Genomic DNA, 53,262 nt, shown 5'->3' with positions numbered 1-53,262 from the left:
TTCCCGACCACCACACACACAAACCCACATCCCCATTTCCTAAAATCTACTGCCTACCTCTTAATTCCTATTCCAAAAAATGTAGAATTCTTTTCCCCCTCCCTTCCCATCTATAATCCCCCACCCTAAAAACACATGATCCAACACATGGGCACAATAAATAATGAATAAATAAATTTAGAAGGGGAAAAGGATTCGGTGTGGAATTTTTCCAGGAGGGAAAAGGAAAATGCATTAAAGTGGAAATTTTGTCGGTGTTGCCCCAATTCCTCCAAACCTACCCACATCCCCCCCCCACACCCCCCCCCCCCCCGCCCCCCACCACTTCCCATGGAAAATTCAAGTAGGAAAGAGCATGCGTAAGTGACCACAGCCCAGTGTACGAAAAAATCAAGGTGCGTTGAATTAAAAATAATAGGGGAAAAGAAAGGTTTGGCAAACGCAACTTAACATTCCATGACATCAATCCAACCCCATCAGTTGATGGCCCACCCACCCACCACCCCACCCCCCCCCCCCCCACACCAGCACCCAGCAAGCCCTCCCGTTACTTCCCCCCGAGTGGCCAACAGCCGTTCCCCACCCAAAACAAACCAACCAAATTTCAAAAACAACCCCCTATTTCCCTCAACAAATCTTTTCCCCCCTCTATTTTCCCTATTCCTAAAAAATTTTATTTGTGTCTTGTGTGCTTAATTAAAATCGTTGTCTATTTCCACCCCCTCTCTAATCATCTTGCCCCCCCCCAGCCCCATAACCCCTACCCCCCCCCCCCACTCCCCAACCCACCATTGTGTCCCCATCCACACACCCCCATCACCCGATCCCCTCCCCCCCTCCCCACCCCCCCCCCCAACCAATTCCCAAGAAAATTTCTTTTCCTCCTCCTAAGCCCCACCCCCATGGCCCAAAAAATCAAAAAAAAAAATAAAAATGTGAATAAGTCTTTTCCCTACAGCTCCCCTCTTAATTTCCCCTCAAAATTCTTTCCCTTCCCCCATCAATTACATCCCTATTCCCAAAAAAATAACATAATCTTTGCCCCATACCCAACCCCCATTTCCCCATGCCCCAAAAACACCAAAAACCTACCAAAACTCTTTTCCCCCCCCTTGAATTCCCAAATTTTCCTAAAATCCCTACTTAAATCTATATCTTGTTCCCCCTCTTCTTACTTCCAAATAAACCCACAAACTAACATGTCTTTCCCCCCCCCCCCCCCCCCCCCCCATCTATCCCCCTCCTATTCCAACAAAAAAAAATTTTTGTTTCTCATCAAAAAAGCATCAAAAAAAAAAAAAGAAACTCAACAACAAATACCAATCCCCATTTCCTCAAATAATGCTTTGCCCCCCCCCCCCCTCTAATCCCCTATTCCAAAATAATCTGTTTCCCACCCTAAAATCTCCTTTCCAAAATTCCTCCTATACTTTTTTCCCCTCTTAATCCCCAAACCCCCACCCCATTGATCCCCATACCCCAACCATACACCCACCATCCAAACCATCAGCACCATCCCCAATAAACATTCCCCCCACCTCCCCACCATCCATTACCCACACAAATCAACCAATCCCAATGCCCACATAAAAAAATAATATAATCTTTTCCCCTCTTATTCCCGAAAAATAATTTTTTCCCCCCCAACCTAACCCCTATTTTCCCCCAAAAAATCCCATTACCCCACCCACCCACCCCCCCCCACCAACCCCCAACCAACCCCCCCCCCACCCCCCGCACCATCCCCCTCACCCCCCGCACACCGCCCCCCCCACCCCAACCCCACCCCCCAACCCCACTATAAACCCCCACCCACCCACTTTCCTCTAGCCTGCCCCAAAAACCCCCCACCCCTCTCATCCACCCCCTATTCCAAAAATAAAAAATTTGCTTACCCCCATCGATGGCCCCACCACCCCCAAAAAACCCAAAAAATAAAAAAAAAAAAAAAAAATAAAAAAAAAAATGAATCTTTTTCCCCTCTCTTATTCCAAAAAAAAAAAAAAAAAAGTCTTTCCCCCATCAATTCCCCCCCCCTCCCTCGTCCCCCCACCCCCAAAAATCTGTGCCTCCAATTAACCCTCCCTTCCTCTTCCAGCCAAATCCTTACCCCCCTTCTTCTCCCCTCCCCCAATCCTTTCCCCCAGTCAACCCTTCTAGTTCCCATACCCCCCTTTCCCCCCCCCCCTCCCCACCAATCCCCCATAATCCCCAAAAATCTTTCCCCCTTTCTAAATTCCTGATTTCCCCAAACTTTTCTCACTCCTCCCCCCCCCCTCCCAAATGCTCTCCCGCCCCCATGCTGCTGTACATCGTTGTGACTCTTTCCATGTGCCTTCACCCCATCATTGCCCATTATGCACTCACCCCCTCCCGCCCAAATCCTCGTGTTGATCCCATTCGTTGCACTCAAACGCCACCCCAACCCTCAATCAATCACCCGCCCTCCCCCCCCCCCGCCCCCCCGCCCCCAGATGAAAGGCAAAAAAATTTTTACCCCCCGAGGAGCACTAAAAAGGGGTGTGCCGCTCATCGCCCCCCCCAAAACCCCCCCCCACCCCCCCACCCGCAAAGTCTTAGCCCTTCCCCCCATGAGTCCCAGCCCCCAACCCTAACCAACCTCCAGGGCAAGCATATGAGCACCGGGGCCAGGGTCCAGGGGGAGAATCACTACGCTGTGTGTGCTTTGGGTTTGGGGAGACCAGATTGAAGGCAAGCCACCACTTTCTTCACCCCACACCTCATAGAACCTACATCTAGCCACCAGGACCCAACCCACCAACCACCATCACAAGAGGGACGCCAGCAAAACCACAAAGACCGAGGTTGGCCCACTCAAACGCCATCAAACCCCAAACGGCTACACCTGAACCCTAAATGAGTCCACATATGTGGATGTTGAAGGAACCCCAGCTTCTTACCCACCAAGATGCCAACCCCAGACTCAGGGGGGAGGTCTTGGGGGTGGTGTCTGCTGGGGCTGGGGGTGCCCGCTCAGGAGCTTCCTCCCTTCCCTCCTCCTCTACACTTCCTCCTCTTCCTCCCCTTCTCTCTCTCTCTCCCCTCTCCTCTACCTACTCCCTTCCCCTCCTCAAGCAACGACCACACTCCTCACTATCACTCATTCCTTCCTCTCTCCCACCCTCCACAATACCTCATCCACATCCACCCCCCACAACCACCCCACCAACTCCAACACACAAACCTCCAATAACCCCTTTCCTTCACTACCTTCAGCACCCACAACACCCATCCAAACAACCCCCACCCCCTCGCCTCTCCTCTTAATCCATCCCTCACCACCACTCAACACTCCCCCCACTCACTTACCTCTCACTCCCTCGCGTCCTCACGCTCCCCCCTCTCGCTCTCCTCGATCCTCTACTTTTTCCCCACTACCACCCACCACATCCCCCCTAACTTAAACACCACGGGGGGGGGGGGGGGAGGGGGGTGGGGTGGGGGGGGGGTGGGGTACTCCAACAACTCGACACTCATAACCACACCCAACCAATTGTTTCGGCCCCCCGCCCCAGTGTGATTGTCACCCAGATCGGCATGTCTATTGTACCCGTACCCAGGCCCCTTTCCGGCTCCGCACAGGTGCCAGGGGAGCTTGCCTGTGGAGGACAACTGGAAGATCTTGGGTGGTGGACCATATGAGGCATGAGTCAGCCAATGAGGAACCCCCCCAGGTGGTGGGGGCTCGGCAGGGGTGGCAAAGCCGTGTCCTCTTAGAGTAATTGGCCTCCTTCCTTGGGTCCCCTTCTTTCTTCTGTCACCAGGCCCACATGTCACCCAGTCAGTCCCTCCGCCTCCATGTTCAGTATTAGTTTCCACTCACCCCCCGGAAATTACCTATCCCTTTCTCAGACATGCTCTCATTTCCTTCCTCTCAATCTTCTGCATTCACCTTGCGGCCCCACACATGGGAGCGTGCAGATGCATCAATACCTGCATGAGATGCATTCCCCCAGAGGTCAAACTTCATCCAAGCACTGTGTGATTGGGGGAAAGGGGGCGTTGCTTAGAGAGGGCCTGAGTGGGGCTGGGCACCGACCCACCATCGATGATCCCCTTCAAGTGGCCACGTGTGCCACCCCTTTGGCAAGGCCCATGCGTGTATCCTCTTCCTTCGCCCCCCCAACCCACCCACAATTGTCAAGTGTGTTCGGGGCAACCTACCCCACATACCAGGGTGGTATGGATAGTTCGTAAAATTAGTGATACGCACACAGGCGGCATGGTTCAAACCCCCCCCCCGCAGTTGCCCCGCATCCCCAAGTTTCACCCCATGCCACCCTTGGTGAACCCTTCGTAACCCTGTCTGGGTTTGGGGGGCTGAACCTCCTGATAGCGCTAGCACCTCCAAGAGTCTCCCAATCCGCCGCTCCCCCGCCACCCCACCAGGCTGGCAACTGTGGTGAGGGCTTGCTGCCGAGGTGTGCAGTGGGATGCACCAAAGGCCAAAAAGGCCACCAGAGGCACAAGGATGGGTGTTTGTGGTGTGGTGGGGGGGGGGGGGGGGGGGGGGGGGGGGGGGGGGGGGGGTGAACCCACCGCTGGACAAACAGCTCCCAAGACGATTTGGAGAAGAAAAGGGCCTTGCCAGAGGGTCCCCAATAGGTGACCCTCCTGGAAATCTCATCTATAGATGATGGGGATGAGCTTTCACCCAGAGGGTCCCCTGGTTTGGTGACCCCACCCTCGTAACCATTCAATCTCTTATACTTAATGAAGAATGAGTTTTCTCCAGAGGAACCTCTACTCCCGTGTACCCATCACCTACCGCCACCACCCCATGGCTGGGATTGACCACTGAATCAGTGGGGAATACACCAAACTCACCCTTCAACACCAATCTCACACGCAATCCCCTCAACCCGGAGCAGGGGGTGGTCGGGGAACAGGGAGCAGGTGTGGCCGTCCGGCCCGACCCCCAGCAGCAGCAGGTCGAAGACAGGAACCTCCTGACCGGGAAAAGCCTGCGGAGAGACGGTGGGGGTGGAACCGGGGCCGGATTCCCGCTGCTCGCCCCCCCCACCCCCCCTTCCCCAGACTCCCGCCACGGCCGGTACCTGCCGGAGCTGCGCTGCGTAGTCCTCGGCGGCGGCGGCGGGGGCCAGCCCGGGGGTGAGAGCCAGGACCCGCGGCCCGGGGCCCGGCAGCCGCGGCAGCAATTGGGCCTGCGGAGATCGGGGACGGTCAGGGCGGGCCCCGGACCTGCTCAAGGCTCCGTCATCCCGGCCCCGCTCACCTCGTAGGCCCCCACGGTGCTCTCCGGGTGCTGGGGCGGCACCAGGCGCTCGTCGCAGAAGGCAACGAGCCAGTGGGCCGGGGCGGCGGGGCCGGTGGGAGCGACGGCGGGAGGGAGATCGCGGGAGAGAAGCCCAACTAAGCTCCCTCCGGAGAGCCCCAGCGAGAAGCGGCCGCCGGCCGCCGCCGCCGCCTGCTCGGCCACCAGCTGCGCCAGGGCCGGGCCCAGCTCCTGCGGCGAAGGGAACACCGAGACGCGGGGGGCGGCGGCGGGAGCCATGGTGATGGCGGCGGCGGGGGGCGGGGCGGCGGGGCGCCGGAAGTGACGTCACAACGCACAGCGCCGCTGCCCAGCAACCCGCGGCCTGGGCCTGGGCATTGCCCCTACCTAGGCTGTGACCGAGGCCTCTCCTCTGCCCTCCTCGCCTGCCCGCCCGCGGCCTACGCCTTGTGCCTGCTCCCCAGACCTCGTCCTAGGCCTCAGCCGGCCTGGTCCTGGCCTAGGCCTCACTTGTACCTCGCTCTCCTGCCAGGCCACAGCCTAGGCCTCACCTCTGCCCAGCTCCCCTGCCCGGCTGTGGCCTCTGCCCCCCTCACCTTCCCTGCTAGGGGCTTAGGCTTTGCCCCTGTACCCCCACGGCCTAGGCTTAGGCCTCCACACCTGCCCAGCTGTGGCCTAGGCTCCTCCACTGCCCCACTGCCGCCTAAGCCTTGCCCCTGCTGAGGGCTAGGCCTCCCCCTGCCTCTGCAAGCCTGCTGGAGGTGCTGGGCACAGGAGGTTCAGCCCCAGCAGGGTGCCAGGAGCCCAAGGGGCAGCTGGGGTTGGAAGCTCTCCAGAGAGGACTCCACAAAACCTCTCAGAGGGCTCTGAAGCCTCCAAGCCAAGAGGTTGCTCCTGCTGGCACCTCCTGGGCTGCCCCTTGGTGCCCCTTGGCCCATCCCTGGGCACCACTCAGGAGGTGCCAGCCCCAGCCTCATGCCCTTCACCTCCACCCCACTCCCCTACCCCACCATGACCTAGGCCTAGGCCTCAGCCTGCCCTGCCACAGCCTAGGCCCCCTGAAAACCTCAGCCTTGCACAGCAGTGCAGGCAGCGAAGCAGAGGCAGGCTGAGCTCACCCAGCTCTACCCTTCTTGCTTCTCCACTGTCCACAGCCAAACCCCCAGCACCTTCCTTCAGCTGGACTCTGGGAGGCAGCAGCCAGCACCTGGTGGGCTGCAGGCTGCCACCACCACCAGGCGCTGATGAAGTCCCCACCGTGGTCACCACCACCACAGCTGCTCCCCTCCACCCCAGCAACCACCAGCCAAGCCTTGGGTCTCTTTTTAATGTCCTCACACTCCCAACTGTCAGTTAAGCCAACACCTAAAGGCAGATAGCATTAAAAATCATCTAAAATTGGTTAACTCCGCTGCAGACGGAGCCCAGAGAAGCCCCCCCCCCGGGGGGGGGAGGGTCCCTGTCAATAAATACGACCCTGGTGCCCCTCCCTAAGTGGGTAGTGGTTACAAAAATACTCTCTAGAGGCATCAAGGGGGCAGGTTAATGAGGTGGCAGCACCCAGGGGAGGCAGCAGGCGAGGGGTTAATGTGCCTTCAGGGGCAGGCAGGCTCAAAGCACCTGGCAGGAATCCAGGAGGCCCTCAATCAGTCCCTGAAGAGCTGGAAAAAAACAAACAAACAAAAAAAAAACAAAACCCAAAGCCCCAAAAGGGCTGAATGCTGGTGGATCATAAAGCAGCTTTGCCAGCACGGATCCTCTCGTAGAGGTGCTCCTCCAGAGGGATGTATCTGCCCAGCTTCAGGTCCAGGAAGTACAAACGGTCCGAGGTCTGCTGCGGGTCGAAGCCTTCCCGCTGCAAGCGAGTTTTCTGGATCTTGAAGGTGCCTGCAGGGAGAGGGGAAGCAGTCAAAAGCACTTGGGGGTCAAGAGTTGAGCCACTTTGGGGTGAAAAAAGAGAATTAAACCACTTTGGGGTCAAGAGTTGAGCCACTGCAGGGTGATTAAAGAGAATTAAACCACTTTGGGGTCAAGAGTTGAACCACTTTGGGGTGATTAAAGAGAATTAAACCACTTTGGGGTCAAGAGTTGAGCCACTTTGGGGTGATTAAAGAGAATTCAATCACTTTGGGGTGATTAAAGAGAATTAAACCACTTTGGGGTCAAGAGTTGAGCCACTTTGGGGTGATTAAAGAGAATTCAATCACTTTGGGGTGATAAAAGAATTAAACCACTTTGGGGTCAAGAGTTGAACCACTTTGGGGTGATTAAAGAGAATTAAACCACTTTGGGGTGATAAAAGAGAATTCAATCACTTTGGGGTGAAAAAAGAGAATTAAACCACTTTGGGATCAAGAGTTGAGCCACTTTGGGGTGATAAAAGAGAATTCAATCACTTTGGGTGATAAAAGAGAATTCAATCACTTTGGGCTCAAGAGTTGAACCACTTTGGGGTGATTAAAGAGAATTCAGTCACTTTGGGGTGAAAAAAAGAGAATTAAACCACTTTGGGGTCAAGAGTTGAGCCACTTTGGGTGATAAAGAGAATTCAATCACTTTGGGTGATAAAGAGAATTAAACCACTTTGGGGTCAAGAGTTGAGCCACTTTGGGGTGATTAAAGAGAATTCAATCACTTTGGGGTGATAAAAGAGAATTAAACCACTTTGGGGTCAAGAGTTGAGCCACTTTGGGGTGAAAAAAGAGAATTAAACCACTTTGGGGTCAAGAGTTGAGCCACTTTGGGGTGATTAAAGAGAATTCAATCACTTTGGGGTGATAAAAGAGAATTAAACCACTTTGGGGTCAAGAGTTGAGCCACTTTGGGGTGATTAAAGAGAATTCAATCACTTTGGGGTGATAAAAGAGAATTAAACCACTTTGGGGTCAAGAGTTGAGCCACTGCGGGTGATTAAAGAGAATTCAATCACTTTGGGGTGATAAAAGAGAATTAAACCACTTTGGGGTCAAGAGTTGAGCCACTTTGGGGTGATTAAAGAGAATTCAATCACTTTGGGGTGATAAAAGAGAATTAAACCACTGTGGGGTCAAGAGTTGAGCCACTTTGGGGTGATTAAAGAGAATTCAATCACTTTGGGGTGATAAAAGAGAATTAAACCACTGTGGGGTCAAGAGTTGAGCCACTGCAGGGTGATTAAAGAGAATTCAATCACTTTGGGGTGATAAAAGAGAATTAAACCACTTTGGGGTGATAAAAGAGAATTCAATCACTTTGGGGTGAAAAAAGAGAATTAAACCACTTTGGGGTCAAGAGTTGAACCACTTTGGGGTGATAAAAGAGAATTCAATCACTTTGGGGTGAAAAAAGAGAATTAAACCACTTTGGGGTCAAGAGTTGAACCACTTTGGAGTGATTAAAGAGAATTCAATCACTTTGGGGTGATAAAAGAGAATTAAACCACTTTGGGGTCAAGAGTTGAGCCACTTTGGGGTGATTAAAGAGAATTAAACCACTTTGGGGTGATAAAAGAGAATTAAACCACTTTGGGGTCAAGAGTTGAGCCACTTTGGGGTGATTAAAGAGAATTCAATCACTTTGGGGTGATAAAAGAGAATTAAACCACTTTGGGGTCAAGAGTTGAGCCACTTTGGGGTGATTAAAGAGAATTCAGTCACTTTGGGGTGATAAAAGAGAATTAAACTACTTTGGGGTCAAGAGTTGAGCCACTTTGGGGTGATTAAAGAGAATTCAATCACTTTGGGGTGATAAAAGAGAATTAAACCACTTTGGGGTGAAAAAAGAGAATTAAACCACTTTGGGGTCAAGAGTTGAGCCACTTTGGGGTGATAAAAGAGAATTAAACCACTTTGGGGTCAAGAGTTGAGCCACTTTGGGGTGATTAAAGAGAATTCAATCACTTTGGGGTGATAAAAGAGAATTAAACCACTTTGGGGTCAAGAGTTGAGCCACTTTGGGGTGATTAAAGAGAATTCAATCACTTTGGGGTGATAAAAGAGAATTAAACCACTTTGGGGTCAAGAGTTGAGCCACTTTGGGGTGATTAAAGAGAATTCAATCACTTTGGGGTGATAAAAGAGAATTAAACCACTTTGGGGTGAAAAAGAGAATTAAACCACTTTGGGGTCAAGAGTTGAGCCACTTTGGGGTGATAAAAGAGAATTAAACCACTTTGGGGTCAAGAGTTGAGCCACTTTGGGGTGATTAAAGAGAATTCAATCACTTTGGGGTGATAAAAGAGAATTAAACCACTTTGGGGTCAAGAGTTGAGCCACTGAGGGTGATTAAAGAGAATTCAATCACTTTGGGGTGATAAAAGAGAATTCAATCACTTTGGGGTGAAAAAAGAGAATTAAACCACTTTGGGGTCAAGAGTTGAGCCACTTTGGGGTGATAAAAGAGAATTCAATCACTTTGGGGTGATAAAAGAGAATTCAATCACTTTGGGCTCAAGAGTTGAACCACTTTGGGGTGATTAAAGAGAATTCAATCACTTTGGGGTGATTAAAGAGAATTCAATCACTTTGGGGTGATAAAAGAGAATTAAACCACTTTGGGGTCAAGAGTTGAACCACTTTGGGGTGATTAAAGAGAATTCAATCACTTTGGGGTGATTAAAGAGAATTAAACCACTTTGGGGTCAAGAGTTGAGCCACTTTGGGGTGATTAAAGAGAATTCAATCACTTTGGGGTGATTAAAAGAGAATTAAACCACTTTGGGGTCAAGAGTTGAGCCACTTTGGGGTGAAAAAAGAGAATTCAATCACTTTGGGGTGATAAAAGAGAATTCAATCACTTTGGGGTGAAAAAAGAGAATTAAACCACTTTGGGGTCAAGAGTTGAGCCACTGCAGGGTGATTAAAGAGAATTCAATCACTTTGGGGTGATAAAAGAGAATTAAACCACTTTGGGGTCAAGAGTTGAGCCACTTTGGGGTGATTAAAGAGAATTCAATCACTTTGGGGTGATAAAAGAGAATTAAACCACTTTGGGGTCAAGAGTTGAGCCACTGCAGGGTGATTAAAGAGAATTCAATCACTTTGGGGTGATAAAAGAGAATTCAATCACTTTGGGGTGAAAAAGAGAATTAAACCACTTTGGGGTCAAGAGTTGAGCCACTTTGGGGTGATAAAAGAGAATTCAATCACTTTGGGGTGATTAAAGAGAATTCAATCACTTTGGGGTGATTAAAGAGAATTCAATCACTTTGGGGTGATTAAAGAGAATTCAATCACTTTGGGCTCAAGAGTTGAACCACTTTGGGGTGATTAAAGAGAATTCAATCACTTTGGGGTGATTAAAGAGAATTCAATCACTTTGGGGTGATTAAAGAGAATTCAATCACTTTGGGGTGATTAAAGAGAATTAAACCACTTTGGGGTCAAGAGTTGAGCCACTTTGGGGTGATTAAAGAGAATTCAATCACTTTGGGGTGATTAAAGAGAATTAAACCACTTTGGGGTCAAGAGTTGAACCACTTTGGGGTGATTAAAGAGAATTCAATCACTTTGGGGTGATAAAAGAGAATTAAACCACTTTGGGGTCAAGAGTTGAGCCACTTTGGGGTGATTAAAGAGAATTCAATCACTTTGGGGTGATAAAAGAGAATTCAATCACTTTGGGGTCAAGAGTTGAACCACTTTGGGGTGATTAAAGAGAATTCAGTCACTCTGGGGTGATAAAAGAGAATTAAACCACTTTGGGGTCAAGAGTTGAACCACTTTGGGGTGATTAAAGAGAATTCAATCACTTTGGGGTGAAAAAAGAGAATTAAACCACTTTGGGGTCAAGAATTAAAGCACTTTTGGTGAACTAAAGCTTGAGGAGATGCTGAGGGCACCTCTCTGGGTGCTGCTGTGCAGCCTGCAGGAGAGCAGCCCCAGAGGGCATCTTCTGCATGCTGGGGGTTGGGGGCATGAGGCTGGGGCTGGCACCTCCTGAGTGGTGCCCAGGGCTGGGCCAAGGGGCACCAAGGGGCAGCCCAGGAGGTGCCAGCAGGAGCAACCTCTTGGCTTGGAGGCTTCAGAGCCCTCTGAGAGGTTTTGTGGAGTCCTCTCTGGAGAGCTTCCAACCCCAGCTGCCCCTTGGGCTCCTGGCACCCTGCTGGGGCTGTACCTCCTGTGCCCAGCACCTCCAGCTGCTGGAGCTCAGCTCCAGAGGTGAAGGGCATGAGACTCCTCCTGAGTGGTGCCCAGGATGGGCCAAGGGGCACCAACTGGTCCCACCAGGAGCAACCTCTTGGCTTGGAGGCTTCAGAGCCCTCCGAGGGGTTTTGTGGAGTCTCTCTTGGAGCAGCATCTCCAGGTGGTGGTGGTGGTGGTCTCCAGAGGTCCTTTTCCCACCCCCCCAGGCTGGGCTGTGGGGGCTGGGGGTGGTCACCAGTGGTGACCTCCAGTACCTGTGGTGTCCACCTGGGGCAGGAGGCGCAGGAAGACCGGGCGGGCGTAGGGGGGCAGAACCTTCTGCAGCTCCTGGTAGAGGACGTTGGGGTTGACCTTGGCCTTGGGATCTGCGATGGCAGCCATGCCAGCTTTGCCCTCCACCCCTGCAGGAGAAGAGCAGAAGGCTAGGCTGGTGACCACAAGAGCTTCAGAACATCCAGGAGGGACAAACAGGACTAGGTCCTGCTGGACGTCTTCAAGGGGAAGTCCAAACAGGCTGAGGAACATCCCCAGTGGAGCACCAGAGGACATCTCCTCAAGCCTCAGGTGATGTCACCACTGAAAGCTGGTTGGTGGCATGGAAGGGACAAAGAAAGTGCTTCAGGAGGTACTTTTTGGGTCAAGGAGCTCACAACACATCTTGAGGTCCATCCTAGTGGGCTCCTTAACCTCCACTCATGGATTAGTGGAAGATTTATGGGTTGGGTAACTATGGAGTGGTCTCTACAGGGTTGGGCAACCATGGAGGGGTCCCTTCAGGCTTGACCAACCATGGAGAGGTCCCTTCAGGGTTGGACAACCATGGAGAGGTCCCTTCAGGGTTGACCATCCATGGAGAGGTCTCTTATAGGGTGGTCCTTCAAGCTTGGCCAACCATGGAAGGGTCCTTCAGGCTTGGCCAACCATGGAAGGGTCCTTCAGGCTTGGCCAGCCATGGAAGGGTCCTTCAGGCTTGGCCAGCCATGGAAGGGTCCTTCAGGCTTGGCCAACCATGGAAGGGTCCTTCAGGCTTGGCCAACCATGGAAGGGTCCTTCAGGCTTGGCCAACCATGGAAGGGTCCTTCAGGCTTGGCCAACCATGGAAGGGTCCTTCAGGCTTGGCCAGCCATGGAGAGGTCCTTCAGGCTTGGCCAACCATGGAGAGGTCTCTTCTAGGGTGGTCCTTCAGGCTTGGCCAACCATGGAAGGGTCCTTCAGGCTTGGCCAACCATGGAAGGGTCCTTCAGGCTTGGCCAACCTGCCCAACTCCACCATTTTTTGGTGCCTTAGTGGCAAGAGTCGACCAATTTTGCCCCATTGTGGCCATCTCTTCTCCTCCTCCACCCCCAGGAGGCCCAAGGGCCACCTCTCACCGGGCACTTCCACGCCGTAGACGGCGACGTCGGTCTGGTTGAGGATGTGGCTCAGGGTCCCTTCCACCTCCGTGGTGGAGACGTTCTCCCCGCGCCAGCGGAAGGTGTCCCCACTCCGGTCCTTGAAGTACAGGTAGCCAAGGTCATCCATCACCAGAACATCTCCTGCAGGGGTGGAGACACCCAAGCAAAAGTCAACTCAAGGCTCCAGGTGGTCAGGGGAGAGCTTCTAAAACGGCCAAAGGAGGCCTCAAGGAAGTCGTTTGGGTTGGAGAAGACCTTCGAGGTCATTGAGACTACTCCAAAGGAGTAGATGGAGGTGGGTGGTGACCCAAAAGCACCACCACAGCTCCTCATGGAGGCATTTGGGTTGAGTCTACTCAAAGGTCGTAGGTTAGGGTAGGTGGTGACCCAAAAGCACCACTGAGAGGCTGGAGAAGACCTTCAAGGTCATCAGCCCCAGCTTTAGGTAGGTGGTGACCCAAAAGCACCACCACAGCTCCTCATGGAGCCATTGAGAGGTTGGAGAAGACCTTCAGGGTCATCAGCTCCAGATTTAGGTAGGTGGTGACCCAAAAGCACCACTGAAAGGGTTGGAGAAGACCTTCAAGGTCATCAGCTCCAGATTGAAGCAGGTGGGGAACCCAAAATCAGCACCACAGCTCCTCATGGAGTCATTGAGAGGTTGGAGAAGACCTTCAGGGTCATCAGCTCCAGCTTTAGGCATATGGTGACCCAAAAGCACCACTGAGAGGCTGGAGAAGACCTTCAAGGTCATCAGCTCCAGGTTGAGGCAGGTGGTGACCCAAAAGCACCACTGAGAGGCTGGAGAAGACCTTCAAGGTCATCAGCTCCAGGTTGAGGCAGGTGGTGACCCAAAAGCACCACTGAGAGGCTGGAGAAGACCTTCAAGGTCATCAGCTCCAGGTTGAGGCAGGTGGTGACCCAAAAGCACCACTGAGAGGCTGGAGAAGACCTTCAAGGTCATCAGCTCCAGGTTGAGGCAGGTGGTGATCCAAAAGCACCACTGAGAGGCTGGAGAAGACCTTCAAGGTCATCAGCCCCAGCTTTAGGTAGGTGGTGACCCAAAAGCACCACCACAGCTCCTCATGGAGTCATTGAGAGGCTGGAGAAGACCTTCAAGGTCATCAGCTCCAGGTTGAGGCAGGTGGTGACCCAAAAGCACCACTGAAAGGCTGGAGAAGACCTTCAAGGTCATCAGCTCCAGATTGAAGCAGGTGGGGAACCCAAAATCAGCACCAGCCTCATGGAGTCATTGAGAGGTTGGAGAAGACCTTCAGGGTCATCAGCTCCAGCTTTAGGCATATGGTGACCCAAAAGCACCACTGAGAGGCTGGAGAAGACCTTCAAGGTCATCAGCTCCAGGTTGAGGCAGGTGGTGACCCAAAAGCACCACTGAGAGGCTGGAGAAGACCTTCAAGGTCATCAGCTCCAGGTTGAGGCAGGTGGTGACCCAAAAGCACCACTGAGAGGCTGGAGAAGACCTTCAAGGTCATCAGCTCCAGGTTGAGGCAGGTGGTGACCCAAAAGCACCACTGAGAGGCTGGAGAAGACCTTCAAGGTCATCAGCTCCAGGTTGAGGCACGTGGTGACCCAAAAGCACCACTGAAGAGGGCTGGAGAAGACCTTCAAGGTCATCAGCTCCAGGTTGAGGCAGGTGGTGACCCAAAAGCACCACTGAGAGGCCGGAGAAGACCTTCAAGGTCATCAGCTCCAGGTTGAGGCAGGTGGTGACCCAAAAGCACCACTGAGAGGCTGGAGAAGACCTTCAAGGTCATCAGCTCCAGGTTGAGGCAGGTGGTGACCCAAAAGCACCACTGAGAGGCCGGAGAAGACCTTCAAGGTCATCAGCTCCAGGTTGAGGCAGGTGGTGACCCAAAAGCACCACCACAGCTCCTCATGGAGTCATTGAGAGGCTGGAGAAGACCTTCAAGGTCATCAGCTCCAGGTTTAGGTAGGTGGTGACCCAAAAACACCACTGAAAGGGTTGGAGAAGACCTTCAAGGTCATCAGCTCCAGATTGAAGCAGGTGGGGAACCCAAAATCAGCACCACAGCTCCTCATGGAGTCATTGAGAGGTTGGAGAAGACCTTCAGGGTCATCAGCTCCAGCTTTAGGCATAGGTGGTGACCCAAAAGCACCACTGAGAGGCTGGAGAAGACCTTCAAGGTCATCAGCTCCAGATTGAAGCAGGTGGGGAACCCAAAATCAGCACCACAGCTCCTCATGGAGTCATTGAGAGGTGGAGAAGACCTTCAAGGTCATCAGCTCCAGGTTGAGGCACGTGGTGACCCAAAAGCACCACTGAGAGGCTGGAGAAGACCTTCAAGGTCATCAGCTCCAGGTTGAGGCAGGTGGTGACCCAAAAGCACCACTGAGAGGCTGGAGAAGACCTTCAAGGTCATCAGCTCCAGGTTGAGGCAGGTGGTGACCCAAAAGCACCACTGAGAAGCTGGAGAAGACCGTCAAGGTCATCAGCTCCAGGTTGAGGCAGGTGGTGACCCAAAAGCACCACTGAGAGGCCGGAGAAGACCTTCAAGGTCATCAGCTTCAGGTTGAGGCAGGTGGTGACCCAAAAGCACCACCACAGCTCCTCATGGAGTCATTGAGAGGCTGGAGAAGACCTTCAAGGTCATCAGCTCCAGGTTGAGGCAGGTGGTGACCCAAAAGCACCACCACAGCTCCTCATGGAGTCATTGAGAGGTTGGAGAAGTCCTTCAGGACCATTGATTGGTGTCAAACCCTCCAAGACTGAGGTCTTCCCCATGAGGAAGCCATCTGGAGGTACCTGACAGGTAGGCCTGGTCCCCCTTGCGCAGGACGTCGGTGGCGATCTTCTTGCTGGTGGCCCCGGGGCTGACGTAGCCATCGAAGCGCCTCAGGGGGTCCTGCTGGTTGATCTGGCCCACCAGCAGCCCAGGTTCTCCTGGGGGACCAACAGGGAGCTGACACCAACATGGCCCAGAGCCACCCACCCCTGAATCCCAGCCTCTGGAGCTCATCTCCATCACCTGGAGATGGTGGTCCAGGAGGGTCACCAAGGGACCTCTGGAACTCATCTACATGGTCTGGAGGTGATGCTCCAGGAGGGTCACCAAGGGACCTCTGGAGCTCATCTCCATCACCTGGAGATGGTGGTCCAGGAGGGTCACCAAGGGACCTCTGGACTCTCACACTGGAGGGTGTCCAGAGGGTCACCAAGGGACCTCTGGAGCTCATCTCCATCACCTGGAGATGGTGGTCCAGGAGGGTCACCAAGGGACCTCTGGAGCTCATCTCCATCACCTGGAGATGGTGGTCCAGGAGGGTCACCAAGGGACCTCTGGAGCCCTTCTCCATCACTTGGAGCTGTTGCTCCAGGAGGGTCACCTTGAGCTCTGGTGGCTTTGGGCATCACTGCTCTGCAGCAGCCCTCAGTGCCAGCCTGGAGGGGTGGGAAGGGAGCTCTGGAGGTGCTGGGCACAGGAGGTTCAGCCCCAGCAGGGTGCCAGGAGCCCAAGGGGCAGCTGGGGTTGGAAGCTCTCCAGAGAGGACTCCACAAAACCTCTCAGAGGGCTCTGAAGCCTCCAAGCCAAGAGGTTGCTCCTGCTGGCACCTCCTGGGCTGCCACTTGGTGCCCCTTGGCCAACCATGGAGAGGTCTTTCAGGGTTGACCAATCATGGATTGGTCTCTACAGGGTTGGCCAACCATGGAGAGGTCCCTTCAGGCTTGGCCAACCATGGAAAGTTCCCTTCAGGGTTAACCAACCATGGAGAGGTCCCTTCCGGGTTAACCAACCATGGAGAGGTCCCTTCAGGCTTGGCCAACCATGGAAAGGTCTCTTACAGGGTGGTCCCTTCAGGCTTGACCAACCATGGAGAGGTCCCTTCAGGGTTGACCAACCATGGAGAGGTCCCTTCAGGCTTGGCCAACCATGGAGAGGTCCCTTCAGGCTTGGCCAACCATGGAGAGGTCCCTTCAGGCTTGACCAACCATGGAGAGGTCCCTTCAGGGTTGACCAACCATGGAGAGGTCCCTTCAGGCTTGACCAACCATGGAGAGGTCCCTTCAGGCTTGACCAACCATGGAGAGGTCCCTTCAGGCTTGGCCAACCATGGAAAGGTCTCTTACAGGGTGGTCCCTTCAGGCTTGACCAACCATGGAGAGGTCCCTTCAGGGTTGACCAACCATGGGGAGGTCTCCCTTCAGGCTTGGCCAACCATGGGGAGGTCCCTTCAGGCTTGGCCAGCCATGGAGAGGTCTCTTACAGGGTGGTCCTTCAGGCTTGGCCAACCATGGAGAGGTCCCTTCAGGCTTGGCCAACCATGGAGAGGTCCCTTCAGGGTTGACCAACCATGGAGAGGTCCCTTCAGGGTTGACCAACCTTGGAAAGGTCTCTTACAGGGTGGTCCTTCAGGCTTGGCCAACCATGGAGAGGTCCCTTCAGGGTTGACCAACCATGGAGAGGTCCCTTCAGGCTTGGCCAACCATGGAGAGGTCCCTTCCGGGTTGACCAACCATGGAGAGGTCCCTTCCGGGTTGACCAACCATGGAGAGGTCCCTTCCGGGTTGACCAACCATGGAGATGTCTCTTCAGGCTTGGCCAGCCATGGAGAGGTCTCTTACAGGGTGGTCCTTCAGGCTTGGCCAACCATGGAGAGGTCCCTTCCGGGTTGACCAACCATGGAGAGGTCCCTTCAGGGTTGACCAACCATGGAGTGGTCTCTAACAGGGTGGTCCTTCAGGCTTGGCCAGCCATGGGGAGGTCCCTTCAGGCTTGACCAACCATGGAGAGGTCCCTTCAGGCTTGGCCAGCCATGGGGAGGTCTCCCTTCAGGCTTGACCAACCATGGAGAGGTCCCTTCAGGGTTGACCAACCATGGAGAGGTCCCTTCAGGGTTGACCAACCATGGAGAGGTCCCTTCAGGCTTGGCCAACCATGGAAAGGTCTCTTACAGGGTGGTCCCTTCAGGGTTGACCTGCCATGGGGAGGTCCCTTCAGGCTTGGCCAACCATGGAGAGGTCCCTTCAGGGTTGACCAACCATGGAGTGGTCTCTAACAGGGTGGTCCTTCAGGCTTGGCCAGCCATGGGGAGGTCTCACCACGGAGTGGCCCTTCAGGCCCCCTCTGGGTCTGTCCCAGTTGGCTGCAGGCCGGGGGGGGCTGACCTGGCCGGCAGGGGACGCAGAGGCCTGCGGGGTCCCGGAGCAGCTCCATGGTGTCCTCGTTGACCTTCACCAGCCGGATGGGGTAGACGTTGGGCAGCAGGCGGCTGTTGAAGCCACAGGCACCGACCTGCAGCAGAGGAGAACCAGGGCTGGGGCTCGAGGCTCTCCTCCTGGCCTTCATCTTCTCCTCCCTCAGCTCTATCTGACACTCCCTGACCTTCATCTCCCCCTGGCTGGGCTTCATCTTCTCCTCCCTGAGCTCCATCTCCTCCCTGAGCTCCATCTCCTCCTCCCTGAGCTCCATCTCCTCCTCCCTGAGCTCCATCTCCTCCCTGAGCTCCATCTCCTCCTCCCTGAGCTCCATCTCCTCCTCCCTGAGCTCCATCTCCTCCCTCAGCTTCACCTTTTCCACCCTGACCTTCATCTCCTCCACCCAGAGCTTCACTTCACCCTCTCCATCCCAAGCTTCACCTTCTCCACCCTGAGCTCCATGCTCTCCTCCCTGACCTTCATCTCCTCCCTGACCTTCACCTTCTCCACCCTGAGCTCCATGCTCTCCTCCCTGACCTTCATCTCCTCCCTGACCTTCATCTTCTCCATCCTGAGCTCCATGCTCTCCTCCCTGACCTTCATCTCCTCCCTGAGCTTCACCTTCTCCACCCTGAGCTTCATCTTCTCCTCCCTGACCTTCACCTTCTCCTTCTATTGACCTCCACCAAGTGTCCCTTGACCACCACTAAGGGGTCCATTGACCACCACCGAAGGTCCACTGACCACCACCAAGGAGTCTAAGGGGGTCCACTGACCACCACCAATGGGGTCCATTGACCACCACCAAGGGGTCCACTGACCACCACCAAGGGGTCCACTGACCACCACCAATGGGGTCCATTGAACACCAAGAGGTTGCTTGACCACCACCAAGAGGTCCACTGACCACCACCAAGGGGTCCACTGACCACCACCAAGAGGTCAACTGACCCCCACCAAGGGGTCCACTGACCACCACCAAGAGGTCCACTGACCACCAAGGGGTCCACTGACCACCACCAAGGGGTCCACTGACCACCACCAAGACGTCCATTGACCACCACCAAGGGGTCCACTGACCACCACCAAGGGGTCCATTGACCACCACCAAGGGGTCCTCTGACCACCACCAAGGGGTCCACTGACAACCAAGGGGGTCCATTGACCACCACCAAGGGGTCCACTGACCACCACCAAGGGGTCCTCTGACCCCCACCAAGGGGTCCACTGACCACCACCAAGGGGGTCCACTGACCACCACCAAGGGGGTCCATTGACCACCACCAAGGGGTCCACTGACCACCACCAAGGGGTCCTCTGACCCCCACCAAGAGGTCCACTGACCCCCACCAATGAGGTCCATTGACCACCACCAAGAGGTCCACTGACCACCAAGGGGGTCCACTGACCACCACCAAGGGGTCCACTGACCACCACCAAGGGGTCCACTGACCACCACCAAGAGGTCCATTGACCACCACCAAGGGGTCCACTGACCACCACCAAGGGGTCCACTGACCACCAAGGGGGTCCATTGACCCCCACCAAGGGGTCCACTGACCACCACCAAGGGGTCCTCTGACCCCCACCAAGGGGTCCACTGACCACCACCAAGGGGGTCCACTGACCACCACCAAGGGGTCCACTGACCACCAAGGGGGTCCATTGACCACCACCAAGGGGTCCACTGACCACCAAGGGGTCCACTGACCACCACCAAGGGGTCCACTGACCACCACCAAGACGTCCATTGACCACCACCAAGGGGTCCACTGACCACCACCAAGGGGTCCATTGACCACCACCAAGGGGTCCACTGACCACCACCAAGGGGTCCACTGACCACCAAGGGGGTCCATTGACCACCACCAAGGGGTCCACTGACCACCACCAAGGGGTCCTCTGACCCCCACCAAGGGGTCCACTGACCACCACCAAGGGGGTCCACTGACCACCACCAAGGGGTCCACTGACCACCAAGGGGGTCCATTGACCACCACCAAGGGGTCCACTGACCACCACCAAGGGGTCCTCTGACCCCCACCAACAGTCCGCTGACCCCCACCGAGGTGCTGGACCTCCACCCAACCGCACTACCCCCAGCCCTCTGAGCTGCATCCTTCAACCCCCTGGAGGCCAAGCGGAAGAGGCTGAGTCCTCTCCGTCCTCCTTCCTCCCGGCCCTGCTGCCCCACCCTCCTCCTCCTCCTCCTGCTCACCTTGCCATCCAGGTTGGCCACGCTGCAGTTGCACTCCGTGGCTCCGTAGAACTCTCCGATCTGCTGGATCCGGAACCTCCTGGTGAAGTCCTCCCAGATGGTCGGCCTGAGGCCGTTGCCCACGGCCAGGCGGACGCAGTGCAGGCTCTCGGAGGCCTTCACAGGCTGGTTGAGGAGGTACCTGCAGATTTCCCCGATATACTGAACTATCTGGAGCAGCAAAGACAGAGAGCAGGCCTCAGCCTCCAGGGCCACCGCCGGACACCTCCCACCAGCCCCACCGGAAGCTCACCAGGCCTCAAGGAGACCTCACCGAAGGAGAGAGAGCTTGGGAGAGGTCCGGCAGCCAGGAAGCTTGGAAGGAGGAAGGATTTGGGGGTCATGAAGTGGTTCCTGAACTTTGGTACCCACCAGGGAGGTCAGGAGGAAGGTTTGGGGTCATGAAGTGGTTCCTGACGTTTGGAATCCACCAGAGAAGGTCAGGAGGAAGGTTTGGGGTCATGAAGTGGTTCCTGATCTTTGGAATCCACCAGAGAAGGTCAGGAGGAAGGTTTGGGGTCATGAAGTGGTTCCTGATCTTTGGAATCCACCAGAGAAGGTCAGGAGGAAGGTTTGGGGTCATGAAGTGGTTCCTGATCTTTGGTACCCACCAGAGAAGGTCAGGAGGAAGGTTTGGGGTCATGAAGTGGTTCCTGACGTTTGGAATCCACCAGAGAAGGTCAGGAGGAAGGTTTGGGGTCATGAAGTGGTTCCTGACGTTTGGTAACCACCAGAGGAGGTCAGGAGGAAGGTTTGGGGTCATGAAGTGGTTCCTGACGTTTGGTAACCACCAGAGAAGGTCAGGAGGAAGGTTTGGGGTCATGAAGTGGTTCCTGACGTTTGGTAACCACCAGAGGAGGTCAGGAGGAAGGTTTGGGGTCATGAAGTGGTTCCTGACGTTTGGAATCCACCAGGGAGGTCAGGAGGAAGGTTTGGGGTCATGAAGTGGTTCCTGAACTTTGGAATCCACCAGAGAAGGTCAGGAGGAAGGTTTGGGGTCATGAAGTGGTTCCTGATCTTTGGAATCCACCAGGGAAGGTCAGGAGGAAGGTTTGGGGTCATGAAGTGGTTCCTGAACTTTGGAATCCACCAGAGAAGGTCAGGAGGAAGGTTTGGGGTCATGAAGTGGTTCCTGACATTTGGTAACCACCAGAGAAGGTCAGGAGGAAGGTTTGGGGTCATGAAGTGGTTCCTGACGTTTGGAATCCACCAGAGAAGGTCAGGAGGAAGGTTTGGGGTCATGAAGTGGTTCCTGATCTTTGGTACCCACCAGAGAAGGTCAGGAGGAAGGTTTGGGGTCATGAAGTGGTTCCTGACGTTTGGTAACCACCAGAGGAGGTCAGGAGGAAGGTTTGGGGTCATGAAGTGGTTCCTGAACTTTGGAATCCACCAGGGAAGGTCAGGAGGAAGGTTTGGGGTCATGAAGTGGTTCCTGACGTTTGGAATCCACCAGGGAGGTCAGGAGGAAGGTTTGGGGTCATGAAGTGGTTCCTGAACTTTGGAATCCACCAGAGAAGGTCAGGAGGAAGGTTTGGGGTCATGAAGTGGTTCCTGATCTTTGGTACCCACCAGAGAAGGTCAGGAGGAAGGTTTGGGGTCATGAAGTGGTTCCTGAACTTTGGAATCCACCAGAGAAGGTCAGGAGGAAGGTTTGGGGTCATGAAGTGGTTCCTGACGTTTGGTAACCACCAGAGGAGGTCAGGAGGAAGGTTTGGGGTCATGAAGTGGTTCCTGAACTTTGGAATCCACCAGAGAAGGTCAGGAGGAAGGTTTGGGGTCATGAAGTGGTTCCTGACTTTGGTAACCACCAGAGGAGGTCAGGAGGAAGGTTTGGGGTCATGAAGTGGTTCCTGAACTTTGGTAACCACCAGAGAAGGTCAGGAGGAAGGTTTGGGGTCATGAAGTGGTTCCTGACTTTGGAATCCACCAGAGAAGGTCAGGAGGAAGGTTTGGGGTCATGAAGTGGTTCCTGCCCTTTGGTAACCACCAGAGAAGGTCAGGAGGAAGGTTTGGGGTCATGAAGTGGTTCCTGATCTTTGGAATCCACCAGAGAAGGTCAGGAGGAAGGTTTGGGGTCATGAAGTGGTTCCTGATCTTTGGAATCCACCAGGGAAGGTCAGGAGGAAGGTTTGGGGTCATGAAGTGGTTCCTGAACTTTGGAATCCACCAGAGAAGGTCAGGAGGAAGGTTTGGGGTCATGAAGTGGTTCCTGATCTTTGGTAACCACCAGAGAAGGTCAGGAGGAAGGTTTGGGGTCATGAAGTGGTTCCTGATCTTTGGAATCCACCAGGGAAGGTCAGGAGGAAGGTTTGAGGTCCTGAAGTGGTTCCTGATCTTTGGAATCCACCAGGGAAGGTCAAGATGAAGGTTTGGGGTCATGAAGTGGTTCCTGAACTTTGGAATCCACCAGAGAAGGTCAGGAGGAAGGTTTGGGGTCATGAAGTGGTTCCTGATCTTTGGAATCCACCAGAGAAGGTCAGGAGGAAGGTTTGGGGTCATGAAGTGGTTCCTGACTTTGGAATCCACCAGAGAAGGTCAGGAGGAATGTTTGGGGTCATGAAGTGGTTCCTGAACTTTGGAATCCACCAGAGAAGGTCAGGAGGAAGGTTTGGGGTCATGAAGTGGTTCCTGCCCTTTGGTAACCACCAGGGAAGGTCAGGAGGAAGGTTTGGGGTCATGAAGTGGTTCCTGAACTTTGGAATCCACCAGGGAAGGTCAGGAGGAAGGTTTGGGGTCATGAAGTGGTTCCTGAACTTTGGAATCCACCAGGGAAGGTCAGGAGGAAGGTTTGGGGTCATGAAGTGGTTCCTGATCTTTGGTAACCACCAGAGAAGGTCAGGAGGAAGGTTTGGGGTCATGAAGTGGTTCCTGAACTTTGGAATCCACCAGAGAAGGTCAGGAGGAAGGTTTGGGGTCATGAAGTGGTTCCTGAACTTTGGAATCCACCAGAGAAGGTCAGGAGGAAGGTTTGGGGTCATGAAGTGGTTCCTGACGTTTGGAATCCACCAGGGAGGTCAGGAGGAAGGTTTGAGGTCCTGAAGTGGTTCCTGATCTTTGGAACCCACCAGAGAAGGTCAGGAGGAAGGTTTGGGGTCATGAAGTGGTTCCTGATCTTTGGTACCCACCAGAGAAGGTCAGGAGGAAGGTTTGGGGTCATGAAGTGGTTCCTGACGTTTGGTAACCACCAGGGAAGGTCAGGAGGAAGGTTTGGGGTCATGAAGTGGTTCCTGATCTTTGGTACCCACCAGAGAAGGTCAGGAGGAAGGTTTGGGGTCATGAAGTGGTTCCTGATCTTTGGAATCCACCAGAGAAGGTCAGGAGGAAGGTTTGGGGTCATGAAGTGGTTCCTGATCTTTGGTACCCACCAGAGAAGGTCAGGAGGAAGGTTTGGGGTCATGAAGTGGTTCCTGACATTTGGTAACCACCAGAGAAGGTCAGGAGGAAGGTTTGGGGTCATGAAGTGGTTCCTGACGTTTGGAATCCACCAGAGGAAGGTCAGGAGGAAGGTTTGGGGTCATGAAGTGGTTCCTGATCTTTGGAATCCACCAGGGAGGTCGGGAGGAAGGTTTGGGGTCATGAAGTGGTTCCTGAACTTTGGTACCCACCAGAGAAGGTCAGGAGGAAGGTTTGGGGTCATGAAGTGGTTCCTGAACTTTGGTACCCACCAGAGAAGGTCAGGAGGAAGGTTTGGGGTCATGAAGTGGTTCCTGACTTTGGAATCCACCAGAGAAGGTCAGGAGGAAGGTTTGGGGTCATGAAGTGGTTCCTGAACTTTGGTACCCACCAGAGAAGGTCAGGAGGAAGGTTTGGGGTCATGAAGTGGTTCCTGAACTTTGGTAACCACCAGGGAAGGTCAGGAGGAAGGTTTGGGGTCATGAAGTGGTTCCTGACTTTGGAATCCACCAGAGAAGGTCAGGAGGAAGGTTTGGGGTCATGAAGTGGTTCCTGATCTTTGGTAACCACCAGAGAAGGTCAGGAGGAAGGTTTGGGGTCATGAAGTGGTTCCTGATCTTTGGAATCCACCAGGGAAGGTCAGGAGGAAGGTTTGGGGTCATGAAGTGGTTCCTGATCTTTGGAATCCACCAGGGAAGGTCAGGAGGAAGGTTTGGGGTCATGAAGTGGTTCCTGATCTTTGGAATCCACCAGAGGAGGTCAGGAGGAAGGTTTGGGGTCATGAAGTGGTTCCTGAACTTTGGTACCCACCAGAGAAGGTCAGGAGGAAGGTTTGGGGTCATGAAGTGGTTCCTGATCTTTGGAATCCACCAGGGAAGGTCAGGAGGAAGGTTTGGGGTCATGAAGTGGTTCCTGACGTTTGGAATCCACCAGAGAAGGTCAGGAGGAAGGTTTGGGGTCATGAAGTGGTTCCTGACGTTTGGAATCCACCAGAGAAGGTCAGGAGGAAGGTTTGGGGTCATGAAGTGGTTCCTGATCTTTGGTAACCACCAGAGAAGGTCAGGAGGAAGGTTTGGGGTCATGAAGTGGTTCCTGATCTTTGGAATCCACCAGGGAAGGTCAGGAGGAAGGTTTGGGGTCATGAAGTGGTTCCTGATCTTTGGAATCCACCAGAGAAGGTCAGGAGGAAGGTTTGGGGTCATGAAGTGGTTCCTGATCTTTGGAATCCACCAGAGAAGGTCAGGAGGAAGGTTTGGGGTCATGAAGTGGTTCCTGATCTTTGGAATCCACCAGAGAAGGTCAGGAGGAAGGTTTGGGGTCATGAAGTGGTTCCTGATCTTTGGTACCCACCAGAGAAGGTCAGGAGGAAGGTTTGGGGTCATGAAGTGGTTCCTGATCTTTGGTACCCACCAGAGAAGGTCAGGAAGAAGGATTTGGGGTCATGAAGTGGTTCCTGACGTTTGGTAACCACCAGGGAAGGTCAGGAGGAAGGTTTGGGGTCATGAAGTGGTTCCTGAACTTTGGAATCCACCAGAGAAGGTCAGGAGGAAGGTTTGGGGTCATGAAGTGGTTCTTGACGTTTGGAATCCACCAGAGAAGGTCAGGAGGAAGGTTTGGGGTCATGAAGTGGTTCCTGATCTTTGGTACCCACCAGAGAAGGTCAGGAGGAAGGTTTGGGGTCATGAAGTGGTTCCTGATCTTTGGAATCCACCAGAGAAGGTCAGGAGGAAGGTTTGGGGTCATGAAGTGGTTCCTGATCTTTGGAATCCACCAGAGAAGGTCAGGAGGAAGGTTTGGGGTCATGAAGTGGTTCCTGAACTTTGGTAACCACCAGAGAAGGTCAGGAGGAAGGTTTGGGGTCATGAAGTGGTTCCTGACATTGGAATCCACCAGAGAAGGTCAGGAGGAAGGTTTGGGGTCATGAAGTGGTTCCTGAACTTTGGTACCCACCAGGGAAGGTCAGGAGGAAGGTTTGGGGTCATGAAGTGGTTCCTGACGTTTGGAATCCACCAGAGAAGGTCAGGAGGAAGGTTTGGGGTCATGAAGTGGTTCCTGAACTTTGGTACCCACCAGGGAGGTCAGGAGGAAGGTTTGGGGTCATGAAGTGGTTCCTGATGTTTGGAATCCACCAGGGAGGTCAGGAGGAAGGTTTGGGGTCATGAAGTGGTTCCTGAACTTTGGTACCCACCAGGGAGGTCAGGAGGAAGGTTTGGGGTCATGAAGTGGTTCCTGACGTTTGGAATCCACCAGAGAAGGTCAGGAGGAAGGTTTGGGGTCATGAAGTGGTTCCTGATCTTTGGTACCCACCAGAGAAGGTCAGGAGGAAGGTTTGGGGTCATGAAGTGGTTCCTGATCTTTGGTACCCACCAGAGAAGGTCAGGAGGAAGGTTTGGGGTCATGAAGTGGTTCCTGATCTTTGGAATCCACCAGGGAAGGTCAGGAGGAAGGTTTGGGGTCATGAAGTGGTTCCTGATCTTTGGAATCCACCAGGGAAGGTCAGGAGGAAGGTTTGGGGTCATGAAGTGGTTCCTGAACTTTGGAATCCACCAGAGAAGGTCAGGAGGAAGGTTTGGGGTCATGAAGTGGTTCCTGCCCTCTGGAATCCACCAGGGAAGGTCAGGAGGAAGGTTTGGGGTCATGAAGTGGTTCCTGACGTTTGGGGGCATGAAGTGGTTCCTGCCCTCTGGAATCCACCAGAGAAGGTCAGGAGGAAGGTTTGGGGTCATGAAGTGGTTCCTGATCTTTGGAATCCACCAGGGAAGGTCAGGAGGAAGGTTTGGGGTCATGAAGTGGTTCCTGAACTTTGGAATCCACCAGGGAGGTCAGGAGGAAGGTTTGGGGTCATGAAGTGGTTCCTGCCCTTTGGTAACCACCAGGGAAGGTCAGGAGGAAGGTTTGGGGTCATGAAGTGGTTCCTGAACTTTGGAATCCACCAGGGAAGGTCAGGAGGAAGGTTTGGGGTCCTGAAGTGGTTCCTGCCCTTTGGTAACCACCAGGGAAGGTCAGGAGGAAGGTTTGGGGTCATGAAGTGGTTCCTGCCCTTTGGTAACCACCAGGGAAGGTCAGGAGGAAGGTTTGGGGTCATGAAGTGGTTCCTGACGTTTGGTAACCACCAGAGAAGGTCAGGAGGAAGGTTTGGGGTCATGAAGTGGTTCCTGATCTTTGGAATCCACCAGGGAAGGTCAGGAGGAAGGTTTGAGGTCCTGAAGTGGTTCCTGATCTTTGGAACCCACCAGAGAAGGTCAGGAGGAAGGTTTGGGGTCATGAAGTGGTTCCTGACATTTGGTACCCACCAGAGAAGGTCAGGAGGAAGGTTTGGGGTCATGAAGTGGTTCCTGAACTTTGGTACCCACCAGAGAAGGTCAGGAGGAAGGTTTGGGGTCATGAAGTGGTTCCTGATCTTTGGAATCCACCAGAGAAGGTCAGGAGGAAGGTTTGGGGTCATGAAGTGGTTCCTGAACTTTGGAATCCACCAGAGAAGGTCAGGAGGAAGGTTTGGGGTCCTGAAGTGGTTCCTGAACTTTGGAATCCACCAGGGAAGGTCAGGAGGAAGGTTTGGGGTCATGAAGTGGTTCCTGAACTTTGGTACCCACCAGAGAAGGTCAGGAGGAAGGTTTGGGGTCATGAAGTGGTTCCTGAACTTTGGTACCCACCAGGGAGGTCAGGAGGAAGGTTTGGGGTCATGAAGTGGTTCCTGATCTTTGGTACCCACCAGAGAAGGTCAGGAGGAAGGTTTGGGGTCATGAAGTGGTTCCTGATCTTTGGAATCCACCAGGGAGGTCAGGAGGAAGGTTTGGGGTCATGAAGTGGTTCCTGAACTTTGGTACCCACCAGAGAAGGTCAGGAGGAAGGTTTGGGGTCATGAAGTGGTTCCTGATCTTTGGAATCCACCAGGGAGGTCAGGAGGAAGGTTTGGGGTCATGAAGTGGTTCCTGAACTTTGGTACCCACCAGAGAAGGTCAGGAGGAAGGTTTGGGGTCATGAAGTGGTTCCTGAACTTTGGTACCCACCAGAGAAGGTCAGGAGACCTCACAAAAGGAGATAGTTTGGGAGAGTTCCAGCAAACATGAGGGTTGAGAAGGTCAAGATGAAGGTTTTGGGTCAAAAGGTGGAGGTGAAGTGGTTCCTGATCTTTGGAATCTCCATGACCTCCAAGCTCTTCTCCAACCCAACCCCTTCCATGGCTCCATGACCTCCAAGCTCTGCTCCAACCTATTCCATGACCTCCAAGCTCTTCTCCAACCCATTCCATGATCTCCAAACTCTTCTCCAACCCATTCCATGACCTCCAAGCTCTTCTCCAACCCAACCCCTTCCATGGCTCCAGGACCTCCAAGCTCTTCTCCAACCCAACCCCTTCCATGGCTCCATGACCTAAAGCTCTTCTCCAACCAAACCCATTCCATGGCTCCATGACCTCCAAGCTCTTCTCCAATCTAGTCCATGACCTCCAAGCTCTTCTCCAACCCAACCCCTTCCATGGCTCCATGACCTCCAAGCTCTTCTCCAACCCAGCCCCTTCCATGGCTCCATGACCTCCAAGCTCTTCTCCAACCCAACCCATTCCATGGCTCCATGACCTCCAAGCCCTTCTCCAACCCAACCCATTCCATGGCTCCATGACCTCCAAGCTCTTCTCCAACCCAACCCATTCCATGGCTCCATGACCTCCAAGCTCTTCTCCAACCCAACCCATTCCATGGCTCCATGACCTCCCAGCCCTTCTCCAACCCAACCCCTTCCATGGCTCCATGACCTCCAAGCTCTTCTCCAACCCAACCCCTTCCATGGCTCCATGACCTCCAAGCTCTTCTCCAACCCAACCCATTCCATGGCTCCATGACCTCCAAGCTCTTCTCCAACAGAACCCATTCCATGGCTCCATGACCTCCAAGCTCTTCTCCAACCCAACCCATTCCATGGCTCCATGACCTCCAAGCTCTTCTCCAACCCAACCCATTCCATGGCTCCATGACCTCCAAGCTCTTCTCCAACCCAACCCATTCCATGGCTCCATGACCTCCAAGCTCTTCTCCAATCTAGTCCATGACCTCCAAGCTCTTCTCCAACCCAACCCCTTCCATGGCTCCATGACCTCCCAGCCCTTCTCCAACCCAACCCCTTCCATGGCTCCATGACCTCCCAGCCCTTCTCCAACCCAACCCATTCCATGGCTCCATGACCTCCAAGCTCTTCTCCAACCCAACCCCTTCCATGGCTCCATGACCTCCAAGCTCTTCTCCAACCCAACCCATTCCATGGCTCCATGACCTCCAAGCTCTTCTCCAACCCAACCCCTTCCATGGCTCCATGACCTCCAAGCTCTTCTCCAACCCAACCCCTTCCATGGCTCCATGACCTCCAAGCTCTTCTCCAACCCAACCCATTCCATGGCTCCATGACCTCCAAGCTCTTCTCCAACCCCTTCCAAGTCTCCATGACCTCCAAGCTCTTCTCCAACCCTTTCCATGTCCCTGTGACCTCCAAGCTCTTCTCCAACCCAACCCCTTCCATGGCTCCATGACCTCCAAGCTCTTCTCCAACCCATTCCATGGCTCCATGACCTCCAAGCTCTTCTCCAACCCATTCCATGACCTCCCAGCTCTTCTCCAACAGAACCCATTCCATGGCTCCACAACCTCCAAGCTCTTCTCCAACCCAACCCCTTCCATGGCTCCATGACCTCCAAGCTCTTCTCCAACCCAACCCCTTCCATGGCTCCATGACCTCCAAGCTCTTCTCCAACCCAACCCTTCCATGGCTCCATGACCTCCAAGCCCTTCTCCAACCCAACCCATTCCATGGCTCCATGACCTCCAAGCTCCTTCTCCAACCCAACCCATTCCATGGCTCCATGACCTCCAAGCTCTTCTCCAACCCAACCCATTCCATGGCTCCATGACCTCCAAGCTCCTTCTCCAACCCAACCCATTCCATGGCTCCATGACCTCCAAGCTCTTCTCCAACCCAACCCATTCCATGGCTCCATGACCTCCCAGCCCTTCTCCAACCCAACCCATTCCATGGCTCCATGACCTCCAAGCCCTTCTCCAACCCAACCCCTTCCGTGGCTCCATGACCTCCCAGCCCTTCTCCAACCCTGCCCTTCCCTGGCTGCAGGAGGGGTCAGGAGCCCGTGGAGGGTCCCCATGCTGCCCTCACCGTGCATCTGTACTTGGTGCAGTCGTCCCAGAAGCGAGAGGCTGAGAACTTCTTCCGGATGACCACAGTGAGGCCATGGATCAGGCACTGCCCAACTCCCATGATGTTCCCTGCAGAAGAAGGGTGAGGCCAAGCTGGGGGTGGTGGCACTCTGGGGAGGACATCAGAGGGGGGAGAGGATGAGGAGAGGATGAGGACAGGAAGAAGAGTGGAGGAGGAGGGGAGAAGAACAAGAGGAGGAGGAGGCCGAGGAGGGGGAGACCAAGAGAAGATGGAGGATGAGGCCAAAGAAGACACCAAGGAGGAGACCAGAATAAAACCAAGGAGAACAGGAGGAGGAAACCAAGAGTAGGACCAAGAATAGAGGAGACCAAGATGGAGACGAGGAGGAGACCAAGGGGAGGACGAGGAGGAGACCAAGGGGAGGACGAGGAGGAGGCCAGGAGAAGGACAAGGAGGAGGAGACCAAGAGGAGGACAAGGAGGAAAAAGAAGAGGAGGGAGAGGACAGGGAGGAGGGAGATGGGGAGGAGGGGGAGGAGGGAGACGGGGAGGAGGGGGAGGAGGGAGACGGGGAGGAGGGGGAGGAGGGAGACGGGGAGGAGGACGAGGAGGAGGGGGGAGGACAAGGAGGAGACGAGGAGGAGGGGGAGGACAAGGAGGAGGGGGAGGACAAGGAGGAGGGGGAGGACAAGGAGGAGGGGGAGGACAAGGAGGAGACGAGGAGGAGGGGGAGGACAAGGAGGAGACGAGGAGGAGGGGGAGGAGGGAGACGAGGAGGAGGAGGAGGAGGGAGACGAGGAGGAGGAGGAGGACGGAGACGAGGAGGAGGACGGAGACGAGGAGGAGGAGGAGGATGGAGATGAGGAGGAGGAGGAGGATGGAGACGAGGAGGAGGAGGAGGATGGAGACGAGGAGGAGGAGGAGGACAAGGAAGAGGAGGAAGGCAGGAGAAGGCCAAGGGGAGAACGAGGAGAAGCCCAGGGAGGAAGGCAGGAGAAGGCCAAGGGGAGAACGAGGAGAAGCCCAGGGAGGAAGGCAGGAGAGGCCGAAGGAGGCGCTGGAGCAGGAGGACACCAACCTGCAGAGTGGTAGAGGGGGAGGCAGTTGTAGAGGACATCCTCTGGCCGCATCCTGTAGGCATAGTAACCGAAGGCAGCGATCCGATAGTACCTGAGGAGGTGCCCAGAAGGTGGCTCAAGGGCTGGAGGTTGTCTCACCCCCAAGGGTGCCCCAAGAGAGCCCCACCAAGAGGTCCTCACCTGCTGTGGACCACGATGGCAGCTTTGGGCATCCCTGTGGTTCCTGAGGTGTAGATGTAGAAGAGTCGATCTAGGACGGAAAGGGAGGTCAGGAGGTGCTCAGCTGGCTGAGGAACCTCAACAGGAGGTGGTGGTGAGGTGGAGATGGTGACAGAGAAGCTCTGCTTGGTCCTAGTGAGGTCACAGCTGGAGAACTGGGACCAGCTGTGGGTTCCTCAGCTCCAGAGAGGCCCAGGAGCTCCTGGAGAGACTCCAGCAGAGGTTGAGAAGATGCTGAGGGGACCTCTTTGGATGCCACTGGGGCTGGAGAAGAGCAACCTGAGAGGAGATCTTCTCCATGCTGAGCCATCTAAAGCATTGGGGGCATGAGGATGGGGCTGGGACCTTCTCAGTGGTCACCAGGGAGAGGCCAAGGGGCACCAAGTGGGAGCCAGGAGGTTCCCTCAGCAGCACCTGGTTGGCTTGGAGGGCTTCAACCCTCCAAGAAAGGTTTCAACCTATCTCTGGAGGTATCTGTGGACCTCAAGCCTTCAGATGGTCCAGCACGGAGAAGGTCTCGTCTCAGGCTGCTCTTCTCCAGGCTCCACAGCTCCAGCACCAACCCAGAACCTCATCCCTGGTGGAGCTGAGATGTTCTTGAGGACAAAATCCAACTGGAGACCACCAGCACCTCCTCTACCCTCTCCTGGACCTCAATCTTCATCCTCACCACTGGGAAGGAAAGTGTTAGGAGGGGATGGGGACAAGGTGACACCAAAGACCAAGCAGATCCTTCACAGAGCAGGTCTTGGCTGAACATCTCCATCTCCCTACAGGTCCATGGATCATGGATGGTCTTTGAGAAGACACCAAACTCCTTCCTCCAGGTCCTACATCCAGCTGGAAGAGCCAAGAAGGAGACCCAGACCTGCTGGCTCCAAGACCTGCTTTGGTTCTTCCTCTTCTACCCCATTCCTGAGCTCAAACTTGGTGGCCTCCATCCCTTCATCTCCTTCTGATGTGGTCTCCTCCTCATTTGGATGTGATCTTCTCCAGTTTCCACCCATCCCACCTGGAGGAAGCCAAACCACCTCTGGAATTTACCATCCAAGCCTTTCCCTGGGATCTGCGTCGGGGCTGAGGTGGAGGTGGACCTCAGGAGAGGGTCAAGATGTTTGGTGTCTGGAGGAACCTCAGCTGGGTGGAAGTCACCAGAGCAGAACTTGACCATGTTCTTCCCCAGCATCCCATTGACTTCAGAGATGGCTGCAAGACAAAGAGGAGAACTTGGCCACCAAGGCAAGATGGAGGACCCTTGGCCACCAAGGAAAGGTGGTGGAGGACCCTTGGCCACCAAGGAAAGGTGGTGGAGGACCCTTGGCCACCAAGGAAAGGTGGTGGAGGACCCTTGGCCACCAAGGAAAGGTGGTGGAGGACCCTTGGCCACCTCTGCCCACCCAAGCAAGGTCAACCCAACCCTTCCTGACCAACCCAAGCAAGGTCAACCCAACCCTTCCTGACCAACCCAAGCAAGGTCAACCCAACCCTTCCTGACCAACCCAAGCAAGGTCAATTCAACCCTTCCTGACCAACCCAAGCAAGGTCAACCCAACCCTTCCTGACCAACCCAAGCAAGGTCAACCCAACCCTTCCTCAGCCACCCAACGAAGACCACCTCAACCTTCCTTGAACCACCTTTGGCCAACCCAAGGAAGGTCTCACCTGAGGCCAACTCCCCTCCGAAGACCACAGCCTTGGCCCCCGAGGTGGCCACGCAGTAAACCAAGGAGTCCAAGCGCAGGTTGAAGTTGATCAAAGCTGCTTCAATGCCAACCTTGGCCATGCCCAACCAGAGGCCAACGAACTCCGGGCGACTCTCCATGAAGATGGCGACGACGTCCCCCAGGCGGAAGCCTTGCTGGTAGAAGAAGTTGGCCACGGAGTTGGAGTATTCCTCCAGCCTCCTGAAGGTCCACTGCTCGCCAGTGCCTTCGTAGATGAAGGCCACCTTCTCGGGGTGCCTGTGGACAACCTCCTGGAAGATCTTGGGGATGGTGTTCTTGGCCTTTTGGTGCCTCCTCAGCTGGTACTTGACTCGGAGCAGCACCGAGAGGCCACTGGAGGGGGAGAGAGAGAGGAGGGAGAGCTTCAGGGTCGTCATCGTCATCAGCGCCACCACCACCATCACCATCACCACACCACCATCATCATCACCACACCACCATCATCACCACCACACCACCATCATCACCACCACACCACCATCATCATCACCACACCACCATCATCATCACCACACCACCATCATCACCACCACACCACCATCATCACCACCACACCACCATCATCATCACCACACCACCACCATCACCACCACACCACCATCACCATCACCACACCACCATCACCATCACCACACCACCATCATCATCACCACACCATCATCACCACACCACCATCATCACCACCACGCCACCATCATCACCACCACGCCACCACCATCACCACCACGCCACCATCATCACCACCACGCCACCATCACCACCACACCACCATCACCACCACGCCACCATCATCACCACCATCACCACCACACCACCATCACCACCCCGCCACCATCATCACCACCCCACCATCATCATCGCCACCACCACCATCATCATCACCACACCACCATCATCACCACACCACCATCATCATCACCACACCACCACCATCACCACCACACCACCACCATCATCACCACACCACCACCATCACCACACCACCACCATCACCACCACACCACCACCATCACCACACCACCACCATCATCACCACACCACCACCATCATCACCACACCACCACCATCATCACCACACCACCACCATCATCACCACCACACCACCATCATCACCACCACACCACCATCATCACCACACCACCACCATCATCACCACACCACCACCATCATCACCACACCACCACCATCACCATCACCCCACCACCATCACCACCACACCACCATCATCACCACCACACCACCATCATCACCACCACACCATCATCATCACCACACCACCATCATCATCACCACACCACCATCATCATCACCACACCACCATCACCACACCACCATCATCACCACCACACCACCATCATCACCACCACACCACCATCATCACCACACCACCATCATCACCACCACACCACCATCATCACCACCACACCACCACCATCACCACACCACCATCACCACACCACCATCATCACCACCACACCACCATCATCACCACCACACCACCATCACCACCACGCCACCATCATCACCACCACGCCACCATCATCACCACCACGCCACCATCATCACCACCATCATCACCACCACACCACCATCACCACCACGCCACCATCATCACCACCACGCCACCATCATCATCACCACCACGCCACCATCATCACCACCATCATCACCACCACCATCATCACCACCACACCACCACCATCACCATCACCACACCACCATCACCACCACCATCATCACCACCACCATCATCATCACGCCACCATCATCATCACGCCACCATCACCATCACCACGCCACCATCATCATCACGCCGCCACCATCATCATCATCATCACGCCGCCACCATCATCATCATCATCACGCCGCCACCATCATCATCATCATCACGCCGCCACCATCATCATCATCATCACGCCGCCACCATCATCATCATCATCACGCCGCCACCATCATCATCATCACCACGCCACCATCATCACCACCACGCCACCATCATCACCACACCACCATCATCATCACCACACCACCATCATCATCACCACACCACCATCATCATCACCACACCACCATCATCACCACCACACCACCATCATCACCACACCACCATCATCATCACCACACCACCATCATCACCACCACACCACCATCATCACCACACCACCATCATCATCACCACACCACCATCATCATCACCACACCACCATCATCACCACCACACCACCATCATCACCATACCACCATCATCACCACACCACCATCATCACCACACCACCACCATCACCACACCACCACCATCACCATCACCACCACCATCATCACCATCACCACACCACCACCATCATCACCACACCATCATCATCACCACGCCACCATCATCATCACCACACCACCATCATCATCACCACACCATCATCATCACCACACCACCATCATCATCACCACGCCACCATCATCACCACACCACCATCATCACCACACCATCATCATCACCACCCCACCATCATCATCACCACCCCACCATCACCATCACCACACCACCATCACCATCACCACACCACCATCATCATCACCACACCACCATCACCATCACCACACCACCATCACCATCACCACACCACCATCATCATCACCACACCACCATCATCATCACCACCCCACCATCATCATCACCACCCCACCATCACCATCACCACACCACCATCACCATCACCACACCACCATCATCATCATCACACCACCATCATCATCATCACGCCACCATCATCACCACACCACCATCATCATCACCACACCATCATCATCACCACACCACCATCATCATCACCACCCCACCATCATCATCACCACCCCACCATCACCATCACCACACCACCATCACCATCACCACACCACCATCACCATCACCACACCACCATCACCATCACCACACCACCATCATCATCACCACACCACCATCACCATCACCACACCACCATCACCATCACCACACCACCATCATCATCACGCCACCACCACCATCATGAAAGGGTTTGAAGCTCTCCAGAAGGACCTGGCCAGGCTGGAGCCATGGGGTGAGGTCAAGGGGATGAGGAGCACCAAGGCTGGGCCCTGCCCTTGGCTGCCACCAAGCCCCCAGGGAGGCTCCAGGCTGGAAAGTGCCAGGTGGGAAAGGACCCGGGGGGGATTGGAGCAGAACCAGCAGGGACCAGGTGGCCAAGGAGGCCACCAGCAGCCTGGCCTGGAGCAGGAGGAGCAGGGCAGGGATGGTCCCCATGGGCTGGGGGCACTGGGGAGGTGCTGGGGTCAGGTGTGGGGCCCTGAGCCCAGGGAGGGCAGGGAGGGGCTGGAGAGTGGCCAGGGAAGGGCAAAGGAAGGTGGGGAAGGGTCTGGAGGAGTTGTGAGGAGCAGCTGAGGGCCCTGGGGGGGTTGAGGCTGCAGCAGAGGAGGCTGAGGGGAGACCCTCAAGAAGGGGACAGGATCCTTACGGAGGGGGCAGGATCCCTATGGAAGGGAATAGGATCCCCACGGAGGGGGCAGGATCCCTCTTGGAGGTGGCAGGATCCCTCTTGGAAGGGGCAGGATCCTTATTGGAGGGGGCAGGACCCCTCTTGGAAGGGGCAGGATCCCTCTTGGAAGGGGCAGGATCCCTCTTGGAAGGGGCAGGACCCCTCTTGGAAGGGGCAGGATCCCTCTTGGAAGGGGCAGGACCCCTCTTGGAAGGGGCAGGATCCCTCTTGGAAGGGGCAGGACCCCTCTTGGAAGGGGCAGGATCCCTCTTGGAAGGGGCAGGACCCCTCTTGGAAGGGGCAGGATCCCTCTTGGAAGGGGCAGGACCCCTCTTGGAAGGGGCAGGATCCCTCTTGGAAGGGGCAGGATCCCTCTTGGAGGGGGCAGGATCTCTGTGGAGGGGGCAGGACCCCTCTTGGAAGGGGCAGGATCCCTCTTGGAAGGGGCAGGATCCCTCTCGGAGGGGGCAGGACCCCTCTTGGAGGGGGCAGGATCCCTCTCGGAAGGGGCAGGATCCCTCTTGGAGGGGGCAGGATCCCTCTTGGAAGGGGCAGGATCCTTATTGGAGGGGGCAGGATCCCTCTTGGAGGGGGCAGGACCCCTCTCGGAGGGGGCAGGATCCCTCTTGGAGGGGGCAGGACCCCTCTTGGAGGGGGCAGGATCCCTCTTGGAAGGGGCAGGATCCCTCTTGGAGGGGGCAGTGGTGGAGCAGAAGGCCCCAGGGGTCTGGCTGCAGGCCGAAGCTGTTGGCAGGGAGCAGCTGGAGCCAGGCCCTCTCCATGCCCCTGCTCCAACTGCTGCCAAACTGGGAACAGAGAAGGCTTTTCATGGAGCTTCCTGGGCACTTGAAGGGCACCATTCTGCCCACTTGATTCCCTGCCATGATTCCTGGGGGATCCACAAAGGAAACAGCTCCTCCAGAAAGGATTCACTGCCGGCCCCTGCTGCCAAATCCCATGGGATAAAGGCTCAGCCCCAGCCACGGGGGAAACAGGGGCTGGAAGAGCCTGGGGGCTGGGGGAGCTTGGGGGGCCTGGAAGAGCTTGGGGGGCCTGGAAGAGCTTGGGGGGGATGGAGGAGTCTGGGGGAGCTTGGGGGGGGCTGGAGGAGTCTGGGGGGGGATGGAGGAGCTTGGGGGGGGATGGAGGAGCTTGGGGGGGGATGGAGGAGCTTGGGGGGGATGGAGGAGTCTGGGGGGGATGGAGGAGCTTGGGGGGGATGGAGGAGCTTGGGGGGGATGGAGGAGCTTGGGGGGGGATGGAGGAGTCTGGGGGGGGATGGAGGAGTCTGGGGGGGGATGGAGGAGTCTGGGGGGGGGGCTGGAGGAGTCTGGGGGGGGGGCTGGAGGAGTCTGGGGGGGGGGCTGGAGGAGCCTGGGGGTAAAGGAGGTGAGATCCTGGCGGGGTGGAGGGGGTGGGATCCTGGGAAACTGAGGTGGGATTCTGTGAGAGCTGCTGCAGGCATCACCGCAGGGATCTAGGTGAGGCTGGGTGGGATCTGCTCTCTCTCTCGCTGGGATCTACTCTCTGACCCAGCTGGATCTCCCTTTTAAGGCAGATCTACTCTCTCTTGAAAGGGGAACCACCCTGGATCACCTCTGGATCGTCTTCAGAAGGGATCTACCCTCATTTTTAAGTAGGATCCACTCTCCTCAAACCAGGATCTACCCTCTCTGGAGGGAGCCCGGGGAGGAGGAGAGACAGAAGTGGCCCAGGGGTCGCTGAAGGGACCCCGGGGGAAAACGAAAGGCCTCAGGGTGCGGCTGACGAGGAGCCGGGGGAAGGCTGAAGGGGAGCCGGGGGAAGGCCGGAGGGAGCCTGGGGCAGGCCGGAGGGAGCCGAGGGCAGGCCGGAGGGAGCCGGTTCAGCACTCACAAGAGGTCTCTCGGCGCCGTCCTGACGAGCAGCCGCAGCAGTCTCCATCCTCCGCCGCCCAGGCAGACACCGAAGGTCGCGGCCAAACTCCAGGGCCAGGGAGCACCGAGGAGCCGCAGCAACCCCAGGGAACCCAGGCAGGCGGCGCAGAGCCCCGCCGGGTGCATGCTGCGGGCCAGCCGCGGGGCTCCGGGAGGCTCCGGGAGGCGGCTCCGAAGCCTCCTCCCCCAGCCCCGGCCGCTCCCGTCCCGCCTCAGCCGAGGCCGCCTCAGCCGAGGCCCCGCCCCGAATGCGATAGGGGCGGGGCGAAAGGGCGAGAAAGGATCCCATTGGTTGGGGGCGAAGATGCTGGTGTAGCATTGGATGAGGCGGAGTGACGTAGGGAACGCCCGCCGTGCGTCATGCGTCATCACTGAGGGGCGGGGCGAACGGCAGCTCCGCCCCTGCCCGGTGCTGGTTTGGCTGCGGCTGGGACGGGTCCGGAGCAGGCTGGGGGGGACCGGCAGGGGGTCTGGAAAGGGCACAGCCGGCACCCTACAGCCCTGAGACCCCCAAAACTGGGACCCCTAAGTCAAGAACCCCCCAAAACCGAGACCACACAGCCCCGGGATCCGCAGAACCGGGAGCCCACAGCCCCGGGCCATGCAAAAGCAGGACCCCACGGCCCTGGGACCCCCGAAACCGGGACTCCCCAAAACCAGGACCCCAAACCCAGGGTCCCATAGCCCTAAGACCCCCAAAATCAGAACCCCAAAGCCCCAGGACCCCCAAAACTGGGACCTCGCAGCCCTGAGACCCCCAAAACCAGGACACCACAGCCACAACCCCAGGACCCCCCAAACCAGGTCCCTCTGGTTGAAGACCTCTAAAACTGGGACCCCACAACCCCAGGACCCCCCAAACCAGGTCCCTCTGGTTGAAGACCTCTAAAACTGCGACCCCACAACCCCAGGACCCCAAACCCAGAACCCCACAGCCCCAGGACCCCCAAACCTGGGGTCACCCATCCTGGAACTGACGCAGCCAAGCCCTGCCCCCTCCCCCCTCCCCCAGCTGGTGACCTGTGACTGGCACCACCCCCACCCTGCCCTCCCCTTGATCCGATTAGGGAGGCTCCAGGAAATCCAGGATCATCCCAAGCCAGCAACGGGGCCAGGAAGCCAGAGGGAGAACCCTTGTGGGGGCTTCCCACCACCACAGAGGTCTTCTCCGTCCAACCATCTCCATCAGCCTCATCCATCCAACCATCTTCATCCATCCAACCATCTCCATCAGCCTCATCCATCCAACCATCTCCATCCATCCAACCATCTCCATCAGCCTCATCCATCCAACCATCTTCATCCATCCAACCATCTCCATCAGCCTCATCCATCCAACCATCTCCATCAGCTCCATCCATCCAACCATCTCCATCAGCTCCATCCATCCAACCATCTCCATCAGCCTCATCCATCCAACCATCTTCATCCATCCAACCATCTCCATCAGCCTCATCCATCCAACCATCTTCATCCATCCAACCATCTCCATCAGCCTCATCCATCCAACCATCTCCATCAGCTCCATCCATCCAACCATCTTCATCCATCCAACCATCTCCATCAGCCTCATCCATCCAACCATCTCCATCAGCTCCATCCATCCAACCATCTCCATCAACCTCATCCATCCAACCATCTCCATCAGCCTCATCCATCCAACCATCTTCATCCATCCAACCATCTCTATCAGCTTCATTCCATCCATGGCCTCCCTCTTCACCGGGAAGCTGCTGATGGCCAACCGGGAGCAGGATGAGGTGGAAACGGAACGGGAGCTGGGGCTGGCCCTGGACAACAAGGTCCTGCTGCTCTACTTTGCCTCTGGCCAATGTCCAAGGTGCCAGAGCTTCTCCTTGCTCCTCAAGGACTTCTTCTTGAGGCTGACTGATGAGTTCTATGTGGAAAGGGCTTCCCAGCTGGTCCTGGTCTACGTCTCCCAGGATGAGACGGAGGAGCAGCAGAGGGAGTTCCTCCGGCGCATGCCCAGGCGCTGGTTGGCTTTGCCCTTTGGGGACAGCTTCAAGAGGTAGGTTCTGGAGGAGGGGACAGCACCAGGGGACCTCCAAGCTCGTGGTTGGGGATGGTTGGGGTCAGTCTCCAAGAGGTTTCCATCCTTTGATCCCAAGTTTGGGTCTTCTCCAAGTGATTTCCATCCTTTGATCCCAAGTTTGGGTCTTCTCCCAGAGGTTTCCATCCTTTGATCCTCCATAGAGGGGTTGGTGGGGTGGGAAAAGTGGTTGTGGAGGAGGGGACAGCACCTGGGGACCTCCAAGCTCATGGCTGGGGATGGTTGGGGTCAGTCTCCAAGAGGTTTCCATCCTTTGGTCCCAAGGATGAGGAGGATGAAGGTTGAGGATGAGTGGTAAGGAGGATGAGTGATGAGGAGAAGGATGAGGAGGAGGAGGATGAGAAAGAGGATGAGGAGGAAGAGGAGGATGATGATGATGACAGTGATGATGAGGAAGAGGAGTAGGAGGAGAAGGAGGATGATAATGAAGATGAGGGGGATGAGGACAAGAATGAGGAGGAGGAGGATGAAGAGGAGAGGAGGAGTAGAATGAGGAGGAGGAGGAGGAGGAAGAGAAGGAAGAGAAAGAGGAGTAGAAAGATGAGGAGGAGGAGAGGAGGAGGAGGAGGATGGGAAAGAGGAGGAAGAGGAAGAGGAGGAGGAGTGATGAGAAGGATGATGATGAGGATGGTGATGGTAATGATGATGATGATGAAGATGATGATAATTATCATGATGATGATGAGGATGGTGATGGTAATGATGATAACGATGAGGATGAATGATGATGATGATGATGGTGATGCTGAAGATGCTGCTGAGGATGAGTGATGATGATGCTGATGAAGGTGCTGCTGCTGTTGATGATGATGATGCTGATGAAGATGCTGCTGAGGATGAGTGATGATGATGATGGTGATGATGATGATGATGCTGATGCTGATAATGAAGATGCTGCTGCTGTTGATGATGATGATGATGCTGATGATGATGCTGAAGATGCTGCTGCTGTTGATGATGATGCTGTTGATGATGATGATGATGCTGATGATGATGCTGAAGATGCTGCTGCTGTTGATGATGATGATGATGCTGCTGAGGATGCTGAAGATGCTGCTGAGGATGCTGAAGATGCTGCTGCTGTTGATGATGATGATGCTGAAGATGCTGATGATGCTGAGGATGCTGCTGCTGTTGATGATGCTGAGGATGGTGATGATGATGCTGAGGATGCTGAGGATGATGCTGAGGATGCCGCTGCTGTTGATGATGATGATGATGATGATGCTGCTGATGCTGAAGATGCTGCTGCTGTTGATGATGATGCTGATGATGATGCTGCTGAGGATGCTGCTGCTGTTGATGATGCTGCTGATGATGCTGAGGATGCTGATGCTGATGCTGATGATGATGCTGTTGATGATGCTGGGGATGCTGATGATGATGCTGACGCTGATGCTGAGGATGCTGATGATGATGCTGAGGATGATGCTGAAGATGCTGCTGCTGTTGATGATGCTGATGCTGAGGATGCTGATGATGATGCTGACGCTGATGCTGAGGATGCTGATGATGATGCTGAGGATGATGCTGAGGATGATGCTGAGGATGATGCTGCTGCTGAGGATGCTGAGGATGCTGATGATGATGCTGAGGATGCCGCTGCTGTTGATGATGATGATGCTGATGATGCTGCTGCTGCTGAGGATGCTGCTGCTGTTGATGATGCTGCTGATGATGCTGAGGATGCTGATGATGATGCTGATGATGGTGCTGTTGATGATGCTGAGGATGATGCTGAGGATGCTGATGATGATGCTGAGGATGATGCTGAGGATGATGCTGAGGATGCTGATGATGATGCTGATGATGATGCTGAGGATGCTGATGATGATGCTGAGGATGATGCTGAGGATGATGCTGATGCTGAGGATGCTGATGATGATGCTGATGCTGATGCTGAGGATGCTGATGATGATGCTGAGGATGCTGATGATGATGCTGATGCTGATGCTGATGCTGCTGCTGCTGCTGCTGCTGCTGCTGCTGCTGAGGGTGCTGCTGCCGCCCCTGGCGCTGAGGGCCTGCGGCGGTGCCGGCAGGGAGCTGGAGCTGCGCTTCGCGGTGGGGGAGGTGCCGGCGGTGGTGGTGCTGACGCCCAGCGGGGAGGTGCTGGTGCCCAACGCGGTGCAGGAGATCCGGCGCCTGGGGCCGGCTGCCTTCGGCGCCTGGCGCGAGGCCGCGGAGCTGCTGGACAGGAACTTCAGGCTGGCAGAGGACTGGGAGGAGCGCGGCAGGAGGAGCATCACAGAGCCCCTCCGGCGCCTCAGGTACAAGCTGCGGAAGGAGCCCAGGAAGAAGAAGGCCTCCAAGGGCGAGGAAGAGGAAGAAGAGTCCCCATAGGGATCCAGAAGGTTGGAGATGTTGGGTGGCTCCCATGGAGACATCTCTTTGATGGTTGAGCTCCACCCAACGCCTCCAGAACCTTGGTGGCTTCCATGGAGACATCTCTTTGATGGTTGAGCTCCACCCAACACCTCCAGAACCTTGGTGGCTTCCATGGAGACATCTCTTTGATGGTTGAGCTCCACCCAACACCTCCAGAACCTTGGTGGCTTCCATGGAGACATCTCTTTGATGGTTGAGCTCCACCCAATGCCTCCAGAACCTTGGTGGCTTTGGGGGTTGATCTCCAGGCAGCACCTCCAGAACCTTGGTGGCTCCCTTGGGGACATCTCTTTGATGGTTGAGCTCCACCCAATGTCTCCAGAACCTTGGTGGCTCCCTTGGGGACATCTCTTTGATGGTTGAGCTCCACCCAACGTCTCCAGAACCTTGGTGGCTTTGGGGGTTGATCTCCAGGCAGCACCTCCAGAACCTTGGTGGCTCCCTTGGGGACATCTCTTTGATGGTTGAGCTCCACCCAACACCTCCAGAACCTTGGTGGCTTTGGGGGTTGATCTCCAGGCAGCACCTCCAGAACCTTGGTGGCTCCTTTGGGGACATCTCTTTGATGGTTGATCTTCACCCAACATCTCCAGCACCTTGGTGGCTCCCTTGGGGACATCTCTTTGATGGTTGATCCTCACCCAACACCTCCAGAACCTTGGAGATGTTCACCCAAACCTGGTTAGATCCCCCCCAGAGGTGACTTGAGGGCAGTCTAAGGTCCTCTGCTTCCACCCTGGAGAAGTGCCGAGTGGCAGGAGGACTTCCCAGCCCCAGCTCCTTGGCACCTGCTGTGGGCAAAGTCATCCCCAGTGCCAGCCTGGAGGGGTGGGAAGGGAGCTCTGGAGGTGCTGGGCCCAGGAAGTTCAGCTCCAGCAGGGTGCCAGGAGCCCAAGGGGCAGCTGGGGTTGGAAGCTCTCCCGAGAGGACTCCACAAAACCTCTCTGGGAAGCTGCTCCAGGGCTGGAACCCTCCAAGCCAAGAGGTTCACCAGCACCAGGTTACCACCAGCTCCAGGTCCTGGTGTCCATCAACTCCAGGTCCTGATGCCCATCAGCTCCAGGTTCTGGTGTCCATCAGCTCCAGGTCCTGGTGTCCATCAGCTCCAGGTCCTGGTGTCCATCAACTCCATGTCCTGATGCCCATCAGCTCCAGGTTCTGGTGTCCATCAACTCCAGGTCCTGGTGTCCATCAACTCCATGTCCTGATGCCCATCAGCTCCAGGTTCTGGTGTCCATCAACTCCAGGTCCTGGTGTCCATCAACTCCATGTCCTGATGTCCATCAGCTCCAGGTTCTGGTGTCTATCAGCTCCAGGTTCTGGTGTCTATCAGCTCCAGGTCCTGGTGTCCATCAGCTCCAGGTCCTGGTGTCCATCAACTCCATGTCCTGATGCCCATCAGCTCCAGGTTCTGGTGTCCATCAGCTCCAGGTTCTGGTGTCCATCAGCTCCAGGTCCTGGTGTCCATCAACTCCAGGTCCCGATGCCCATCAGCTCCAGGTCCTGGTGTCCATCAACTCCATGTCCTGATGCCCATCAGCTCCAGGTCCTGGTATCCATCAACTCCATGTCCTGATGCCCATCAGCTCCAGGTCCTGGTGTCCATCAACTCCAGGTCCTGGTGTCCATCAACTCCATGTCCTGATGCCCATCAGCTCCAGGTTCTGGTGTCCATCAGCTCCAGGTTCTGGTGCCCATCAGCTCCAGGTCCTGGTGTCCATCAACTCCATGTCCTGATGCCCACCAGCTCCAAGTTCTGTGTCCACCACCTCCAGGTTCTGGTGTCCATCAGCTCCAGCTTCTGGTGTCCATCAGCTCCAGGTTCTGATGCCCACCAGCTCCAGCTTCTGGTGTCCACCAGCTCCAGCTTCTGGTGTCCACCACCTCCAGGTTCTGGTGTCCACCAGCTCCAGCTTCTGGTGTCCATCACCTCCAGGTTCTGGTGTCCATCAGCTCCAGGTTCTGGTGTCCATCACCTCCAGCTTCTGGTGCCCATCAGTTCCAAGTTCTGGTGTCCATCACCTCCAGGTCCCGGTGTCCATCAGCTCCAGGTTCTGGTGTCCATCACCTCCAGGTTCTGGTGTCCACCAGCTCCAGGTTCTGGTGTCCATCAGCTCCAGGTTCTGGTGTCCATCAGCTCCAGCTTCTGGTGCCCACCAGTTCCAAGTTCTGGTGTCCATCACCTCCAGGTCCTGGTGTCCATCAGCTCCAAGGTCTGGTGTCCACCACCTCCAGCTTCTAGTGTCCATGAGCTTCAAATTCTGGTGTCCATCAGCTCCAGGTTCTGATGTCCACGAGTTCCAGGTTCTGATGCCCATCAGCTCCATGTCCTGATGCCCACCAGCTCCTAGTTTTGGTGTCCACCACCTCCAAGTTCTGGTGCCCACCACCTCCATGTCCTGATGCCCACCACCTCCAGGTTCTGGTGCCCACCAGCTCCTGGTTCTGGTGCCCACCACCTCCAGGTTCTGGTGCCCATCAGCTCCATGTCCTGGTGTCCACCAGCTCCATGTCCTGATGCCCACCAGCTCCTGGTTCTGGTGCCCACCAGCTCCTGGTTCTGGTGCCCACCACCTCCAGGTTTTGGTGCCCATCAGCTCCAGGTTCTGGTGTCCATCAGCTCCAAGTTCTGGTGTCCATCAGCTCCAAGTTTTGGTGCCCACCAGCTCCACATCCTGGTGCCCACCAGCTCCAGCTTCTGCTGTCCACCATCTTCAAGTTACCACCAGCTCCAGGTTCTGGTGGGAGATGTTCTCCACACTTCTCCAACCCAATGTTTGTACTGGAAAAGGTCCTCTGCTGTGACACCTCCAAACTCTGACGCCAGGAGGTCCTAGAGGTCCTCTACTGTGATACCTTCAGCCCCTGATGCCAGGAGGACCTGGAGGAGGTTCTCCACTGTGATACCTCCAAGCCCTGAGTCCAGGAGGACCTGGAGGAGGTTCTCCACTGTGATACCTCCAAGCCCTGAGTCCAGGAGGACCTGGAGGAGGTTCTCCACTGTGATACCTCCAAATCCTGAAGTTAGGAGGTCCTCTTCTGTGATACCTCCAGGCCCTGAATCCAGGAGGACCTGGAGGAGGTTCTCCACTGTGATACCTCCAGGCCCTGAGTCCAGGAGGACCTGGAGGAGGTTCTCCACTGTGATACCTCCAGGCCCTGAGTCCAGGAGGACCTGGAGGAGGTTCTCCACTGTGATACCTCCAAGCCCTGAATCCAGGAGGACCTGGAGGAGGTTCTCCACTGTGATACCTCCAAATACTGAAGCTAGGAGGTCCTCTTCTGTGATACCTCCAGGCCCTGAGTCCAGGAGGTCCTGGAGGAGGTTCTCCACTGTGATACCTCCAAGCCCTGAATCCAGGAGGACCTGGAGGAGGTTCTCCACTGTGATACCTCCAGGCCCTGAGTCCAGGAGGACCTGGAGAAGGTTCTCCACTGTGATACCTCCAAACCCTGAAGTCAGGAGGACCTGGAGGAGGTTCTCCACTGTGATACCTCCAGGCCCTGAGTCCAGGAGGACCTGGAGGAGGTTCTCCACTGTGATACCTCCAAGCCCTGAGTCCAGGAGGACCTGGAGGAGGTTCTCCACTGTGATACCTCCAAGCCCTGAGTCCAGGAGGACCTGGAGAAGGTTCTCCACTGTGATACCTCCAAATCCTGAAGCTAGGAGGTCCTCTTCTGTGATACCTCCAGGCCCTGAATCCAGGAGGACCTGGAGGAGGTTCTCCACTGTGATACCTCCAGGCCCTGAGTCCAGGAGGACCTGGAGGAGGTTCTCCACTGTGATACCTCCAGGCCCTGAATCCAGGAGGTCCTGGAGAAGGTTCTCCACTGTGATACCTCCAAATACTGAAGCTAGGAGGTCCTCTTCTGTGATACCTCCAGGCCCTGAATCCAGGAGGACCTGGAGGAGGTTCTCCACTGTGATACCTCCAGGCCCTGAGTCCAGGAGGACCTGGAGGAGGTTCTCCACTGTGATACCTCCAAGCCCTGAGTCCAGGAGGACCTGGAGGAGGTTCTCCACTGTGATACCTCCAAGCCCTGAATCCAGGAGGACCTGGAGGAGGTTCTCCACTGTGATACCTCCAAGCCCTGAATCCAGGAGGACCTGGAGGAGGTTCTCCACTGTGATACCTCCAAGCCCTGAATCCAGGAGGACCTGGAGGAGGTTCTCCACTGTGATACCTCCAAATCCTGAAGCTAGAAGGTCCTCTTCTGTGATACCTCCAGGCCCTGAGTCCAGGAGGACCTGGAGGAGGTTCTCCACTGTGATACCTCCAGGCCCTGAGTCCAGGAGGTCCTGGAGGAGGTTCTCCACTGTGATACCTCCAAGCCCTGAATCCAGGAGGACCTGGAGGACTTTCTCCACTGTGATACCTCCAGGCCCTGAGTCCAGGAGGTCCTGGAGGAGGTTCTCCACTGTGATACCTCCAGGCCCTGAGTCCAGGAGGACCTGGAGGAGGTTCTCCACTGTGATACCTCCAGGCCCTGAGTCCAGGAGGTCCTGGAGGAGGTTCTCCACTGTGATGCCTCCAAACCCTGAAGTCAGGAGGACCTGGAGGAGGTTCTCCACTGTGATACCTCCAGGCCCTGAGTCCAGGAGGACCTGGAGAAGGTTCTCCACTGTGATACCTCCAAATCCTGAAGCTAGGAGGTCCTCTTCTGTGATACCTCCAGGCCCTGAATCCAGGAGGACCTGGAGGAGGTTCTCCACTGTGATACCTCCAGGCCCTGAGTCCAGGAGGTCCTGGAGGAGGTTCTCCACTGTGATACCTCCAGGCCCTGAGTCCAGGAGGTCCTGGAGGAGGTTCTCCACTGTGATACCTCCAGGCCCTGAGTCCAGGAGGACCTGGAGGAGGTTCTCCACTGTGATACCTCCAGGCCCTGAAGCCAGGAGGTCCTGGAGGAGGCGTGGAGGAGGTCCTGGAGGAGGTCCTTCCCCTGCTGTTCCCCTGCAGTTGTGAAACCTTCCTCCCCTCACCCCTCTGTGGGCTGCAGCTTCCTCCTGCGGAAGCTTCTCAGGCAGGAAGTAGCTTTGGTCACAGCACCTTCAAGGCCACCCAGGAGCAGCTCCTGCAGCACCTCCAAGCAGTTGTGGAACTCCAGGTCTTCTCCTCACCTCCAGCTTCTGCTCTCCTTCAGTTCCAAGCTGGGAACTTGGAGGATTGTGTTGGCTTTGGACCCCCCTCCAAAAAGACCTCAGGGAAGAGTCAGCTATGGGAGAGCCACAAGCAAGTGGTAGGTGGTGACCTTGATGGTCTTGGAGATGTTCTTTGGGGCCTTCATGTTGACTTAGATCAGCTTGGAGCCACCTGGGATGGAAGAAACCAACCCCAGGTTGGGGTCTCCATGAAGATCCCAACCCAAAGAGGTTGTGGAGAGCTTCCAAAGCCTCCTGTGATCCTGGGCCAGCTGCTGGGGGGAGACCTTGCTGGAGTAGCATCTCCAGCTGGTGGAGCTGAGCTCCAGAGGTCCCTTCCTGTGTGCATGGAAACCTCTCAGAACCAGAGGTGGGCAGAGGTCAGTGGTCACCAGTGAGGTCCTTCAAGCCAAGAGGGACATTGAGGAGCTGGAGCAGGGCCAGAGAAGGTGGGGAAGGCTCTGGAGAAGAAGGAGAAGGGTTTGGAGAAGTTGTGAGGAGCAGCTGAAGGACCTGGGGGTGGTTCAAGCTGGAGAGCTTCCATCTCCAGAAGGTTCCTTCAGCAGCACCTGGTTGGCTTGGAGGCTTCCAAGCCCTGGAGCAGCTTCCCAGAGAGGTTTTGGAGTCCTCTCTGGGGACCTTCCAAGCCCAGCTGCCCACTGGGCTCCTGGACCATCATCTCCAGCTGCTGGAGATGTTCTCTAGAGGTCCCTTCCCACCAGGTTGGGTTTCTGTGTGCTGTGCTTTGAAGCACATCAAGGTGAGGAGAAGGTTCCAGGTGGAAGCTGCTGAGGAGCAGGAGCTGGAGGTGGACAGTTGGCAGCTGGGAGGTTGCAGAGGGTTGAGGGTGGAGAAGATGAAGATGGCTCCAGGAAGGTGGTGGTGATGGTGAGGTTGAGGCTTGAGGAGGAGAAGGAGAAAGAGAAAGGAGAAGAGGGGAGGAGGAGGAGGAGAGAGAAGGAGAAAGGAGGAGAAGAGAGGAGGAGGAGGAGGAGAAGAGAGGAGGAGAAGGAGCAGAAGGAGAAGGGGGAGGAAGAGAAGAGGAGGAGGAGAAGAAGGAGGAAGAGAAGAGAGGAGGAGGAGAAGAAGGAGAAGGAGAAAGGAGGAGAAGAGAGGAGGAGGAGGAGAAGAGAGAAGGAGGAGAAGGAGGAGAAGGAGAAAGGAGGAGAAGAGAGGAGGAGGAGGAGAAGAGAGAAGGAGGAGAAGGAGGAAGAGAGGGGAGGAGGAGGAGGAGGAGAAGGAGCAAGAGAAGAGAGGAGAAGGAGGAGAAGGAGCAGAAGGAGAAGGGGGAGGAAGAGAGGGGAGGAGGAGGAGGAGGAGAAGGAGCAAGAGAAGAGAGGAGAAGGAGGAGAAGGAGCAGAAGGAGAAGGGGGAGGAAGAGAAGAGAGGAGGAGGAGAAGAAGGAGGAAGAGAAGAGAGGAGGAGGAGGAAGAGAAGAGAGGAGGAGGAGGAGGAGAAGAGAGGAGGAGGAGGAGAAGGAGGAGGAGGAGGAGAAGGAGGAGGAGGAGGAGGAGAAGGAGGAGGAAGAGGAGGTGAAGGTGGACAGTTGGCAGCTGGGAGGTTGCAGAGGGTTGAGGGTGAGGATGGAGAAGATGAAGAAGGCTGCAGGCTGAGGCTGGAGCTTGGCAGCAGTGCCCAGCCCTGAGTGGAGGCCTTGGGCTGCTTCTGGTGGTTGTGGCTTGCAAGGGGAAGTTCTGCTGCTGAGGAGGAGCAGAAGAAGAGGAAGAAGAAGAAGAAGAGGAAGAAGTTCTGCTAAAAATATCTAAAAAATCTCTCCCACACTCTGCACTCCACCTCCTGGGGCAGCTTCTGCTGCCCACAACCTTCTCAGCATCTTCAGCTCCAGCAGAGGAGGAGGCAGTGAGGTGGAGCTGGAGGTCTCCTGCCAAGGAATGAACCACAGGACCTCAGGAACCCACCTGGAGGTGGCCTTGGAACTCTACTTCCCTCTTGGTTCCTTCACCATTTGGTCCATCCTGGAGCTCAAACAAGTTCTGCTCCTCCAGAAGCCATCCTGGACCTCCATCACCATTTGGTCCATCCTGGAGCTCCACCAAGATCTTCTTCTCCTCTAGCAACCATCCTGGACCTCCATCACCATTTGGTCCATCCTGGAGCTCCACCAAGATCTTCTTCTCCTCTAGCAACCATCCTGGACCTCCATCACCATTTGGTCCATCCTGGAGCTCCACCAGGATCCTCTTCTCCTCTAGCAACCATCCTGGACCTCCATCACCATTTGGTCCATCCTGGACCTCCACCAAGATCTTTTCCTCCTCTTTTCCTCCCTGGAGACCTTCGAGGGAGCTTTGGGCCCAAGGTTGGTGTGAAATGGTTTCTACTTCTCCACCTCCAGGTCTGGACAGCCAGGAGAAGACTCCAGAAAGCAGGAAGAGGTTCAGTGAGATCTTCAGGGGCTTGGATGCCATTGAGATCTCCATTGGAAACCAGTAAGTAGGAGAACCCAGGCTGGGTTGGATGTTGGAGCTGCTGGAGGCGCTCAGGTTCTCCAGAGGGGTCAGAAGGTTCTCCAAGAAGGGTTTGAGGTTGTCCAAGAGGGGTTTGAAGTTTGTCCAGAAGGGTCTGAGGGTTCTCCAGAGGGGTTTGAAGGTTCTCCAAAGGGGTCTGAAGGTTCTCCAGAAGGGGTTGAAGGTTCTCCAGAGGGGTTGGAGGTTCTCCAGAGGGGTTTGAAGGTTCTCCAAAGGGGTTTGAAGGTTCTCCAGAGGGGGTTGGAGGTTCTCCAGAGGGGGTTGGAGGCTGTCCAGAAGGGTTTGAAGTTTGTCCAGAGGGGTTTGAAGGTTCTCCAGAAGGGTTGGAGGTTCTCCAGAGGGGGTTGAAGGTTCTCCAGAGGGGGTTGAAGGTTCTCCAGAGGGGGTTGGAGGTTCTCCAGAGGGGTCTGAAGGTTCTCCAGAGGGGTTTGAAGGTTCTCCAGAAGGGGTTGAAGGTTCTCCAGAGGGGGTTGGAGGTTCTCCAGAGGGGTTTGAAGGTTCTCCAGAGGGGGTTGGAGGTTCTCCAGAGGGGTTTGAAGGTTCTCCAGAGGGGTTTGAAGGTTCTCCAAAGGGGTCTGAAGGTTCTCCAAAGGGGTCTGAAGGTTCTCCAGAAGGGGTTGAAGGTTCTCCAGAGGGGGTTGGAGGTTCTCCAGAGGGGTTTGAAGGTTCTCCAGAGGGGTTTGAAGGTTCTCCAAAGGGGTTTGAAGGTTCTCCAGAGGGGGTTGGAGGTTCTCCAGAGGGGGTTGGAGGCTGTCCAGAAGGGTTTGAAGTTTGTCCAGAGGGGTTTGAAGGTTCTCCAGAAGGGTTGGAGGTTCTCCAGAGGGGGTTGAAGGTTCTCCAGAGGGGGTTGGAGGTTCTCCAGAGGGGTCTGAAGGTTCTCCAGAGGGGTTTGAAGGTTCTCCAGAAGGGGTTGAAGGTTCTCCAGAGGGGGTTGGAGGTTCTCCAGAGGGGGTTGGAGGTTCTCCAGAGGGGTTTGAAGGTTCTCCAGAGGGGTTTGAAGGTTCTCCAAAGGGGGTTGGAGGTTCTCCAGAGGGGTTTGAAGGTTCTCCAGAGGGGGTTGGAGGTTCTCCAGAGGGGGTTGGAGGTTCTCCAAAGGGGTTTGAAGGTTCTCCAGAGGGGTTTGAAGGTTCTCCAAAGGGGTCTGAAGGTTCTCCAGAGGGGTTTGAGGGTTCTGCAGAGGGGTTTGAAGGTTCTCCAGAAGGGGTTGAAGGTTCTCCAGGGGGGGCTGGAGGTTCTCCAGAGGGGTTTGAAGGTTCTCCAGAGGGGATTGGAGGTTCTCCAGAGGGGTTTGAGGGTTCTGCAGAGGGGTTTGAAGGTTCTCCAGAAGGGGTTGAAGGTTCTCCAGAGGGGGCTGGAGGTTCTCCAGAGGGGTTTGAAGGTTCTCCAGAGGGGTTTGAAGGTTCTCCAGAGGGGGTTGGAGGTTCTCCAGAGGGGTTTGAAGGTTCTCCAAAAGGGTTTGAAGGTTCTCCAGATGGGGTTGGAGGTTCTCCAGAGGGGGTTGGAGGTTCTCCAGAGGGGTTTGAAGGTTCTCCAGAGGGGGTTGGAGGTTCTCCAGAGGGGGTTGGAGGCTGTCCAGAGGGGGTTGGAGGTTCTCCAGAGGGGGTTGGAGGCTGTCCAGAAGGGTTTGAATTTTGTCCAGAGGGGTTTGAAAGTTGCCCAGGGGCAGAAATGTTCCCCCCTGAAGGGTTTGGCCAGGCCTGGCCCAGGCTGCCCAGGGGCAGTGGTGGAGTCCCCAGCCCTGGAGGGGTCTCCAAGGCCTGGAGCTGTGGTGCTGAGGACCATGGCTTGGTGGCCATGGTGGGGTTGGGTTTGACTTGGTGACCTCCGAGGCTTTCTCTGACCTCCAGGTGGCTCTGGGGTGAGGCTGGAGGAGGTTCCTGGGTCTGGAGCCCCCCAAGTGATGCAGTTGTTTGGTTTTTGTCCTGCCCCAGGCCTGGTGACCTGCTCCTGGGGGATGGGGACAGCGCTGAGGACCCAGAGGAGGCTGCAGAAGGAGAGGTTGGGAGCTCCATGCCCATGGCCATGCTCCAAGGCCATGATTCCATGGCAGGAGATGACAAATGGAGACCTTGTCCTGGGCAGGTTGGAAGACTTGGGGCTGAGGAACCTCCTTGAGGTTCAACCTTTCTCCTCTTTTTCTCCTCCCTCAGCCCAGTGAAAGCTTCCCCCAGAGGCAGAGCAGTTGTGAGGTTCCAGCAGCAGGAGAGCTGAGAGGTGAGACCTGAGACACCAAGGAGCTGGCAGGAGGAGGACCCTTGGGCACCCTCCTGCCCATGGCCCAGGAAGCCTCCAGCTGGCAGAGATGGAAAAACCTTTGGGTACTGAGAGCAGCCCAGAGGAGAGCTTGGAGAGGAACCTGGGGGGCACCAAGGGGGGCAGGAGGCAGCAAGGTGGCCAAGGAGGTCCCCAGGGGGCTCTGCTGGGGGGCAGGAGGCAGAGTGTGGGCAGCAGGGCACAGAGGGAGCTGCTCCTGCCCCTCTGCTCTGCCCCAGCTGTGGGCACCTCCCCAGCTGGCAGTGCCCAGGAGCTGCTGGAGAGAGTGCAGCAGAGCTTGAGGAGATGCTGAGGGCACCTCTCTGGGTGCTGCTGTGCAGCCTGCAGGAGAGCAGCCCCAGAGGGCATCTTCTGCATGCTGGGGGTTGGGGGCATGAGGCTGGGGCTGGCACCTCCTGAGTGGTGCCCAGGGCTGGGCCAAGGGGCACCAAGGGGCAGCCCAGGAGGTGCCAGCAGGAGCAACCTCTTGGCTTGGAGGCTTCAGAGCCCTCTGAGAGGTTTTGTGGAGTCCTCTCTGGAGAGCTTCCAACCCCAGCTGCCCCTTGGGCTCCTGGCACCCTGCTGGGGCTGAACCTCCTGTGCCCAGCACCTCCAGCTGCTGGAGCTCAGCTCCAGAGGTGAAGGGCATGAGACTCCTCCTGAGTGGTGCCCAGGGATGGGCCAAGGGGCACCAACTGGTCCCACCAGGAG

The 53,262-nt window shown here is 55.7% G+C and overlaps 3 protein-coding genes across 3 annotated transcripts; 1 reads left to right on the top strand and 2 right to left on the bottom strand.

Moving 5' to 3' along the window:
- Nucleotides 1-3,895: 3,895 nt before the first annotated feature.
- PGLS (6-phosphogluconolactonase) lies at nucleotides 3,896-5,536 on the bottom strand. Its single transcript, XM_054398982.1, has 4 exons — nucleotides 5,258-5,536; nucleotides 5,079-5,186; nucleotides 4,849-4,985; nucleotides 3,896-3,998 (listed from the first exon to the last, which is right to left on the bottom strand). Exons 1-4 carry the CDS (start codon nucleotides 5,534-5,536, stop codon nucleotides 3,896-3,898), a joined length of 627 nt encoding a protein of 208 aa, XP_054254957.1.
- A 1,161-nt stretch (nucleotides 5,537-6,697) lies between these two features.
- SLC27A1 (solute carrier family 27 member 1) lies at nucleotides 6,698-38,336 on the bottom strand. The gene is made up of 12 exons (XM_054398980.1): nucleotides 38,170-38,336; nucleotides 32,724-33,118; nucleotides 32,106-32,267; nucleotides 31,023-31,092; nucleotides 30,842-30,933; nucleotides 29,762-29,871; nucleotides 20,168-20,377; nucleotides 17,920-18,046; nucleotides 15,559-15,696; nucleotides 12,750-12,914; nucleotides 11,634-11,780; nucleotides 6,698-7,144 (listed from the first exon to the last, which is right to left on the bottom strand). The coding sequence occupies exons 1-12, from the start codon at nucleotides 38,334-38,336 to the stop codon at nucleotides 6,987-6,989; spliced, it is 1,941 nt and encodes a 646-aa protein (XP_054254955.1). The 3' UTR covers nucleotides 6,698-6,986.
- A 1,580-nt stretch (nucleotides 38,337-39,916) lies between these two features.
- NXNL1 (nucleoredoxin like 1) lies at nucleotides 39,917-42,624 on the top strand. Its single transcript, XM_054398981.1, has 2 exons — nucleotides 39,917-40,239; nucleotides 42,324-42,624. Exons 1-2 carry the CDS (start codon nucleotides 39,917-39,919, stop codon nucleotides 42,622-42,624), a joined length of 624 nt encoding a protein of 207 aa, XP_054254956.1.
- Nucleotides 42,625-53,262: the final 10,638 nt, after the last annotated feature.

This window comes from Indicator indicator, unplaced genomic scaffold (assembly GCF_027791375.1).
Source record: "Indicator indicator isolate 239-I01 unplaced genomic scaffold, UM_Iind_1.1 iindUn_scaffold_224, whole genome shotgun sequence".
In the NCBI taxonomy this organism is placed as follows: Eukaryota; Metazoa; Chordata; class Aves; order Piciformes; family Indicatoridae; genus Indicator; species Indicator indicator.
This window is presented reverse-complemented; position numbering and strand designations above follow the sequence as displayed.

Coding starts and splice junctions, on each gene's coding strand:
- NXNL1 (XM_054398981.1), top strand. CDS start 39,917: ATGGCCTCCCTCTTCACCGGGAAGCTGCTGATGGCCAACCGGGAGCAG. Junction 40,240..42,323: donor TTTGGGGACAGCTTCAAGAG/GTAGGTTCTGGA, acceptor CGGTGCCGGCAG/GGAGCTGGAGCTGCGCTTCG.
- SLC27A1 (XM_054398980.1), bottom strand. CDS start 38,336: ATGCACCCGGCGGGGCTCTGCGCCGCCTGCCTGGGTTCCCTGGGGTTG. Junction 29,872..30,841: donor CCCCCTCTACCACTCTGCAG/GTTGGTGTCCTC, acceptor CTTCTTCTGCAG/GGAACATCATGGGAGTTGGG. Junction 18,047..20,167: donor TGGCCAACCTGGATGGCAAG/GTGAGCAGGAGG, acceptor CCTCTGCTGCAG/GTCGGTGCCTGTGGCTTCAA.
- PGLS (XM_054398982.1), bottom strand. CDS start 5,536: ATGGCTCCCGCCGCCGCCCCCCGCGTCTCGGTGTTCCCTTCGCCGCAG. Junction 5,187..5,257: donor GCACCGTGGGGGCCTACGAG/GTGAGCGGGGCC, acceptor CGATCTCCGCAG/GCCCAATTGCTGCCGCGGCT. Junction 3,999..4,848: donor TGTGAGATTGGTGTTGAAGG/GTGAGTTTGGTG, acceptor CCAATCACACAG/TGCTTGGATGAAGTTTGACC.